At 35.3% G+C, this 72,089-nt stretch overlaps 4 protein-coding genes across 4 annotated transcripts; 1 reads left to right on the top strand and 3 right to left on the bottom strand.

The window, feature by feature from the left end:
• Positions 1–16,138: 16,138 nt before the first annotated feature.
• On the bottom strand, positions 16,139–21,796 carry LOC104228593 (NAC domain-containing protein 21/22-like). The gene is made up of 4 exons (XM_009781076.2): positions 21,488–21,796; positions 18,624–18,770; positions 18,383–18,501; positions 16,139–16,731 (listed from the first exon to the last, which is right to left on the bottom strand). Exons 1-4 carry the CDS (start codon positions 21,654–21,656, stop codon positions 16,276–16,278), a joined length of 891 nt encoding a protein of 296 aa, XP_009779378.1. The 5' UTR covers positions 21,657–21,796; the 3' UTR covers positions 16,139–16,275.
• Positions 21,797–37,194: 15,398 nt separating this feature from the next.
• Positions 37,195–53,780, bottom strand: LOC104228594 (uncharacterized). The gene is made up of 7 exons (XM_009781077.2): positions 53,577–53,780; positions 41,712–41,792; positions 41,243–41,335; positions 40,791–40,907; positions 38,720–38,791; positions 37,993–38,070; positions 37,195–37,508 (listed from the first exon to the last, which is right to left on the bottom strand). The coding sequence occupies exons 1-7, from the start codon at positions 53,769–53,771 to the stop codon at positions 37,317–37,319; spliced, it is 828 nt and encodes a 275-aa protein (XP_009779379.1). The 5' UTR covers positions 53,772–53,780; the 3' UTR covers positions 37,195–37,316.
• Positions 53,781–58,425: 4,645 nt separating this feature from the next.
• LOC104228595 (H/ACA ribonucleoprotein complex subunit 3-like protein) lies at positions 58,426–62,680 on the bottom strand. The gene is made up of 4 exons (XM_009781078.2): positions 62,609–62,680; positions 62,417–62,488; positions 59,092–59,134; positions 58,426–58,818 (listed from the first exon to the last, which is right to left on the bottom strand). Exons 2-4 carry the CDS (start codon positions 62,468–62,470, stop codon positions 58,721–58,723), a joined length of 195 nt encoding a protein of 64 aa, XP_009779380.1. The 5' UTR covers positions 62,471–62,488; positions 62,609–62,680; the 3' UTR covers positions 58,426–58,720.
• Positions 62,681–68,664: 5,984 nt separating this feature from the next.
• Positions 68,665–71,792, top strand: LOC138886251 (uncharacterized). The gene is made up of 5 exons (XM_070167317.1): positions 68,665–68,994; positions 69,220–69,377; positions 69,636–69,876; positions 70,243–70,650; positions 71,193–71,792. The coding sequence occupies exons 1-5, from the start codon at positions 68,665–68,667 to the stop codon at positions 71,790–71,792; spliced, it is 1,737 nt and encodes a 578-aa protein (XP_070023418.1).
• The last annotated feature ends 297 nt before the right edge of the window (positions 71,793–72,089 follow it).

Below are 72,089 nucleotides of genomic sequence, written 5' to 3'. Positions count from 1 at the left end.
TGCAATTCTCCGTAAAATAATAACAATAAATAAAAATAATAAAAGCGGCTAAAGGATAAAATTTGCACATAAGTTTATAATATGTATTATATCAGATAATCAAGCCGAATATAACAGTTGAGCGACCGTGCTAGAACCACGGAACTCGGGAATGCCTAACACCTTCTCCCGGGTTAACAGAATTCCTTATCCGGATTTCTGGTTCGCGGACTGTAATACAGAGTCATTCTTTTCCTTGATTCGGGATTAAAATTGGTGACTTGGGACACCCTAAATCTCCCAAGTGGCGACTCTGAAATAAATAAACAAATCCTTTTTCGATTGTCCTTTAATTGGAAAAAACTCTTTCACCCCTCGCGGGGACGAAAAAAGGAGGTGTGACACTTTGGACTTGAAAAATAAGAATGATGAGGTGTTTAGAGTCAATGGGCACCAAGTGAGCACTATCTTGGAAAAGTTGATGATGGCCACGTTGTGGCGGTTCTTCATCTCAAGTGATTGGTAATCTGTGTCGTGCAGCGACGTTAAATCAAGTGCTTCTTGGGAGGCAACCCATGTATCTTTTTCTTTTTTTTCCCTTCTTGTTTAGAAAGGTCTTGTTTTGTGCTAACTGATTTTGAAATGTATGCAGGAATGAGTGTATTTTGCAGGGACTATGCCTAGAAATTTTTTGCTAAGTATGGAAAATATGTGGACCGCACAAATTTGAGTGCTACAACAGAGTGGACTCTGCGGCCGCACATATCTTGTGCGGACCATAAAACTGAAAAGTTAAAAGTGCACACTTTCTGAAGTTTGTTTGTAAGAAAAAAGGCCATTCTGCGGCCGCACAAGGAATTGTACGGTCCGCATCATAATCTGCGGTCGCACTCACTATTATGCATACCGCAGATCTTCAAGAGGAAACTGTTCAGAGTGAGGACCGCACATGAAGTTGTGCGGCCGCACATGAAGTTGTGCGGCCGCACTTGTCTCTTGAAACTTAATCCATGGACATAAGTATAAATAATGCTCTTTCTTATTAAGTTAAAACTTTATGCACTCTGAAAATTTCACAAAAAGACAAGCACGGTACTTTTATCTGAATCAAGCTTCTAACACCCATTTCATCATCTTAATCTCTTCCCTACATCACTACATTACTGCTATGTTCAATCCATCCTTAGATTTTTCAATTTTCTTAAATTTTGTTCTTAATTAGTTTAGTTATTTTTAGACCTAATATTAAAATTCATCATCATGTGAGTTGAAATGTGTTGGGTAACTTCATAGTTGCTAATTTGGGGATGGGTAAACTAGTTACCATGTATAATTAGCGTTACCTTGTCAAAATCATGATGAGAAGTTAGAACCCTAAAGTTACTACCGAATTAATTTGAATTGTGCGGCCGCACAAGAAATCGTGTGGTCTGCAGATCCTTCGTTTAGGGCAATATGATGTGAATTAATTGTGCGGACCACATTCCAAATTGTGTGGTCCATAGAAATTGGACTACTGTTACATCTCGCGTTTACCTTAAAATTTCGTTTTCAGTTAACCCGCGTAGACTCGGGAATGAGATCATCTTGACGTTAACGTACTTATGATATTTATAATAAACGATAAATAAGTGTTATGAAGGATAAAGGGATACACGGATTAAAGAAAACGAGTTTCGTTGAAAGTGGCCAATTTAGAATAAAATACGGGTCGAACGATAATACCCGATAATTATGAACTAGTACCATGCAAGGTGCCATATGAACAAGGTAGTATAATATATAAAGTATATATGAAGTATTTTAAAAATAAATAGAATTTTAAGTAATTTGTGATAATTTTTAAATTATGCGGGTAATTAATTAATTACCTGGTAACAGGACATTACCCGATTAACTAATAAGTGGATAAAAACTTAATAATTATCACTTAATCCAAAACGTGGCAGCTGACCACATAAGAAAGAAGTGACTAAGTGTCACATTCCTTATGTGGCCATCTAGGATCAAGGCCTTAAATATGTAAGAGATAAAGTCCTAAGACACTAGTCTCTGATAAGGAAAATCACGTACTTCCCTTCAAATGGAAAAGAGCAATTCAAAGATCATTATCAACCATGAATCTTAATAACAGAAGCTTAATTCTCGTTTCAGAAAAGCTTCGCAAAGTCAGAAACAAATCCGTTCAAAAGTTCGAAGAATCAAAAGCAAAAATTTCATTCCATCAACGAAGGTTTTCCAACGGAATATTATACGGAGTTTTCTCTATTACATGTATGTTAAGGTCTCCCTTCTTTCTTTTGGCATGGTCCAAATTATATTGAAGAAACGAGCAAATACACATTTTTCATAAATTACTCTATTTATAGAATTATTAGGGCTGTCTATATTCTTGATTCCCTATAAAAATTATTATTATTTTTTATTCATGGGTCTCAGAATAATATGCAGTTGAAAAAGTTTATCCAGAAGGAATATTGAGATTATTACGTATTTTCATGCATTTCACTCATGTGCATTGACCCATGACCAGATGGCGTTATATACGCGTATATATGTAAATATATGTATATGGGATATGGGGAAAGGTTACGACGTTATATATGCACCACCACCTGATTAGCTGGTATATGTTGATGATTTTGCCCACATCGGCCGAGATGATATGATGGGATGCCCTTAGTGACTTGATGATATTATGTACACCCATACCTATGCATGATACGACATTTATACGCACGTGCATGACATTATAAACGTTTCAGAATTTATAAAGTTATTCAGATTTAAAGATGTGTTTCCTTATTCCATATTTCATCTATGCCTTTTACGTACTAATTTTCATGCCTTACATACTCAGTATATTTTTCGTATTGATACCCTATTTTACGAGGCCTGCGTTTCATGCCCGCAAGTGCAGGTAGGCGAGCTGACGGTCCCCCTCCTTAGGATCCCTGATCAACGAGAATTGGCATGCTCCACTTGATCCGGAGCTGCTTTAATTTTGGTGTGGCTCAGTCCCGTCTTTGTACAACTATTTTGATTTTGGTATATATATATATATATATATATATATATATATATGTGTGTGTGTGTGTGTGTGTGTGTATGTGTGTGTGTATGGGTATGATGTGGCTCAGTCCCGTCTTGTATAGCTATATTTCTATTAGAGGTCTGTAGACAGTATGTTTAGTTGGGTTGTATGTGGCCTTGTCGGTTTTCAGTTTTGGATGTATAGTTGTCTATAGCAGCCTTGCCGGCTCGCCCACTGTATTCTGCATATATGCGTACATATGCCTTGATAGCAGGTTTTGTTCACATATGTTATTTTCGTAATGCAGCAGATGTTATTCAGGTTCATATCTTAGACGCATGCTTAGGGGTGTTTGACAGGTAGGACTCAAGAACCCATCGTGGCCTATCGGTTTGGGTCGTGAAAAAAGTGGTATCAGAGCAGTTTGTCCTAGGGTTGTCTATAGACCGTGTATAGTAGAGTCTTGTTTATGGGTGTGTTATGCACCACACTTATAGATAGGAGGCTACAAGACATATAGGATGTTATCCTCTCTACTTATCTTAGATCGTGCGATATAAGCATTCATGTTCCTAATAATATGTTACGTTTTCAGTGATGCCTCCGAAGACTACAGCCGTTAGCACGGGTCAGAAGTCTACGAAGGTGTTAGAAAGAGAGATAGTTATACTATGGATTCAGACCCATCGGAGATCATGGGTTCTATTGAGAAGGATCCATCCGAAGATCCATATGAGTCATCCGTTCGAGTTATTTCTACCACTCCGATAGTAGATGGAGTAGATGAGTTCCGACCTCATCAAGGCCCTTAGTTTCACAGCCCGTTGATCAGGGTATGAGGGGAGTAGTGCATAGATTGGCACAACCGGGATTCCCTCAGGCTCAAAACTATGTCAAGGTATTTGAGGACACCAGCTCTTCTGAGGTTTCAGATAGTCCACAGTCTTGGGAGTCCGTCAATCAAGGTTCGTCGGTGTATGTTATGGGATACACAGAGGAAGAAGATAGTAGTAGGTCCAAGAGGAGGAAGGTAACTAATAAGGACATGAAGATTCCGCTTCGAAGTGTGTCCGATCGAGGTTCTTATATAGGACGAGCTAAGGACCCTCTACTATAGACTTCCTCCAAGTGTTAGTTTTTGGTTGGTAAGTTCCACCTCTTCTTGGAATATTACCAAGTCAAGGTTTTAAATGTGTTTGATTGTTTTATGAGGATGTAGGGAGCCCTGTCTCGACTTGTATATATTATGGTTATGCCTACTTAGAGGTTTTGCAGACAGTATCTTGTATATAGTTTTGGGTATGATATGTCTACGGCTTAGTCGACCCCTATGTATATAAACTTTTTTCTAAATTAGTTATGTGATTTAAGTCCTAATATTGTTACTTATATATATGGATGTCGCCGTAATGGTCCGTGATAGATTTGATAATAAACAAGGATAAGGTACGTGGTGTTCGGTTGGGTAGAACTTGATATTATAATGGGTATGGATTGGTTGGTCTTTTGTTATGCTAACATCAAGTGTAGGTCAATGATGGTTTAATTTCAGTCCACAGGGGAGCCTGTTTTAGAATGGAAAGGTAATATGGCATCACCAAGAGGTAAATTTATCCCCTATATCAAGGCAAGGAAGATGATCAATAAGGGTTGTATTTATCACTTAGTTCGGGTTTAGGATATGGAAGTAGAGTCACCAACCATTCAGTCCATCCCAATGGGTAGTGAGTTTCCCGATGAACTTCCCGATGAACTTCCGGGTCTTCCGCCAGAGTAAGAAATTGAGTTTGCCATCGACCTACTACCAGATACTCATCCAATATCTATTCCCCCTATAGAATGGCCCCCGCAGAGCTGAAAGAGTTAAATGAACAACTAAGGGACTTGTTTGAAAAAGGTTTTATCAGACCTAGTACGTCACCATGGGGAGCACCTGTGTTGTTTGTGAGAAGGAAAGATGGTTCCTTACGAATGTGTATTGATTATAGGCAACTGAATAAGGTGATGATCAAGAATAAGTACCCGCTCTCAAGAATTGATGATCTATTTGATCAGTTACAAGGTGCCAAGTGTTTTTCAAAGATAGACTTGAGGTCTGGGTACCATCAGGTAAGGGTTAAGGATGAAGATATTCCGAAGACTACATTCATGACTAGATATGAGCACTTTGAGTTTCGGGTTATGTCGTTCGGTCTGACCAATGTCCCAGTAGTATTCATGGATTTAATGAACCGTGTGTTCAGAACCTTTTTTAGATCTATTCGTAATTGTATTTATTGACTATATATTGGTATATTATCATTCAGAGTTGAGCATGCAGATCATCTACGTACTGTGCTCAGAGTTCTATAAGAAGGGAAGTTGTATGCAAAATTTCTAAATATGAATTCTGGTTGAACTCTGTAGCTTTCCTTGGGCATATTATTTTGAGTAAAGACATCCGAGTGGATAGACAAGATACTGAGGCAGTGAAGAATTTGCCTAGACCCACAACACCGATGAAGGTTCGTAGCTTCTTTTGGCAGGTTATTACAAGAAACTTGTAACGAAATTTCCTTCTCTTCTAAGCACCTTTGACCAAAGTGGTATGTGGTGTCTTGCTTGATGTCCTGGAATAATATAAGGAAATCTATGGTACAAGTAGGTTGAATAAAGGTTGCGAATAAGTATAAATAGATATGTGTAGGTCGCAAGCTAAAGTATGGTATAACAAGAATGGATAAGTCCTTGGGAATAAGTTCATAAGAGAGCTAATGGTTTCTCTAAGTTATAGAAGGCTCAGTATAGCCCGAATGAACGCAAAGGAATCTAAGACTAGTAACGTTTAGAATAGATGAAATGTTGCCCTAATAGTGGGATAAGGGCGCAATTGTGAGGGATAAAAGATGAAGTTTGGGCCTCCGAAGAGGGGAATTTCCTGAATTGTACAAGATTAGGATAAGCATGTAAGTTAACTCACAAGGGAACTAGGTTTCAATGGACCGACACTTGCGAATGGAGTTTTCCAGGCCTTAAAGGATAGATTAACTTCAGCACCGGTTCTAACGCTTCTAGAAGGGACCGATAGTTACGTTATCTATTGGGTTGTGTGTTGTGCAGCATGGTAAGTTTGTGGCTTATGCTTTTAGACAACTAAGAAAGCACGAGAAGAACTACCCGACCCACGAGTTAGAGTTAGCTGTGGTGATTCATGCACTAAAAATGTGGAGGCACTACTTGTATGACATTCATGTTGATATCTGTATGGATCATAAGAGCCTCCAGTATATCTTCAAGCAAAAGGAATTGAATCTTTGTCAAATGAGATGGTTGGAGCTACTTAAAGACTATGACGTTGATATTTTATACCATCTAGGGAGGGCGAACGTAGTAGTCGATGCCCTCAGCTGTAGATCTATGGGTAGCCTGTTGTAGTTACAGCCAGAAAAGAGGGGAATAACCCATGAGGTTCATCAGCTAGCTAGTCTTGGACTTCGGATACTGGACTCAGGTGACATTGGAATTACTCTTCAGAATACGACAACATCCTCATGAGTAACTGAAGTAAAGGAATGCCAATACGACGATCCTATGTTAGTTCATTATAGGGATACCACCCTTCAGAAGGAGAAGACATCATTTAGAATTACACAAGATGGGGTCCTCAGATATCGAATATGATTGTGTGTGCCTAATGTTGCAAGGCTACGTTGGCAGGTTATGGGAGAAACTCACTATTCTCATTATTCTATCCATCCATGAGCAACAAAGATGTATCATGATATCAGGAAAGTGTATCGGTGGGACGGAATGAAAAAGAATATAACAGAATTTGTTGCTCAGTGTCCTAACTATCAGCAGGTTAAGATTGAGCATCAAAAACTCGGTGGATTATTGCAGGCTATGGAGATTCCAACTTGGAAATAGGAAGTAATCAATATGGACTTCATCGTAGGCTTACCTCATACCCAGCATAAGTTCGATTCGATATGGGTGATTATTGATAGGCTTACAAAGTCAACCCATTTTCTTCCCGTTAGAACTACATATTCCTCAGAGGATTATGCAAGACTTTATATTAAGAAGATAGTACGATTGCATGGTGTCCCTGTATCTATTATCTCGGATAGAAGAGCTCAATTTACAGCTAACTTCTAGAGGTCCTTCTAAAAAGGATTGGGGACTCAAGTAAGTCTTAGTACGACATTTCATTCCCAAACAGACGGGCGGGCTGAGCTTACTATTCAGACACTGGAGGATATGTTACGAGATTGTGTAATAGACTTCAAAGGTAGTTGGGATGATCATCTACCGCTTATTGAGTTCACATAAAATAATAGTTACCATTCCAGTATTTAGATGGCTCCATACGAAGCTCTTTATGGACGAAAGTGTCCGTCGCCTATAGGGTGGTTCGATGTTGGAGAATCTGAATTACATGGGTCAGACCTGGTTCAGCAGGCCATAGAAAAAGTAAAGCTTATCCGGGATCGACTATTGACAGCTCAAAGTCGTCAGAAGTCATATTCTGACGTGCGATGACAAGATTTAGAGTTCGGGGTTGATAACTGGGTATTCTTAAAGGTGTCACCTATGAAGGGTATGATGAGGTTTGGAAAGAAAGGCAAACTTAGCCCACGGTATATTGGGCCTTATAGGATCAATCGGAAAGTGGGCCAAGTAGCTTATGAGTTAGAATTGCCCTCGGAGTTGGAGTCTGTCCATCTGATTTTTCACGTATCTATATTACAGAAGTGCATTGGCGATCCTACCCGAGTGATGCCCACGAATGATGTTTAGATTACAGAGGAATTGTCATACGAGGAAATTTCGGTTGCTATTCTAGACCGACAATTCCGCAAGCTACATAATAAGGAGGTAACCTCCGTGAAAGTACTCTGGAGGAACAACAATGTGGAAGAAATGACTTGGGAGGTTGAGGAAGACATGAAGTCTAGATATCCCTACCTATTTCCTCCTTCAGAGAAGGGTCCGACTGAGACGTCATAACCTCAAGGTGCGTGTATGAATTCTTGTGCTAGCTATTGTTATTGATCGTGTGAGGCCATCGTCATAATTAATGATTGTGGTCCTATGTGGCGTTAAATTACTGGATTTCTACAAGAAGAGTTGGTAAGTAGTGTTGTTACAAAGGCGACTCTACCAAGGTTATATAAATCCTGGAGAGTTAAACATCCAAGGACGAATGTTTCTAAGAGGGGAAGGATGTTACATATCGCGTTTTCGTCCGTTAAAATTTCGTTTTCAGTTAACTCACGTAGACTCGGGAATGAGATCATCTTGACGTTAACGTACTTACACTATTTATAACAAGCGATAAATAAGTGTTATGAAGGATAAAGAGATACACAGATTAAAGAAAACGAGTTTCGTTGAAAGTGGCCAATTTGGAATAAAATACGGGTCGAGCGATAATACCCGATAATTATGAACTAGTACCATGCAAGGTGTCATATGACCACGGTAGTATAATATATAAAGTATATATGAAGTATTATAAAAATAAATAGAATTTTAAGTAATTTGTGGCAATTTTTAAATTATGCGGGTAATTAATTAATTACCGGATAACAAGACATTACCCAGTTAACTATAAATGGATAAAAGCTTAATAATATCACTTAATCCAAAACGTGGCAGCTGACCACATAAGAAAGAAGTGACTAAGTGTCACATTTCTTTATGTGGCCATCTAGGATCAAGGCCTTAAATATGTAAGAGACAAAGTCCTAAGACACTAGTCTCTGATAAGGAAACTCACGTACTACCCTTGAAATGGAAAAGAGCAATTCAAAGATCATTATCAACCATGAATCTTAATAACAGAAGCTTAATTCTCGTTCCAGAAAAGCTTCACAAAGTTATAAACAAATCCGTTCAAAAGTTCGAAGAATCAAAAGCAAAAATTTCGTTCCATCAACGAAGGTTTTCCAACGGAATATTATACGGAGTTTTCCTTACTACAGATATGTTAAGGTCTCCCTTCTTTCTTTTGGCATGGTCCAAATTATATTGAAGAAACGAGCAAATACACATTTTTCATAAATTACTCTATTTATAGAATTATTAGGGCTGTCTATATTCTTGATTCCCTATAAAAATTATTATTATTTTTTATTCATGGGTCTCAGAATAATATGCAGTTGAAAAAGTTTATCCAGAAGGAATATTGAGATTATTACGTATTTTCATGCATTTCACTCATGTGCATTGACCCATGACCAGATGGCGTTATATACGCGTATATAAATAAATATATGTATATGGGATATGGGAAAAGGTTACGGCGTTATGTACACAACACCACCTGATCAGCTGCCTACAGTGGCCGAGATGATATGATGGGATACCCTCAGTGACTTGATGATATTATGTACACACATACCTATGCATGGCACGACATTTATACGCACGTGCATGACATTATAAATGTTTCAAAATTTATAAAGTTATTCAGATTTAAAGATGTGTTTCTTTATTTCATGTTTCATCTATGTCTTTTATGTACTAATTTTCATGCTTTACATACTCAGTACATTTTTCGTACTGACGCCCTATTTCACGGGGCCTGCATTTCATGCCCGCAGGTGCAGGTAGGCAAGCTGACGGTCCCCCTCCTTAGGATCCCTGATCAGCGAGAATTGGCATGCTCCACTTGATCCGGAGTTGCTTTGATTTTGGTACGATACGTTTATATATAAATGTATATGGGTATGACATGGCTCAGTCCCGTCTTTGTACAGCTATGTTTCTATTAGAGGTCTGTAGACAATATGTCTATTGGATTGTATGTGGCCTTGTCGGCTTTCGGTTTTGGATGTATAGTTGTCTATAGTAGCCTTGCCGGCTCACCCACTGTATTCTGCATTTATACGTACATATGCCTTGATGGCAGGTTTCCTTCACGTATGTTATTTTCATAATGCATCAGATGTTATTCAGGTTCATATCTTAGACGCATGGTTAGGGGTGTTTGACAGGTAGGACTCAGGCACCCGTCGCGGCCCATCGGTTTGGGTCGTGACAACTACGGTCGCAGAAAACTGTGTGCGGCTGCAGATCGACCAATTCTCTAATATTAGAGAATTGCATGTTTTAAGATGGAATTGTGCGGCCTCACTCAAAATTATGCAGTCCACACTTCAATTGTGGTCATACAAGAAATTGTGCGGACCGCAGAATCAGGGCTTCGGCCACACTTCAAAATTGTGCGGTCGCATTTACTATTGTGCGGACCGCACTTCTTTACCTGCATCTGGTTTTTCCTGGTTTGTTATGCAACTGTCTAATGCTATGAGTATTAAACTTAACTGAACCTTGTTTCTATGACTTGCAGACAATGGTGAGATCTCGTGGTAGAGGTGATACAGCCAAAGGGAGGGGTGAACTCTCCGGAGGCCGAGGTAGGGTTAACATGCCACTAGCAGTGCAAAGATCAATAGCGAAGAAAGCTACAGCCAGGAGAGCCCCGGAGCCTGCAGAGTCCAGCTCATATGTCTCGTCTAGATGAGCCTTCCTCCTTAGGGTTGTGACCCAACCCTAGTTTTTAAACCTAATGGGTGTTTAATTTATGGCTTGTTTATGGTTGGGTGTTAATTATTTTTTTGCCTTGTTCTTGTTTTTTTGTAGAAGTAATGGTTGCAAATATTAGTTCATGCCTAATTGACTTGATCTCTACTTGAGAAAGAGAGACTTAGTCTAGTAAAACTTGGCTAAAAAGAATTTAGGATGAAATCAAGAGATTGATAGTCTCAATTAAAGGGTTGAACCTAGAGATAGTAAAACCCACTTGAGCAATTTATCAACTGATTTATTCAATACCCATTTGGACTTGAGAAAGCCAATTAGGCAAAATCACTCTCTTACTGAGAGGTATTTAGTAGGTAATTGAGAGTTGATAGCTATAATACACCCCGACCAACAAAACAAGTCTTAAAATTTGCAACCCGTTAGGCAAACACCTAAGTGAAGGTCATAACCCTAGGTCTTTTTACAATATTTGAAAAACAACCAAAAACAAATATTTCCTAGTTTCATATTTTTAGAATTGCAATATTTAGCATAATTTTAGAAGTAAATCACAACCATATTTGGGGAAGTGCAATTTAGATACCTCACGTACTTAGTCCAAATATATACCACTAATCCCAATCTCATAGCTCCTTGTGGAATTCGACCCCGACTCTGTTGGGTATTACTATTGCATTAACCGTTTCACTACCTTAAATAGAGGGTGTGGCTGTAGATGCCATCAAAGACGTCACCAGATTGGGTAACTTAGAGGTGTCGAGGAAGAGCCTATCTTCGGGAATAAGCGAGCCTTCCTCAAGCCCAAAACTAATCAACCGGTTCCCAGCTCCAAGCGTGGATCCTGACTAAAAGCGATCGATCATTATCTCGATTTCGGAGGATGCCCAGGTCCTTTCTGCCCCCGTAGGGGTGACCAGTTACCTTTGGTGCTTGGTGACCGAGGAAAAAAAGAACGAGGTGGAATCGCTTTCCTATTCAATGAAGCTCAACAGTCGTTAAACCGGGTAACTTCAGATACCTCTTGATGATTTTTAGTTTGTACTTAGATCAGTTTGTAGATGATCATAACTTCTTTCTCTATGTTTGTAGGCCTCGGTACTTTATCACGAGACTTTTCTCCGATATCAAGAAGAGCTAAACCAGTATGAGGCCGAGATTCGAGGGCTCACTGAGAAGAGAGATGCTTACAAACTTATCAGTGAGCAACATGAAGGGAGGCTAGGAGCCTCTTAGCTGAGCTAGAGACGACTTGAAAAAAGCACGCCGACCTAGTGGAAAAGGTAAAAGTCTTTGAGGTTAATGACGATGAGTTAGACTCAGTAACTAATGCTCTAAATCCGCAGGTCCAAAAGAATCTTGATCAGATCGATCAACTTCAGGTAGAGATGGCATGGTAAAGGCCGAGGCCGAAGAATGGAAAAGCAAAATGGATAGATTGGCCTAGGAAAAGGAAACCACCCGGGCACAATTGGCTTCAGCTGAGGTCCAACTTTGAGCTGCAAAGGTAAGGTCCTTGGTGCAAACTAAAAAGATTGAGGAGTTTCAGTCTCAGTTGAGTTCGGCCGTCTCTGATCAAGAAAATCTGGCCAAGGAGCTTGAAACGGCCAAGTCGGAGGCAGGGTGGTCAAACTCGATGCCAATGAGATGGTGGCCATTTATAAGGCCGATGCCGAGGCGGCCCAGGTTTGAGCAAAGGATATCATCGAGCACGCGAAGTGGCAATCCCAAAGGAAGGCTCTCGAGAAATTCATGCTCGGAGTTTTGGCTTATCGGTCGAAATTGAGAATACTAAGGAGCTCAAAGCTGAGGCCAAAAAGTTATCTTATCCCGAGGATGATGATGACTCCGAGGTTTTAAGCGGATCCGAGGGAGGAGGAGACCTCAAAGTGACGAGGCAGCCCCGGCAAAGACCATGCCACTTAGGCTCTTTGCAAATGTTTTTGTTTTTTTGCTTTTTGTATTATATTTTGGTTGAGGCCGTTTGATGTTTGTAAAAATTTATATCGAGGCCGTTTTGGCCCTTGTAAAAATCTTTTGATATGTACATAAAGCTTTTTTCCCTTCAACAGTTTCTGAGTTTATTCCTTCGTTTGTCATTTATATTTGCAAAGATTAAAATGCCTTAGCATAAAATAGTTAGGTTATGCTCGGAGGTTCGAACAAGCCTTGCCTTCAACATTATTTTGTTTTTAAGGCATCGTGGGGGTTCGGTATGACCAAAAATTTCCCCCCAAAGTAATTACACTTTTTTAGATTATAGTTTGCCGAGGGTAAATTTTAGAACATGTCAAGAAATTTTAAGGCCTTGTTGTTTTTGTTACGGGTCTCAAACGTCTCCGAGCCGTTTTAATTTGGCCATAGCCTTTTTAGTTCGACTGATGCCCAGTGAGCTTGTCACCCCGAGTTATCCGAACTTGCCTAAGATAACACTCCCCGAGTGGGGATAGCCGTTGCCTTTAAAATTTGGGCGTTGCCTAATAGGTCTTATGTCCTAGAGCTTTCATAGCCCAGACTGTTCGAGTTTGTTCTCGGACGGTAGTCCCCGAGTGAGAGTGATTGTTCGAACTCGAATTAAGGTGGCCTTTGGGCTCGATACTTTTAGGGGATCGGATGTAGGAAATTTCTTGAGAAATGCAAGAAAATTTTTAAAGGACAAAATGTTTATCTGCAAGGAAGAGACTTCTTTTTATTCTTGTGAATAATAGTTATACATGTGTACATTCTTTGTTCCAGGGCTCGAGCAGTCTATGCAGGCATGGTTCATTTGACCGTTTGGCCCTTACAATAAAGCCTATCGATCAATACCCTTCAATCATGAAGTTTCTTTCCTTGTTAAAGTCGATATCCGAGGGTAATGCCCCCAAGTATTCGAGGTTGATTATAGAGAGAAGCCTCAGATACTGTTGATACAATCTTTGACACTAATTCACGAATGACCTTCTATTATAAGTTAGCACGATGCACTTTTACCTCGTTAAAAACCTTGCCGAAAAACCCATTTGGGACAAAATCGATTCAAGGGAAAAAGAGTGCAACGCGTACTTTCAGACCTCAAAATGTATACCGCTCCTTGTTGGTTACCTATAAGTGTTAGTTCAAAAATAAGTAAAAAGGAATTAATGGGGTCGTACCTTAGCAGTAGTATCGCTTCAAGTGAGTTATGTTCCAGTTATTCGGTAGTCGTTCACTGTTCATTGCCCCGAGTTTGTACGATCTTTTTTCGGTGATCTCGAGAATTTGGTACGACCCTTCCCAGTTCGGCCCTACCTTTCCCTCGTTCAGATACCGAGTGCTTAGTGTGACCTTTCTTAACACTAAGTCCCCGATGTTGAAGTGTTGAAGGTTGGTCCTTCGGTTGCAGTATCTCTTGATCCGCTATTTTTGGGCAGCCAACAAGGGTGGTTTCTCGCCTTTCATCTAATAGTTCCAGGCTCGTACTCATGGCCTCGTCATTCTATTCTTTGGTTGCGTATTGGAACCTGAGACTTGGTTCTCCGGCTTCGACCAGTATTAGAGCTTCGACGCCGTATACCAATAAGAATGGGGTGGCCCTGATACTGGACTTCGAGGTCGTACAGTATGCCCATATATTTACATGTAAAAAGATACCGAACCGTACCTAATAAATTTACATGTAAAAGATATATTTATATATTAAGTTTAAAAATAATAAAGCATTTTAAACTCAAAATCATAATTCCCAGACCTATTATGCTACTCCTATTGAAACTAAATTATTTTCATCATATTCACTAGCAAGACACACAAGGTATTCTAGCGATTATGAGTAACAAACTATAATGTATTGAGTATGTTTCTGTTTACCCTCAAAATCGGATAACAATTGAATTTGTAAGTAGTTTTAAGGATATTGGATTAAATTGATACAAAGCGATAAATTAAATTGCAATTGAAATAAAGTATAATAAAGTAAATTTAAACCACACGAATTGAACAGTTACAGCCTTGGGGGTGAGCCACCCTTGAACAGAATGCGCTTCGATCAGTGTCAAGACACATTTGAATAAGAAGTTAAAGAGAAATAACAGTATATTGCTTCTGAATTATTGTTACAATGTGCTTTACAAGTAATCAAACCTCCTTTATATTGTAGGAGAGTCCTACTTTAGGTACAATTCTATAAAAGGTAAAAATCTCCTGATTCACTGATTTGCCGGTTACTTATTGATACGTGCCAAGATTCTCGCCGTAATACCCGACCAGTCACGGATATTTCGGCCTTTTGTTATTTTGGTCTTCTGTTGGTTATACTTATATTCTCGAGCTCGTTCGTGGTCAGGGTCGATTCCGGGATTATGGACTCAATGTTCTCGAGGACGGGCATTCTGATCTCGTATTTTGGTTCGACCGAACTCGGGGTCGATCTTCAATCCATCGGTTTCGAGCCCGATCTGTCATGTAGTAGACGAGCCGGATTTCGACCGTATACAATTTTCTTTCGTATGATTTAAATTTATCTTTTTTAATATATAATCCTCTATAGACTTTATTCTTGAGTCCCAACTTAGTTAATATCTTTTCACTCATGTAATTTATATTTTCTTTGTGTTTGCTTAATTTTTTTTACGGTGCTGTAGAATCATTGATCAATCTATACTCTACCATCTTTCATGTTTTCTTAATACATCACCCTTTAAATAGTACTAATGTCTAGAGAAATTTGTTAACTCCTATAAAAGTACATATGTTATTGCATTCTGCTTCTACTAGTGACTTTTACATGTCATTTTAAAAAAATTCCAAAAATTAATCGAGCTGTACCGATACCGAAGAGGCACCGATATAATTGAGACAATTTCGAAAAGTCTAATTTTGGTTATAGCCTATATAATAGAATAATCGAAAATTTAGTATGGAATTTTTTTTATAAAATAACCGACTGAACAGAACCATTGACACCCCTCCTAGAGGTTTCGGATTTGGGCCTTAAACTGAAAAAAATTCTTGATAGAGAGCATTATGCGCTGCGAATCTAGATTAATCGGACGCCTAATTCAGGTACCTAACACCAAATGTGAACCCCCACCCCCATCCACCCACCCTCTCCCCCAAAATGTAGAAGTAAGTACTATGAGAAAAATGTTATTCATCATCCAATATTGTCAATTATACGTTGTGAATGTATCTAATTATTATTGCTAAAGTTTTGTTAATGGGTTTTTATTCTTGAATATTCTTGAAACAAAAAAAAAGTTGGAGTGAACCAGAAGAATCAATTATTAACCCATGAATGTCTTTTCAAATATAAGAAACTCATTAAACTTCAGTAACAAAGAAGGAATCTCTTCTTTATTGTGGAAAACATAACGGAAAGAATATTATGACTATTGCTCATTTACACCAAAAGTCAAAAGTTTAGAAAACAAATTATATGAACAATGGAATATTCAGGACAACCCGGTGCACTAAGCTCCCGTTATGCGGGTGGTCTGGGGAAGGGCCGTACCACAAGGGTCTTTTGTACGCAGTCTTACCCTGCATTTGTACAAGAAGCTGTTTTCACGCCTTAAATCCGTGACCTCCAGATCACATGGAATATCCTTAATATCTTATAAATCTATCGTGCTAGTGAAATAAAAAAGGACCATCCAATCAATCATATCTTATACACAAAAGCAAACACTAAAGTTTGTACATTTTCTGCAAATAATTAAGATTTAATATTTTTTTTCTACAAACATCAATCCAACAAATAATTATGAGTTATAATTTTAAATAAAAACCAAGCTATTTTCATCCTCAAATCTCATATCCCCAATGCATGAATTATGAACTCCTCCATCTTGTAAACTTGAATATTCTTCAAAATTCATGTCATACAAGAACCCAAACTCATCTTCCTTGCCACATTTTGAGTGAACCATTTCATTAGCCAAAACTTTATTTATTTCTTGCGACAACTGAAGATTGCTAGAGTTCTGGTTTTGATGGGCAGAGTTACTCGAGAAATTAGCGGTCGACGTGTAGTAGCCATCGTCATCGCCGTAGTGCAATAATTTAGGCATGGTGGATCCATGGTTGTCCATATTGTTGAGAGGAGATACAACAAATTCTGGAGAAGTGACACTAGCCTCGTACATGTTTTCTGGGCTAAGAATATTGTTGCTATTGTTGTTCATATCATCTTTAGTACCTTTGTGAAATACTCGACATAATACCCAATCTTCCTGTTCAATGATCATAGACAACATAAGTTTAGGTCTTTTAAATGTGAAAATATTATTAAACTGAGTTTAATTCTATATACTAACAATATAAAGAAATTTTTACACTATTAATTCATCTAAAAGATAACTATAGATAACCTTATCGTCCAAAAAGTAGAAATAAGAACTTGAAAATACAGTAAATGCTATATATATATATATATATATATATATATATATATATATATAAAGTTTATCCTATTGAATTTTTTTCTAGGTACCAAAATAAATGCGGAAAAGTTTAATTTATTAACATGTTCTTACATATTAAACTACACTATTTGTGTAGGGGTCGAGAATCAGGATAGAAGTGTAATAAGGAATCGAGCGCCTTTCCTTTCATCCCAGCAGTGGGAGTGTTATTCTCATATTTTCATATTGTTAAATTTCTATTACTGTCTAACGATGATGTGTTTCGGTTTTATTATTGTTGTTGTTGTTACTGCTTTTTTAATTTTTTCACTGCTATATTTTTTTTTATACAGTTGTGATTATGCATGCTTGCTTTAAGTAAGAGGGTCTGTCGGAAATAGCATATTTACCTGCATAAGGTAGGTAAGGCTGCATACTCTTGACTCTCCCTAGACTCTACTTATGAGATTAAACTGGGTATGTTATTGTTATAATTGTAAACTACATTGTTGGTGTACAAAGTCTCTCGTTCTTATGTATGGCTTATAGCTTGTTTGGCCAAGTTTCCAAAATTAGCTTATTTTGAGAAGTGTTTTTTTCTTAAAAGTATTTTTCTCAAAAGTATCTTTAGTGAGAAACAATTTGTATTTGACTAATTAATTTGAAAAGTATTTCTGAGTAGGAATTAGTATTTGGTCAAGCTTTTAAAAAGTGTTTCTAAGTGTATTTTTTCTTAAAAGTACCTTTTAAAAAAGTACTTCTGGAGAAGAAACTACTTTTTTCTGCTTCTCCTCAAAAGTAGGGGAGGATCGAGCTTATTACACGTGGGTTCCTATGAACCCAGTAGTTTTACACATACCATGTATATATATATATATAAAATTACTAAATATCCATAAATATTTGATTGTGAACCTAGTTACTATTGTATATTTACCTAAGGTCGCTTTAGGAACCCATAAACTTTAAATCATGGATCCGTCTCTGCTCAAAAGCACTTTTTTCTTTCAAAACTTGGCCAAACACTTCAACTTTAATTTTTTTTCAAAAAAGTACTTATAGGATTGGAGAAGCTTGGCCAAACACGCTATTAATCGGGATCTTGCTTAGACACCATCCATTATTTTCACCTATTACTCATTTTCTCGTACCATGCATTGTCTCAAACTCAACTTGCAGGTTTCTTAGAAGTTTCTTACAAGACATTTTTGTCGTCACTTTGTCTCGACAATAATTTGTCAAATTTTAATTTACAGGTTCTGCATTTTAGAACGGCAACTTCAAGTATTAATAATTGTGTTTTCAATTTAATATTTATACATATTTAATGAATTTTATTTACAACGTTTGAGCAAAAGTCACTAGGTTCGGCCGAATCCGTAGTCGGGCTTATACCTCCACCTTGACTTCTACTCTATTCTAGGCTTGAAAGTATTCTCTATGCATGGAAATATAATAAAACAATAAAAGATCGTATTACCTTAGGAGGTATATGAGGATTCTCCAGACGAAATTCATGCATAATCCAGCCAGTTTTAATCCCATTAGGAGCTCTATTCTTGTAAAACACCAAAGTTTTTCTCATGCCTATCAGACCACCTGTTCCAATAACGAAGTCACATACAGTACGTATAAGTGGTCAGTTGAACACCCTTTATCGAAAAATTATATTATATATATAGGTTAACGTTTATTTATATATTCCTGATTTCGTCACTGACCCGTTCGAGGATCAAGCACAGTTCGATCTTTGCCTGTAGCTTTCCAATAGCCAGAAATTGTTGCCCTATTTGTTCGAAAACCAGTAGCATATTTGCGATCTCGAAAACTGAAGAAGTACCATTCACTGGAGTTTAGCTTTGCCACCTCTAATATAACAAAAGTATATTGTATATAATTAGTCATGTGAAAAAATTGAAATAAATAAATAAATTAAAGGGTGTTAACTTCTTTTTATTGTTGTTAATTGTCTAATTACTTAGATGGTGGGCAGTCCATATGACTTTCATGTCCTCAACTAATAACAATCTTAAATCACTACAAAACTCTTAACACAAGAAAACAAAAAACAAAAAAAACCCCAGTTTGAAGTTTTTTTATTTGATAATCGTAGTTTTCGGGTCAGCTTGCGCTCAATTAATACCACGGGACACCTACTAGCTCATACCAGCACAAATACCGAATAATTTCCACACTAAAATATTATTTTGAAGTATATAGGATTGTAGGCAGAAGCCGAGCTACGGGTTCAGCCGAACCTAATTGCTTTTACTCAAACAATATATTTTATTTTAAGAAATTTATTAAATATATGCAAATATTAAATGTAAAAATTAATCATTAACACATGAAATCATCATTTTAAAATTCAAAAATCATAAAGTTGAAATCCCGGCTCGGCTCTACCAACACCAAGAGCAGAACCAGCAAGAACTAGACTCATTAAAAAAAAGTTATAGACACATGACTTTTCAAAATGATCACACACAGAGAGACTCACATGTATAAGCTTATTATAATAATCAGACACAAAAGGGGCTTTTAAATGAATATTTCTTAAAAGCATATTTGTTTTTTTATCCATTTTTATCCTGTGAAATTGCTAATTTTATAGAGTAGTAGGCTAGTAGCTACTGTATGCAGATGCTACATGTGAACCAAATCCATTGAACCCAAATTTTATCTATTTTTACTTCATTAAAAAAAGGAAAAAAACATTATCATTTTGTTTGAAGTTGGTGTGTCCTCTAACTACCGAGGATTATGGTGGAATGAATAGAATCTCTTCATTTTAATCAGAGTTTTAGGTTCGAGTTCTAAGAATGGAAAGAATCTTGGTCGAGAGCGCTTTCTACTTTAATGAACCTTACGCGGCGAATATATATTAATCAGGACCTAAAGCGAATACTAAAGTATCGGACATCAAATGAAAATAAAAACCAAACAAAAAATTGTGTCCGCTTAACTTAGGAAGGTTCCTTCAAATCAATTTCACTTTCAGGAGAAAATAGAAAGAAGAAAAGAAGTGTGTAAAAAAATGTACTCTAATATATATATATATATATATTATACGTGTCGGTGGATAAACTTTAATTTATTTCCAAAGAAAAGGAAGATATGCAAAATAGTCTTGTTCGAATTATAAGTGATGCATTATCCAGATAACAAAAAGTCCTTTTTATTAAGAAACTAAATTAATAAATACTATCGAAAAAAGTTAGCAGTTTTTTAGTTTTGCAAAATACTTAAAAAAAAACTACTTTCATATGTGTTTTTCAATTGTTTTTTGCAAAAAGCGATCAAATAACTTTTGTCTTAATGGGGTTTGGTTGAAAAATTTACTGAAAATATTATTGAAGTTTTTTGAAACAAAATCTTCAAACAGTTATGAAAACAATGTCTCGTGATTTTTTAATCAATGGAAAATTAATTTCTTTTTAAATGGAAAAATTAGAATTAATTTGATTTACTGGAGAAAAAGTTAGGGGGTCTGAGGAAAAAAAAAGATAGAAGCAAAAAGTCTTGACTGTTGATTATTAAACTACCTTCCATAATTTACTGAACCATCGTAAGAATAATTCAAGAAATTCCCATGATAAATTTACAAAGTGATTAAAGAGAAAAAAGAAGAAAATTAAAAGAAGACAAAGAACATGAAGAATAACATGTCATGAAATATGGATTATTAGTCGGGTCATTAATTTTGGATACGCAGATGACTAAATAAAAACCGTACATGAAGACGACGGAGAAGAAGAAGAAGAAGAAAACAAAGAACATGAAGATGTACATGTCATGAAATTTGGATAATTAGTCGGGTCAGTAAATTTTAAATACGTATATGATCTAAAAACACAAAGAATGAAGAATTACAAGAAGACTAAGACCATGCCAGAATATTAAACAAGTAGTCGGGTCAGTAAATTTTGAATACCTAGATAACCTAAAAACATGAAGAAGAAGAAGGAGGAGGAGGAAGAAGAAGAAGAAGAGGATGTACATGTCATGAAATATGCATAATTAATCGGATCAGTAAATTTTAAATACACATATGATTTGAAAAAACACGAAGAAGAAGAAGAAGAAGAAGAAGAAGAAGAAGAAGAAGAAGAAGAAAAAGAAAAGAATTAAGAAGACGAAGAACATGCTATGAAATTTGGACAAGTAGTCGAGTCAGTAAATTTTGAATACACAAATAACCTAAAAAACCTAAGAAGAAGAAGAAGAAGAAGAATTAAGAAGAAGACGAAGAACATGCTATGAAATTTGGACAAGTAGTCGAGTCAGTAAATTTTGAATACACAAATAACCTAAAAACCCTAAGAAGAAGAAGTAGTAGTACAAGAAAACAAAGAACATAAAGATATACATGCCATGAAATCTAGATAATTAGTCGGATCAGTAAATTTTGAATACACGTATAATCTAAAAAAATACGAATAAGAAGATACAAGAAGACGAATAAGAACATGTTATGAAATTTAGACAAATAGTCGGGTCGGTAAATTTTGAATACACAGATGATCTAAAAAACATGATGAAGAAGGAGAAGAAGAAGAAGAAGAATTAAAGAGAAGAAACCTACCAGGAAGTTGCCATGGTTCACAAATATGAAGATCAACTTCCACTAAAGTACCTTTAATAACTTCTTGATTAGCAATTTTCTTGTAAAGATAATCACAAATTAATTCTTCATCACTAGGAAAGAATCTAAATCCTGGTGGCAAACTTGCTCCAATATCTCTTAAACCCATTTTTTTATTTTTTGGAATAATTTAATTTGGTAAGGAAAAAAAAAAGTAGAACTTCAATATAATTTTTTGGATTTGGAAAGAGAAAGGGAATAATTTCTTGTTGAGATTTTGGTTTAATGGAAGATGGAAGTTGGTAGTCTAAAAGAAGATTTCATTTCTTTCATTGATTAATATATTATATATAGAGAAGCAAAGGTATGTATATTTATATATAGGGTAAGGTCCACTTGGAATTTTGTTACATAATTTTAGCAGCTTATGTTTTTTGTATGTAAGTTCGTTATTGTATATTCTTGGAACTTTCATGAAAAACCAAAGTCACAAGAAATCTTCCTTTTTATTGCCATAGTTAAAGGAATAGATCAAGGGATTTAAGTTATACACCCCTACAGGGTCGTTTGGTATGAGGTATAAGAAGGTATAAGGGTGGTATAAAAATTTAATATCACCTTAATATTCTGTTTGGTTAGCAAACCAGGTATAAGTTATCCCGGTGTTAATTTTAACACCGGAATAACTTATACGTTATAGAAGGTGGGGTAATTAGCGCCGGTATAACTTATACCTTCTTCTTAGAAATTATGCAATTGTCATTCTTAATACAACATACCAAACAATGAATAAACAACAATCTCAGCATAACTTATCCCAATATAACTTATACCGGCATAACTTATACCGGTATAAATTATACTGGTATAAGTTATATTGGGATAAGTTATGTTAGGATTGTTGTTTATTCATTATTTGGTATGTTGTATTAAGAATGTCAATTGCATAATTTCTAAGAAGAAGGTATAAGTTATTCCGGTGTTAAAATTAACACCGGGATAACTTATACATGTTTACTAACCAAACAAAGTATTAAGATGGTATTAAATTTTTATACTACCCTTATACCTTCTTATACCTCATACCAAACGACCCCTAAAGTGTGTAAAAGTAGTAGTTTTTATACAATTGTCGGTCATATTCATTGTTTATTTTTTCTAATCATATACATAGATTATACATTGATTATACACGCATTTCAAGCAGTAGTATTTCCTCTGGTCCACAATAAATGACTATTTTACCTTTGACACACTCATTAAGGAAATACGAACTCCTAGAGAAAAAAAGAAGATATATTCACTAAATTAACCTTAATTAATTATTACCTTGACACATTGGAATATATAAATAAGGGCAAATTTTGAAAAAAAATAAAATTAATTTATTCTTGATTATGTAAATAGACACTCATTTTGGACCAAAATAAAAAGGCAAAAATGATCACGTATTGTGGATAGGAGGAAGTGATATTTAGCAACATAATACAAGCTGTCACTAGTTCTCAATCATTTATGAATCACATAAATAAATACCTCACTTCTTTATGATTGTAACATTATTGATCCAACAAATAATTAGGGCACTTTTAAGTCTTTAATGTTCAACAATATCTTAATCAAGAGGTGTTTTAATGATGGTTTTGCCTAATTAGTGATCACAAATAAAAGTAGAGTTTATGTTATATATATTGATAGTAATTTTTTTTACACCATCTAATTATATTTACCTATTATAGTAAGTGATCACTTAATTTTCAAGATTACAAAATTCCATTATTATGGAGATATACCTGTAAATATCATTTGAATGATTCATTCAAATAGTTAAAAATATTTTACAAGAAAATGGTGAGCAAAGGATTTTAAATTTGTACATCTATTCTAGGTTAATTTGCTCATAAGAGATATGATGGGATAGATGAGATTCCTTCGCCTCTAGCTCGAGTATCTCGGGTTTAACCCTAAGAATAAAGAAACTCCCGAAAAAGAGTGCGCTTTTCCCTTAGATTCACCCGACATATATGTGTGAATCTATATTAGTCGGATTAATGAATTTCGAGACCATGTTATAATCCAAGGAAGTGAACATAATACATCTTTCGGGTCTACCAATAATGATGATTGATAATAATAATAATACAAACATCATAATTAAGATTTGAAAACTTTCCGGCCCCATGAATAATACCAATAGTATTTTTAAGAATCAACAAATTTTAGGATTTTAAAATATTTTTAACTGTAAATATTTATAAATTATAGAATTTTCATGTAGTTACTAGATATGTAAAATTTATCTAAGAGATCAAACACTAAATACACCACACACACAAAAAAAAAAGTGAACTAATTATTGTGTTGCATCTCTATCATACCTTTTAAAGACTGGATAGGGTGATAAAGATGTTAAATTATGTACTTGTTTTATTCCAAAAAAAAAAAAAAACTTATTAGTCCATTTCAAAAATAATACGTCATGTTTGTATTTATAATTTTATTTTTAATTTATCATTTTAACCTTAAATATATACTACTTTATAACCACAAAAATGACGGTAGGTTTAAAATCATATGTTTCAAAAGTTCTTTGTTCTTTTTCAGATTTCGTGTCGAGCCAAATTTTTACCATATAAATTAAAACTAAGTGAGTAATTGAAAATATTATCGGAGGATAATTTAAAGCGAACTTCCTATTTATTAGATAGAGATGATCAGTAAAATTTTGCGATCGATTGCAAATTATTTTAATTTCAAGAGCTTGGATCGAATCGATATATTAAAGCAAAGGGCAATAATACTGAAAAATCAGGACAAAAATTATAATATTGTCATTGTCTAATCATTCTCATTACAAATAATTAATAGGATTATATGTATAATAAAGAGTAGAGGTTGACATGGATAGGACTTTGAATTATACTTGAAAAAATAAATATAAATAATAGAGATTACTAATTAGGTTGCGTGGGACAAAAGTTATAATTAAGATCTTTGAGTATCAAAAAGTCAAGATTGCCCTTGTGTCTCTATCCCAAAAGCCACGTATTTAATGGCCTATTTAGGACATTTCGCTTAATTTTCGCCGTCATCTAAGAGAGCCTTTCCCCCATAACCTGTTTTTTATAACTCCAAGCAATGCCACGTTCATGAAATAGATATTTAGTAGGCGTTTGGACATAAGAATTTTAAAATTCAGAAAAATGATGAATTTTTTTTGAGTGAAAATAGTATTTGAAATTTAGAGTTATATTTGGATATAAATTTCAGTTTGGGTTATTTTTGAAGTTTTGTGAGTGATTTGAGTAAAAATTTTGAAAAACAGCTTTTTGCAGTTTTTCAAATTTTCGAAAATTTAATGCATCTTCAAGTGAAAATTGGAAATTTTATGAACAAATGCTAATTTCGAAAAAAAAAAAATTGGAAAAATCTTCTCCATCAAATTTTATGTCCAAACGAGCACTTAGTCATTCCACCCTTAATTAGATGTTTCGGACTTGAGTATAAAAAAAATCTATTATAGTTCAAATATAATCGGGCTCCAATGCAGGTACCGTACAACGATAAATAAACCCACCAAAAAGAAATAGAAATCTTATTGCCGACGAATATGATAGGATGATAACAATCTCTTCATTTTTAACTAGAAGTTCGTATTTTAATCAAGTTTTGTAATGAATAAAAAAAAAATTAGCATTACCATCATCCACTAAAGGGTGTGACTGAATGGTAAACCTTATTTTCACACTTTAATCTAATGCTTGGAGTTTGAGCCTCGAGAATAAAGTCTGCTTTGATAGGAAACGCTAAAAACCCCCATGTATAGTGAGTTCTTCATGTACGACACAAATCTAAATTAGTTAGACTAGACAGTTTCGAACAAGGTTAATACACGCGCGCGCACATATATATATATATATATATATATATATATATATATATATATATATATATATTCACAAGAAGTTGAATCTAAAATGCCTATGACCTATCTACAATACTTTTATGAAATTATACCTTTGTTTTCTAGGCATTGTCTCTAAAGTTGGAGGCAGAATAAGTCATACTGCTCAGATAGGTTTTAGATGATAAATTGTGTTACAATTAAGTGTAGCATTAGAATTTTCTTTTATTTGGTGTCACAGATGTGAACCAGTGAAACAAGAGTTTTAGCTACTGGTTTGGTAGAACTCAATATTTTAGTCGAAACTCCGTATTTATTTTAAGAAATCTACTGAATACACATAAATCAAGAATATATTGCAGTAAGTTGTTTATTCTAGAATTCAGAACCCATAAACTCAAAATTTTGAATTAAATCTCTTTTCTTCTTAGTTTATCTTGAGAGTACTATAAGTATCATAAAGTCCAACTAACTCATTTAACGTTTTAGAATATAATTGAAGAACAATAGTTATTTCACATATTGCAGGAGAGAGGGAGAACATTGCTATACTACAAAAGGGGTCATCTACTTACTACAATCAAATCACTTATATACGATATACGAACAGTATAAAAGATATTTATACAGTCAGATCATTTATATGATATTCACTCGTGATATCCAAGACAAGGAGCTCTTCCTCCTTTAAAGAATTTTACACGACACAAATTTAAATTAGTCGGAGCCCGAAAACGGACATAAAATTATATTTTGTGTCTGCATGTGTCTATATTTAGAAGTAAAGCTTAAGAAAGAACCATTGCATTTGATGATGGCTATGAAATGGGCATTATGTGATGTCTTTATGTGTTTGTTTTTGTCTTGTACGTTGCATGGCGAGTCATGTGGCAATTAATTGTTACGTAAAACTTACTAATCATTTGTTATATCTCCCATATTTTGTTAAACATAGATTGTTAGATTCTTTATTTACTCTAATCCCACTTCTCACATCATAAGTTCTATAACTACATCCCCCACACTATAAGGGGCGGAGTATCCGTTACGGGTTCGGACGAATCTAATCGTTTTTACTTGGAATAATACTGGATATGTTGTTGTTGTATTATATTTGGATTAGAAATAGTGTAGGTTAAGCTTCTCAAATGTGTTTCCATTCTCTAGACTCACAATTAGTGTAGGCTCTAAAACACGGAATTGGGATCTAAGGTTGGTTTACTGATATACTCAATATTTTTCCCGTATTTTGTCAATGTGGAATTCACATAGGGTTTAACATACACCCCCTTAGGGACTCAGTGTTGCCGCCATTTCTAAAATATGGATCCAACTGAATTCTAGCTGAGGTTTGCCCAACTATTGTTCAAGGTTGCACATGGAATGACTCGAATAACATATGTAACAATCCAGCCTACTACTGATATTATTCGTTTTAGGTCTAGGCCAACACGATTAAAACACAACTCATAGACACAACATCTTTCATGTATTTTTGTCGATGTGAGATTCGTTTGGATTGTCTTCTATCACTTAATTATAATTAATTTATTTATTTTACCTCAATTTTATTAATTGACCATAGTAAACTATTGTAATTTGGTGTTAATAAAGATTGTAAGTAAATATTTTCCTTGTAAAAGTTTTCTTCAGATTATTAAATTGTGCTCAATATCACATTAAGACACGTATAATTATTAATGTAGTTGATAAGAATGTAATGATGTGATGTATCACCAAGGAAGGAAAGATCCAATGATTGTGATTATCTTTAATTTATACTAACAATAATAACGTTTTCCTTGTTGGTGAATTGAGTGACGACTTCATATTCTTATCAAATCTTTTTGCAAACAAAACAACTAATAATTTATGAGCCATTTCCTATATGTGTCTATTTTTATTTTGTTCACTTCCATAAGTTATGGGTAATTTTATGGGACATCCATGGGATGTGAATTGTGAAGGAACCTTTACAACAATAACAACAACATCCCAGTATAATTCCACCAGTGAGATCTGGGGAGGGTAGTATGTACGTAGACCTTACCCCTACCCCGAGGGGCAGAGAGCCCCCCCCAAAACCCAACACACACACACCACATCCCTTAGTAGCGGAGTCATAAAAAATAAACACACAAAAAATTTAAGAGGATTTGACACATATATATATATATATACTAAAAAAATGACCTAATATATTATTTATGGATATGAAGAGACTTTTTACACAACTTTATCCTAAACAAAATTTCATTGTTTCTTCTTTTATTCGTGTTTACTATTTTTATTTCTCTAGGATCAAAGTGATCTATGAATACAAAATAAAATAAACTCCACTAGGCAAGTTCGGTGTGACGAGCTCTGGCTGAGGAAGCTGCTGGTAAGGGGAATCGATCTCAGGTTTTCCATGTAGAAAATCACTCTCCCAACTAGCTCAGTCAACCGTTACGGGATTTTTTATTTTTTTTAAATGTTCTTTATCCACTGGAATCTTGACACAAATCAGCAAAAGAGTTTCCTTTGGTCCCATACAAGTTGTCATTTCCTTTATTTTTCCTTAGTTGAAATGGCTGCTACAAAATGGGCTTACATAATTTATACATTTATATCTTATTATAATCTAATTATCATTCGTTTTCAAAAGATTCGATTTATAGGTTAATTTCAACATGTCTAATCCTTTAGCTGCTTTGTGTTTTAATTAAAAAATTTATCCCCTATAAACAGAACTAACTGCTGTCTGTCTCCCCAATTAGTACTCGTGAATTGAACACTTCAAAATAAATAAATTTAACTTATATCAAAATAAATAAATTTAACTTATATTTACAGGTAGTATAATAATAATTTTACATTATCGATTGGATTCAATATTGTTGTAAAAAGTTACTTGAAGAAACTCCACTTGTTTTAGATAATTATTTCCAATTATCCTTGGAATGACCGGACAGTCAGCGACGTACGCAGGAATTTTCATAAGCCGTGTCAATTTTCGAAGAAGTGAATAAATAAATAAATTATTATAACGGCAAGCGATGTTATTTTTTTATATATAATTTTTATTTATTATTTATACATACAGATTACGAAAAATTTCGACAAAGCGATGCCACGTGACATCACTTCAAGCAAGCTGCCTACGCCCCTGCGGACCGTGTAAATATTTGTACAGTTTCTACATAAAAGTTAAACTCATACTAAATTAGGAATTAAAATTATTCTTGATTTATTATCTGGCAAATATGTAAAGCTTGAAGGATAAAATATGTTAAGCAAATAATTTGTGTAACATTTCTAGGAAATAGGGGCCAAGGGGACAACAAGATTTCAGAATAAAAGGAGAAAGAAAAGGTTTGTACTGCATACTTTTTGACAAAAATGTAAAAAGAAAAGCTGCTTTTTTCTTTAATATCTTTTCCCAAAAATCAGATATTGTATCAATGAAGGTTGTTGCCTATACTTTTTTCATGAAGAAGCTTTGTGATATTTTTCAACTCTTTGTTCTTTAGTGTCAAGATTCTCTCAGGGGCTTTGCATTTTTTTCTTCCTCCAGTTATGATGAAGCTTCCAGGGGCGGATGCACATTTATCGAAGTGGTGTTACGCGATATTTTTTCGTCGATTTTTTTATTAAATATATGTATTAATAGTGCGAGAAAGCGGATAAGTAGGAAAAATGGCACTAACTGACATAAATTGTCTCTTGGTGCATTGGTTATGTGCATTGATTTTGCATCTCTTTAGTGTCAAGATTCTCTCAGGGGCTTTGCTTTTTTTTCTTCCTCCAGTGATGATGAAGCTTCCAGGGGCGGATGCACATTTATCGAAGTGGTGTCACACGATATTGCTTCGTCAATTTTATTACTAAATATAGTATTAATATCGTGAGAAAGTAGATAAGTAGGAAAAAATATTGGTTATGTACTTGATTTTTCTCTAAGACGTTAGAGGTTCGAACCTCAACTAGCATTTGCAAATATTGACTTTTTCTAACTTAAACTCAACAAAACCAATAGATTAAAGCTATTTCTTGTCTAAAAGTATGATAATTAAACTCTAATTAAAGTTATTATTATCATTCTTTTATAAATTTCTTCGTCAAAAAGTATCCAAACTTGCTTATGTGTATACCAGTTATTTTACCGAGTACATACTAACTCACACTAGCACATATACTAGATAATCATGTCAATCAAAGTTTAGACAGATGAACGAAATTGCCTATTCTTCTTTTTTAATTCATTTCTAATTAACCAAATTGTGATTTACAACATGTGAAGATATGTCCCTTTGACCAAACTCAACCCCAAAAGTTAACTCATGAGTAAATGACTGTTTAAGAACTGGAACTGGAATGTGAATATATAACAGTAACTTTCGAAGCCCAACGTTGCGAAACACAACAACAAGAGATTAACTGGTGATTTCAAGTGAAGACATGACCCTTGGGTCTAATTCAACTTCTAAAGCTAACTTACGACAGGAGGATTGTCCAAAATCATATTTTAAAAAATTAGCGGCGAAGCCAAAAAATTCAATAATGGCAAGTGGGATATGCAAGGGTGTTAAAAGTTTAATTTCTTATCAATAACAAATAATATCTTATCTAATTATACACAATATAATTTTTGGTATTCAATTGATCACTCTTGACCATACATAGCTTCGCCCCTGAAAAAATCATGCCACATTGACACACAATGGCGGCGCCACCTAATAGGAAGGGGTGTCAACGACACCCATTTGTATAAAAAATACATTGTGTACGTAGGTAAAAAGAAAATTTTATATATATATATATATATATATATATATATATATATATATATAGATGGGATTGACACATAGATATTGGTGATGATGGCAAAATTATAGTAGCAACAGCTGTCCTCGTACTGTTGATAATCATATGTATGACACAATATTGACAATGACATAAGATTCTTTCCTTAAAACACAAAATTAAAGCATGCGTGTGTCCCAAGTTTTAGGTCACAAAACGTCCATAACCAAACCATACTAATTAAAGTCTATAGATATAATTAAGCCACGTGGATATTGCCACCACAAATGCGTGTACGACACTAGCAGAGGCAAATTCAAAATTTACACTCGACAGATTTAATCTTTAAAGTTCTTAATACTATTTTTATACACGAAGTGTCGATGTGTGTGTTCCATGTCCAGGTTTCAAACTCGATGACTCTATCCTCCTTCGGTTGTTAGTGATTTGAAATGTTGTAAGGAGATAATATACTAAAATTAATACGATACGAAAAAGATTAACATGTCGTTACGCAAGATAATGAGAATTTAATGTCAATGATTTTGAAACATTTTTGCTTTCTATTTGTCCAATGACATGCATGATCTCTAATCCTGAGACATGTGATAAAATTAAAACGATACAAAAAAGATTAACATGCCATTAAGTAAAATAATGAGAATTTAATATCTATGATTTTGAAACAATTTTGCTTTCTATTTGTCTAGTGAGATGCTTGACCTCTAATCCTGAGACATGTGATAAAATTAAAACGATACAAAAAAGATTAACATGTCGTTACGCAAAATAATGAGAATTTAATGTCAATGATTTTGAAACAATTTTGCTTTCTATTTGTGCAACAATGATGCATATTTAAGACCTCTAAAGTCAAATTCAAGGCAAACAATTAAAGTTATCTTAATATTTTATTTGTTTAGGTCATTAAATGGTTCAAGCTAAGAGAAGATTCTTCTATAGACGCATTTGACGCTCTATGATTAATTCTATCTCAAATATCTTTGGAATTATGAATCATGAATGGACAAAATTAATGTAACTCACGATCCAAGTACATGGCACGTATTGTCCGCTTTAAGTTTAATTAGCGGCACGGATTTGTCTTCCAAGATATGCCACATCGAGTCCCAAAAGCATGCATATACCATGTGAACTTGTGTTACGCCTTATAAAACTCTTCACTTTCCTCTCCTATTTCGATGTGGGATTCGACTATGATGATAATGTGTATCCCTTCTTCAGAAACTCACCGGCCTAGAAGCCTGTCAGTCATGTTTGATCCATTTTAATCAGCACGCCCTCGATCATATATATATATATATATATATATATAGCAGCCAGCAATAATGTGCGTACGCCACAAGTCCAACAAGTTACATTACATATAGTCATGAGTCATGATCCACAGGGACACCAAATTCTTACTGATTGTATACTACTATACATGCATATTGTCTACAGAGGATCTTCATAATTTTGTTCTTTTAGGCTTTAAATCCAAAAGGCGTCTCAACAATGGCGGATCCAGAATTTTCATTAAGGGGTGTCAAAATATAAATAATTAGATATATTGAAAAGTCAAGGAGAGTCAACGTATAGTAAATATACATAAAAGAAAAAAAAATATCTAACAAAATAGTGTAATTTTCCGACGAAGGGGTGTCGCTTGACAACCCTTGCTTCAATGTGACTCCGCCACTACGTCTCAATAGTTAATTAAATTCTTGATCTCTCTTTGTATAATCCCTAATTTTTCTCGCCCATTTTGGCGTATAACTTGTCTAAATCAAGTTAATTATAATACAACCAACTCCCTTTCGAGTTTAACCGCCAGCAGTTCGTGGATTGTTAACATGTTAAAATAGCACGGGCTAGCCAATTTTCGGTCTGGTCATTCAAAAATAATCAGTATTTGTCAATTCATTGAAAAATAGTCACTATTTTGCTGCAACAGAGATCGATCCAGTAAAATATACTGGAGTTCGGTGCACTTGTGTATGAACTTCCAGCATATTATGCTGGACCGGTATACTTTGCTGGCTTGTACTGAAGTTCCAGCAAAGTATACTGGAACTCCAGTATATTATACTGAAGCCAGTAAAGTATACCGGTCCAGTATAATATGCTGGAGTATTTTTCAGATTTTGAACAATATTTTAGTTCAGATTTATCTTTACATAAAAAGTGGCTAAATTTCGGTGACTTTTAAAACTGTGATTATTTTTGAATGACCACTTATAAATCTGGCTATTTTTAAATTTCTCACTTGTTACATATGAGGTGATACATATATATATCATGTAATAATATTAGCTCAAAATGAAAAATTAAAGCATCATGTGGATTTTTCTATTTTCTCTTGGAAAAATAGACAGATTAGAGAGAGCAAGTACTGGAGTTGCTGTCATAGGGATTAATTATGAGGTGACGTTCCATATAAACAAAATATTAATAATACAACACTTAATAATAATTAAAGGAGTGTTCTTTTTGTTTTTCACCTTGTTTGATATTCGTATCGTGATCCGACTAATTTGGATTAGCGCCATAAAGTATCACATTAAAGAGGTAAAGTGCTCCCTTATGAAGACGATTTCATATTAAGGCCAGTGGCGGAGCCACATTGAAGCAAGGGTTGTCAAGCGACACCCCTTCGCCGGAAAATTACACTATTTTGCTAGTTAATTTTTTTTCTTTTATGTATATTTATTATACGTTGACTCTCCTTGACTTTTCGATATATCTAATTATTTATATTTTGACACCCCTTGATGAAAATTCTGGATCCGCCACTGATTAAGGCCCCGTTTGTCCAAAAAAAAAAATCTTTTTAATTTTTTTTTTTTCAAAACTGTGTTCGTCCGTGAAATTTTGCAAGTTTTTTGGAATTTTTTCGAAAATGAGTTTTTCAATTTCAAAATTTTCAGAATTTTTTTTCCCCAATCACAAAACTGCAATATTTTTTCAAGTGAAATGCATGTCCAAACATATAATTTCAAATTTCAAATACCATTTTTCAACTTAACTTCAAATACTACTTTTTTCTTCAAAAATTACAATATTTATGTCCAACCGCCTTCTAAGGCTCGAAACCGAAACCTTCGGTTAAAGATAAAGGAATATTTGCCACTTCACCATAATTCTTGTGGGCATGATTAAAGGAGTTAAGCTAGCGAAAAATCTTAGGAAATTGATTTTATTCATTTTTTAAAGTTTGGTTATGGTGTAGACAAAAATAAATTCATCAATATTAATTCTATCATTCTGTGTGTATTTCTGTCTCTTTGATGTAAGTTTCTGTATTTTTAGCTATAATAATTAAACACAGAAAGGCAATTAAAGACCCCCACAAAGATATTTCTCAAGTACTCGATCTTAATATAATATTAATAATTTAAGTAATTATATACACTGTTTTTTACATTATTAATGTAATTTAATATGTGATACCAATACCATTTTTACCATTTACCAATTACCAATATAATTACCAACAACTGATATCTATTTATCGTAAAATTTTACTTAAAAACTTTATTATCTCAAAACCCACTCTCTCACCTCCACTTCAAAAGTTTGGTGTTTTTTTTTTTTTTTTTTTGATTTAATCATTTAGTATCCAAAATTACTGACCCAATTAATCGGAATTCATGCTCGTAGGTCCATTAAGGAAGTAAGGCGTTAAAATAGCACGGTCTAGCCAGTTTTCGGACTGGTCATTCAAAAATAGGCAGCGTTTACCAAGTCAATGAAAAATAGCCATTATTTTGCTGCAACAGAGACCGGTCCAGCATAATATACTGGAGTTCGGTGCACCAGTGTATGAACTTCCAGCATATTATGTTGGACCGGTATACTTTACTGGCCCCAGTATAATATACCGGAGACTGGAGCACCAGTGCTCCAAACTCCAATATATTATGCTGGACCGATATATTATACTGGAACTCCAGTATATTATGCAGGAATATTTTTTCGGATTTTGAACTGTGTTTTCTTTCAGATTTATTTTTACATGAAAAGTAGCTAAATTCCTATTACTTTTGAAATTATGCTATTTTTGAATGATCACTTGTATGGGTGTACAAAAGAAACCGACAAACCGCACCAACCCGATAATCCGAGTCAAACCGAGAAAAAAAACCTAAATATGGTTTGGTTTGATTTGGTTTGGTGTTGGAAAAAAAACTCGACCATAATTGGTTTGGTTTGGTTTAACTAAAGAAAGTCAAACCGAAACCAAACCAACCCGACATTACATATATAGAAATTTTAGGTATATTTAATATATAAATATACTTATTGTGGTGTAATTTATAAATATTTCTTAAAAAAGTTCATAATTTTATCTTTTAAGGTATTATTTCAAGGTTGGATTTAGAACTTTTGAATGTTCAATAAGTTTTATAGCCATTAATACTAGTAACTTAAATAATGCTAACAAAAGCTCAAACCAAAATTAAATCAATACTAATGCTAACAAAAGACATTCAATTCAATACTACGAACGACAATGTATTGAATATCTACTTTTTGTTTTGCAATAACTTAGATAAAAATGCATAACCTATTTTTATTTTTTCTTTAGCGTTTAGTCATGTAATTAATACTCCCTTATTAGTCTACTTATTTCAGCATGACTTAATACTTTTAGATTATGTTTATTTTTATTATGACTTTTTAATTATCAATATTTATATTACACAATTTTATTGTCTTTATTGTTGAATATTTTAGGATAATGCCATGACACATCTCATATTTTGTATTATTTTTTTGAAAAATACCTTATATAGTTGGATCTTACTAGGATTAAAGAAATATTTTGAGCACAAGTTATATGTTTTGTGCTACGAAGATTTTACCAGGAAAAATCGAAAAAACCTGTATAACCCGAAAACCCGAGATTGAAAAACCCGAATTTTATTGGTTTAGTTTGGTCTTTAGATTTAATAACCCGACACAATTAGTTTGGTTTGGTAATTGCAAAATCCGAACCAACCTAACCTATGTACACTCCTAATCACTTGTAAATTTGGCTATTTTTAAATTTCTCCCAAGTAAGGCTCCCAATCGAGAAATTCTCTAGTCCTAGGGCTCGAATCCGAGACCTATGTGAAAAGCATCGTACCCGTCCTACCACATCTCTCGATGGCATAAAATTTTGTTAGTAGAATATAGTCTAAGGCTTCAGAGAAAGCAAATCTCAAATTTTTTGCAATATATTGCCAGAAGAGATGTGCTTTTATATATATATATATATACACACACTTTCTCTGTCTCAAATATTTGTTGTGTTTCTTTTTTACACGCCCCTTAAGAAAATATTAAATAGGAGTGATTTTTTACTATTTTACCCTTATTTATGTTTTAAGATATAATTTTTTTATTTAATATTTATTCATAATTGAAGTATTTATAGTCTTCAAGAACAATTAATATTAAGGATAGAATTGAAAAAAGATAATTAATTTAGTTTTAAACTTCTAATATGACAAATAATTTGAGACAATTATTTTTCTAAACCACGACACATAATTTGAGACGCATGGAGAGAGAGAGTCTCTCTCTCTATATATATATATATATATATATATATATATATATATATATATATATATATATATATATATATATAGCCATTACAGCAAGTCATCTTCTCTTTCCAGATGGCACTCAAAATATCTACTCATTATTACTAATTCCCTATCAAATATTTCTTGAAGCAATTATGACAAATGATTGATATTTCAGCCATCATCATCATCAGACAGAGTCGTATGGACAAATAAATATGTGTTTAAATTTAGAGAAAATAGCCACATTTGTTGTTTATTTTTCGAAATTGAATAACTTTATAATCCATAAAGCATTTGATCTAATATTATCTCAGTCGTTAAAAAAAGTCTTGTTGTTGCCCTTAATGGAGATCCAACCTGAGATAAATATAAATTATAATCAAAAGATTAAAAAAATTAATATTTTTTCTCAAAATATTAGACACGTAAAATTCATTTATTTTAAGATAAAACTCTATTAATGGCAAGGGCAAAGACGAGATAATTTGTTAATGGTAATTAAGTTAAGTGGGCGGAGAGTATCCTTTAAATGGAAGGGAAATCAATTTAATATGTATATTTTTACTTTATTTTTTAGCAATTACAGTTAACAAACTGAATGGAGGTAAATATTTAATGTGATATAGCAATAAATGAAATGAGTGACCATAAGAAATCAAGATTCCACTAGAAATAAAACACGTTAGATGATTATTTTTCTATTTGTCTTAACTTTAGTGAACTGAATTACCCAATTATAATTGTAAAAATAGCACGGTATAGCTAGTTTTCGGACTGGTCATTCAAAAATAGCCAGCGTTTACGAAGTCAATGAAAAATAGTCACTATTTTGCTGCAACAGAGACCAGTCCAGCATACTGGAGTTCGGTGCACCTGTGTATGAACTCCAGCATATTATGCTGGATCGGTATACTTTGCTGACTCCAGTATAATATACTGGAGACTGGAGCACCGGTGCTCCAAACTCCAGTATATTATACTGGACAATTATACTTGCTGGAACTCCAGTATATTATGCTAGAGTTCTAGTGTACTTATGCCGGAACTCCATCATATTATGCTGGAGTTCCAGCATACTTATCCTGGAACTCCCGTATAATATGCTGGAGGGTGTATTTTCCGGGTTTTGAACAGTGTTTTCGCTCAGATTTATCTTTACATGAAAAGTGGCTAAATTTCGATTACTTTTGAAACTGGGCTATTTTTGAATAACCAGTTGTAAATCTGGCCATTTTTAAATTTCTCCCTAATTATTGTAGTTGTAAGCTCATATCAGAAGGTATCACCATCATCATCAACAACAACAACATATCCGGTGTAATCCCATATTGTGGGGTCTAGGAAGGGTAAAGTGTACGCTGACCTAACGCCTACCTTGTGGAGGCAAAGAGGCTGTTTCTGAAAGACTCAGAAGGTATCACCATTGTATGAAATAATTTCAGAAATTTTTCTTCATCTTATTGATATGCTAGTTTTATATTCATGGTTTTTCAATACAAGCATTGAGCTCTTGTCAACCTTTAAGTGAAACTAAATCAGAAGAAGATTGATACCTCAGTTAATCTTTCACAACTTTAACAACCAAACCTGTGGGTGACTCAACAGTTTTGAGATGGCCCGAACCTAGCAAATCTCGGAGATGAAATCTCATATCAAGTGGAGAGAGTCGAAGACGCTTCTTTTCCAGAGCAGCCATCGCCATCTCTTTGTATTTTCTACGGTTGAGAAAAGACATAAGCTCCTTCCTTCCCTGATATATAAATTGCAAAATGCTAGTAAATCATAGTGGATCCTAACCGAAAATGTTCGTATAGAACGCCGGGTTAAGGAAGTCATTTCCATGGAAAATATTTTCTGAAATGTTTTTTGGTATTTGGTATTTAGTCGATAAGTGAAAAGTATATTCTGAAAGAAACATATATTAAAGATTAATAATATTAGCAAATCTGAGAGCACTTTGATAATATTAATAATGACGTCAATATGATAGTTAGAGCAAGTAATATGAAGTTAAGATATTGTATGAAAAATAACTTCCGCCCATTAGTGAGGGAAGTCATTTTCCCCATTTTGATGGAAAATGTATTTTCTTTTCCTGAAAAATTACTTCATGAAAATGACTTCCTCATAAAAACATTTTCCCCCGAAAACTCGTATCAAACACGTACACCTACACAGACGATCACGAATCTAGATTCAACTTAAAATGGGAAGGAAAGAGGGACATGTCAAACCTGCGATACGCCCTTGAGAACTGATCCAATATTTGGAATAGCAAACCAATACATGTTTGGATCAATAAGTTGCCGCGTCTTGGAGGTCAAATACAAGGAAAAACAAGAACAAAAACAGCATGAGAAGATTATGCCAAAAGCTAATATACAAGAATTAATTGGGATAACAAAAGATATGCCACTTCAATGTAAGATAAGATTATGCCATATAGTTCTTTCAATACAACAGTTCTAACCCAATTAGAATCCTTTAGAAAAAGCACGTGTGCTTTACAGAGGCATGTAACAATTACAAAGGCAAAACACAAGCGCTAGTACTTAACATCTTTCACCTACGGACTTATGCTATGCCATGCCTCCCACTATGATTTTTCTTTTGAAACAATGAGCATTGAGTTAAAGCCCAAGAAGGCAGCAATAAGGGGTTTCACAAAGCTGATATAAACATAATCCTTTGCAGAAATTGGAAAGAAGTGGCCTCTTATTACTTGCGTTACATTCATAACTACGGCAATCTGATTCAAGGTTCATCCAAAGAATTCTTATTGGCACCAAGAGGAGGTGTTAATTATCAGAAGAGTCATAATCGGCATTCTAATTAGGCCGTTCTAGAAAACCAATACAAAAACAAGTCAATATTTTGGATGTTGCAGCATTAAGGGTAAAGTAAAACAAATGCTGACATCAGACAAGCAGCCCAATTTATATGAATCTGAATATAGCTTACCAGAAGTCCAGCATTAATTAAGAGGGAGATGTGTTCCTCCTTCACCTTGCCTCCCAATGACAGAAGCGAACGCTAAAGCCACCAGAAAAGAAAAAAAGAAGTAAAAATATTGTGTAAGCACAAAAATTGAGTTGTTCTAATCCCTTACATCATCAAAAAATAAAGAATCAAACATGTCAAGTGCCTCCGCTTAAGGCTACACTTATATTCTATTATCTAACAATTAAATCATAAAATAAGTGAAGACCTTACAGAGTTTCTGCTCATTTAAAGCAACAATTTTTCTTGACAAAATTGATGCAAGCTACTTTGTTCATCCATATATACCACTGAGGTTCATTTAAGGAAATCTTTTGTAGAAAATATCTTTTCCCCTTGAGGATAGAAATCACTCTTTACAAACCAAATATTGACACATCGGTGAGCAGCCTCGGATGGATACAGTACAATACTCCCTCAATTAACATTCTGATACTCTATTAAACCATGCCAGTGAATTTATTAAACCATTCCTTGGGCATACTATCAGTAAACAGTTCTACATGTTTCTATTAACGTGCATGTAGCCATGCCGTCCCTTTCTTGGCTATAGAGAAGAATAGTTTATATAATTACCTCTTAGGGCCTTCTGAAGAAAAGCCCAATGAAGTGAAAATAAATCCTTTTCTAGACAAGAGCCTGAAATTTCACACCTAATATGTCTAGATTGTTTGAACCATCGTCTCCATACACAGATGTACAACCAGAGAAAACCACAACTTCTCCATTAGCTTTGGCTTGGTTTACTTCTCATTATTTTGGGGAGAAACTCCACCTATATGAGTTACATGAATGCGAATTATAGTCGGTCCTAAGCCTGGATAAAAAGGGACGTTACCATAGGTTGACAACCAGTAAATAATAATCTAACTCTGAAGAATCTTGAGGATTCATAGGCTTCATATAGCGGACACCAACTATTTGGACTGACGTGCAGTTGATTGATACTGTTTGGGAGACAGAAGAGTGAAGCCGATCCAGGTGATTTCCCTGATTTAGTTTTTTTCAAAATTTTAGTGTTTTTCTTTTGTTGGTTTATAACCGAGATCCCAAGAGCCAATAGTGCACGGTTCAAAACTCGGTGGATAATGAGCCCTCCCCTCTACCCTTATGCACTTAAATACCAGGCTTTTGTCTGCAGCAGGGTTCGAACCCCTGACGTGCGCCTAACCTACATATCACGCATTGTGCTCCTACCACCACAGCAAAGCCCTCGGGGCAGTGTTACTTGTTACAAAGTAAAACCTAGAAAGGCATAAAACTGCATGTCAGGGATTATACATCAGCTTGCAAGCAAGAACAAACAAATCTTTTGCCGTCAAAGAGTTCAAAATATTAATTTAAAAGAATAACTCTAGTACAATTCCATCAACAATCTGAATACAGACTCACACTCTGACAACACAAAAGGTTAAGACTGGCATAAGAATAAATTGCACATAGCATATATGTATAGGCCCATATCAGAGAGGAGCATACTTTAGGAAAAACTGGATTAACATCTGTTGAAAGAATGCAACATTGCAAGGTAATTTATGTCTTTATAGCAACTGTCAAGGCCATGCCCTAAAACAGAAATTACAGAAGGTTAGCAGATCAATCAACTATCAAAAATAAAAAAATCAACATTACCAGCAAAACTGCAGCTTTAACCCAAAGCAAACATCAATACAGGAAAGGTGGAAAAAAACTGAACGGAAAGAAAAACAAAAATGATTCCATAGCTTTTGTTTGAAATTTAGCTGAAAATGCTGAAGGACTAGTAAGCAACTAGATACAACCCATGAGGTTACAAAGCATAAGGAATGAGGACAGAACCAGAGAAGAGCATGGACTTTTATTGAGAACAACATGATTTCACTAGGCAATGGATTATACAAGAATGAGAAAGTTTAGAAGGAACTTCTCCACAAAAAATCAGCAGGCCTATAGGACCTACTCAAGCTGCTGAAATATAATTGGCTTATGAGGTGCTAAGCGAAAAGGCATATAAATTTGATTCACAGTAACATGGTTTTGAGAAGATACTTACAAGTTCTTCATGTCCAATACTGGGATCTAGCTTTGAATGAATTACATGCTCCTTGAACCATTCAAAAACAGAAATGTCCTCCTTCTGCGCTTCCAATCTTTTACTGACACGTTCAATCTAAACAAGTATTCGAGGCAAACTTTATCACTAGGAAGTTCACTCTCAAACAAAACTGATGACCGATTAAAGCATCCTAGAAAAGAACATAAGCAACAGACTCTGCCAACATGATGACAATGAAATAGTTAAACATCTGGGTGGCACTGAGATGCAGGGTGCACATGTACTTAGAAATTAAAGTTTTTCTGAGAAACTACACCAGAAAATAGGCAATCATAAGAAAACAAGAAGGACAAATGCGAAATGCTCTTTTGGGGAGAGGGAAGGGAAGGGTGTATGAAGTTTTTGAAATCAAGTGATACTTTACAGAAAGTAAAAGTTAATCCACCAACCTGACTAAAGTAGTCATCCAAAAACATTATAGCATGATCGTCCTGTCCAGTACTTAATTTGAAAGTACGTATAACTCTTTCCCTCCTAAGTGACTGCGACATAGATACTCAAAACATCTCATTAGCTGTTACAGTTAGGTGCAATGCAGACAAATGAGAGACTGAAAAATGCAAGAGAGAACTTCAGAAGGTGTAAATTGAAAAGTAATTGGTCATCAAAACACAAAACGATGTCTACAAGCTATTCATGACAGACTCAATAACCAGTAAAATTTCTGCACCCACAAGATGCAATTCAACCAAATTATTTGGACCACGTTTTGCGCAAAAATAATCTTACTTAAGGGAGAGATGACTTAAAGAGCAACCTCATGATCTCAAAGAAGACAAATTTTTGAAGTTGACCAACAATTTCAGTCAATATAGCAAAATAAGTATTCTCTAAACTCTATTTTAGTCGAAGAGCTACCTCCAAGTCTCTGTCCACTTGTGTCCGGTCCTTTACACTGCTGTATATCTGTGACCGCAAAATAAAAGGCTGAATTGAAACCTGAAAACATTTTCATACTTGAAGAGTTGAGAAATTGTGGAACTCTAGAAGGTAAACTGATACGAAAACGACTTATAAAAGGTTCAAAATGCAAAAGAGTGGAATAGTAAAACAAACAGAAATATTGCATTGTTTGGAATGATATAAAATGTTCTCTAAGAAATTGATTGACCTCCTACTATCACTTACCACGGTTGTTTATCTTAAATTGCTAAAATGTTTTCACCAAGAATTTTTTTGATATAATTCACGTCTTTCAAAGTTGCAAGTCATTTTGCGTTACAACATCTCGCCTTGTACTACGTACCATTTGTTCCACCCATTATCCACCCCTCACCCTTTGCAATTACTCCTTCAAGTCCAACCAAAAAGACAAAAATGATACCATTACTATTTTGTATGTACTATATTTTTATTACATATTTCCATAGAAACAGTCAATCAGGAGCTTAACCCATAAAATTAGGACTATAAGATTCTAACATTTTACCCCTGTCAGGTCTACGCTATGATGCTAGAATTAGCTTATGAGCTTCATAAAGTCAAACTATGAAAAGGTCATTAATCGAATCAAAACATCATAATGTCGTCATATTCAATATGTCGTCATATTTTGCCTTCAGCAGACTTGCTCTATTCAATCTGGAACATGTGTAGCTCTTAGTTCCTTCATTATACTAGTCAAAAACATGAACATTGTTAGATATGTACATAATGTAGTCTTGTCGCACATTGGAATAAGAGTAATATGTCCTTGTATAGTATAGCTATAAATAAGGACCTCTTGTATTGTATTGAACACACAATATTAATATATCATATTTTCTCTCGTGCCTTCTCATATGGTATCAGAGCTATCGTGAGAAATTTATCACTGTGCATAAATTCCAGCGATTCCGGGAAGTGATATCAGTCAGCGGACCCTTTTTTCCGGCAATTTTTCAAAGTTGTTTTGCGTCTGCTTTGTCTCGGTCAGTGTTGCGCAAAATCCAACACTACCACAAGAGTAGTCACTGTCCGGCGACCAAACCCCAGTGAAAATCTCTGGCGGTATTGTAGCTGTCGGAAGAAACTTTTCCGGCGAAGTTCTGACGTCGCGTGGGCCACCTTGCGGCCATTTTTTGGCGACAACTCTTCAAAGATCGAATCAATTCCTATTCGAAAAGAGGATTTCATCATACCTGGCTTTCCTAACCTTACAACTCTGATAGCATCTCTGAACGGCAGGTACCCACAACCGCCGTAACAAAGGAATGAATCTATTAAGTGGGAAAGAGCTCTCGTAAGGCCTCTCTCATCCCTTGCTTATGCTGAATCGAGATTTTATTGGTCTTCTTTGGAGAGATTGTTCCCCTTGCAATTCCGAGCCTACCCATCCAGGTTACACCAAATTCCGACCACTTTTATATTTTTCCGACGTGAACAGTGATTTCAGAAGTGGACTGCCGGCCATTTTTTGAAAAAGTTTCTTCAGAACAGTTGGGTCGTCTGGTAATTCAGATCTTACCCCTACTGTTTTTATTTCATTCCAATCACTTTGAATTTTTTCCGGCTGCTACAGTATTTCTGGCGTGAACAATATTTTTCACGCAGAACAGTGTTAAGTTTCCGGCACAGAAACAGTGTCTTCTTAGCGATTTCTTCAGTTTTCCCAAAGGAGTTACTAATTTCCACTATTTCAAGTTAACCCCACTACTATTAATTGTAGCGACATGGGAACCGATACTTCGAATAGTCGGATGGTTTCTTTAGCGGATTATTTTGAGTTTCTTCAGTACAAAGCAGGTAAGCAGGCATCTTCTGAGATAGCTTCCGTTGTTCAAACAGGTAATAGCGTGACTTGTGTCTCTCAATCTTCATCTTCTGAGTCTTGGGTCATTGATTCAGGTGCATCAGATCATATTTCTGGTAACAAATCTCTTTTCACTACTATTTCGTATTCTCAATCTCTTCCAAGAGTCACAATGGCCAATGGGTCTCAAACCATGGCAACTGCAATAGGTCAAGCAAACCCAATTCCTTCCTTACCTTTAGATTCAGTTCTTTATGTCCCTAATAGTCCTTTTAATCTCATAGTTGTTAGTCGCCTAGCCAAATCACTTAAATGTGTCGTTTTATTTCTTGATGATCATGTTTTTATAGAGGAACGTAGTACAGGGAGGATCATTGGTACCAGGCGTGAATCAAATGGACTTTATTACCTTATCATTGCTAAATCACATGGACTCACATCTTGTCTTCCATCACCAACTTGTCCTGTTACTGATTCACCAGCTTTATTACATAAACGGTTGGGACATCCCAGTTTGTCAAAACTTCAGAAAATGGTACCTGGTTTATCTCACTTGTCAGCTCTAGAGTGTGAGTCATGTCAGCTCGGTAAGCATACTCTCTCTCATTTCCCTCGACGTATTGATAATCGAGCAGAGTCACCTTTTACTTTAGTCCATTCAGATGTTTGGGGTCCTAGTCGGGTCAGTTCTACATTAGGATTCCGCTACTTTGTCAGTTTCATTGATGACTATTCTAGGTGCACCTGGATATTTTTGATAAAAAATCGATCTGAGTTGTTTTCTATTTTCCAGACCTTTCACGCTGAAATTCAAAATCAATTTGGGGTTTCTATTCGCACATTTCGTAGTGATAATGCCCGAGAGTATTTGTTTTCCCCATTTCAGCAGTTTATGTTATCTTATGGGATTATTCATCAAACATCTTGTCTGTACACATCTCAACAAAATGGGGTAGCTGAAAGAAAGAATAGACATCTTATTGAAACTGCTCGTACCCTACTCATACAATCTCATGCTCCGTTGCGTTTTTGGGGATGCAGTTCTTACATCTTGCTATCTTATTAATCGTATGTAATCTTCAGCTATCCAGAACCAAGTTCCATTCTCTGTCATGTTTCCCCACTTACCTTTGTTCTCTCTTCCACCCCGTGTCTTTGGAAGCACTTGTTTTGTCCATAACCTTACTCCAGGAACAGATAAATTAGCTCCCCGTGCTCTTAAGTGCGTATTTCTTGGTTTCTCGAGAACGCAAAAGGGGTATCGATGCTATTCAGCTGACCTCCAGCGATACCTTATGTCCGCTGATGTTACCTTTTTTGAAACCCAATCATACTTCACAGGTCCAGGTAATCACTTAAATATTTCTGAGGTACTACCAGTCTCTTCTTTTGGAGATTCAGTCACTATCTCCATCCATCTTCCTCTACATCTCTAGCTCCACCATTTATAGCTCCCGTTCCACCATCTATAGCTCCAGTTCTATCACCTATAGGTCCAATTCCTCCACATAATCCAGTTCAACCTTCTGCAGCTCCGCCACTATTGACTTATCATCGTCGTCCACGTCCAGCATCAGGCCCAGGTGATTCACGTCCTGCATCAGGTTTTGCACCTACTGCAGATTTGTCTCCTCTTAGTCAACCAATTGCACTCCGCAACAGTGTACGGTCCACACTTAATCCTAATCCTCATTATGTGGGTCTAAGTTATTATCGTTTGTCGTCACCTCATTATGCTTTTATATCTTCTTTGTCTACTGTATCTATTCCTAAGTCTACAGGTGAGGCACTATCTCATCCTGGATGACGACGGGCTATGATTGACGAGATGTCTGCTTTACATGCGAGTGGCACTTCGGAGCTTGTTCCTTTTTCTGCAGGTAAGTCTACTGTTGGTTTCGTTGGGTTTATACAATCAAAGTCGGTCCGGATGGTCATGTTGATCGGCTTAAGGCTCGTCGTGTTGCAAAAGGATATACTCAGATTTTTGGGCTTGATTATAGTGATACTTTCTCTCCTGTGGCTAAAGTAGCATCTGTTCGTCTTTTTTTGCCCATGGTTGTTGTACGTCATTGGCCTCTTTATCAGTTAGACATTAAGAATGTTTTTCTCCACGGTGATCTTGACGAGGAAGTTTATATGGAGCAACCACTCGGTTTTGTTGCTCAGGGGGAGTTTAGTGGTTGTGTATGCAGATTGCGCAGGTGACTATATGGTTTGAAACAGTCCCCTCGAGCTTGGTTTGGTAAGTTCAGCACAATTATTCAGGAGTTCGGCATAACTCCTAGTGAGGCTGATCACTCTATGTTTTATCGGCATTCTGCTCCGAATCTGTGTATTTATCTGGTGGTTTATGTTGATGATTGTTATTACTGGCAACGATCAGAATGGTATTACATATCTGAAGAAACATCTCTTTGAGCACTTCCAAACTAAGGATCTGGGCAGTCTGAAGTATTTTCTAGGGATTGAGGTCACTCAGTCTAGCTCGGGTATTGTTATTTCACAACGGAAGTATGCCTTGGACATTCTTGAGGAGACTGGAATGATGGGTTGAAGACCTATTGACTCTCCTATGGATCAGAATGCTAAGCTTCTGCCTAGACAGGGGGAGCCTCTTAGAGACCCTACGAGATATAGGAGGTTGGTTGGAAAATTGAATTACCTCACAGTGACTAGACCTGACATTTTTTTTCCGGTGAGTGTTGTAAGTCAGTTTATGGATTTTCCCTATGATAGTAACTGGGATGCAGTTGTTCATATTCTTCGGTATATAAAGCCAGTTCCAGGCAAAGGATTACTATTCGAAGATCGAGGCCACGAGCAGATTGTTGGGTACACAGATGTTGATTGGGCAGGATCATCTTTTGATAGACGATCTACATCTGGATATTGTGTTCTAGTAGGAGGTAATTTAGTCTCGTGGAAGAGCAAGAAACAGAATGTAGTTGCTCGATCTAGTGCCGAAGCCGAATATCGGGCCATGGCTATGGCAACATGTGAGTTAGTTTGGGTCAAGCAGTTGCTCAAGGAGTTAAAGTTCGAAGAAATCAGCAGGATGGAACTAGTGTGTGATAACCAAGTTGCTCTTCATATTGCGTCAAATCCGATGTTCCATGAGAGGACTAAACACATTGAGATCGATTGTCACTTTGTCAGAGAAAAAATACTTTCAGGAGATATTGTTACAAAGTTTGTAAAGTCGAATGATCAACTAGCAGATATTTTCACTAAGTCTCTTACTGGTTCTCGTATTAGTTACATATGTAACAAGCTCGGTACATATGATGTGTATGCACCGGCTTGAGGGGGAGTGTTAGATATGTACATAATGTAGTCTTGTCACACATTGGAATAGGAGTAATATGTCCTTGTATAGTATAGCTATAAATAAGGACCTCTTGTATTGTATTAAACACACAATATCAATATATCATATTTTCTCAATATATCATATTTTCTCCCGTGCCTTCTCACAAACATAACTCAAACTTAGGCCTCCCGTACTAGAAAAAATCAATTTTGCATGAAACTCTATATTACTAGTACGACGTTTGGTTTCCAACATAAAACTCTTCATTACTAGTATAATTTTGTATTCTAATACAACATTTAGTACCCGACATTAAACTCCATGTAACTAACACCAGCATCACTTATGAGAGAATATATACTGTGTATTTTTGTTGGACAGCACAAGCCCAATAAACCACCGGCCCAATTATAGCTGAAGCAGCATCTTTGTACATGTTACTCTTATATGTAATAGACACATTTTGTAGTAGCTAGCAACATTTTGCATTTACTTGATAGCCACTTCCACTTGTATATAAACAAATAGATGGTTCTGGAATAAAAAGATAGTGAGTGAAACATTTTTCATTTCCATAAGATCAGATATTTTCTCTCTCTCTTCGTCTCTCACTTCTCCTTCTATGATAATGGAGCTTGTACAAATAATCGAGCTCCTTTCTGCTTAACATGGTATCAGAGCCGAAAATCGGTATTAGCTCTCTTGTTCGAGTCGAGCGATGTTACCCTCAACCTTAATTTTACAAGTTTCGGTTTCACGTACAAACCCTAATATTCCAAAATTTTGGGGTTTTTTTACGGATATTGTGGTCGATTACTTCAAAGATGAAGCTTTTCTGATGTTGTCCATGGAGTTTTGACTGAACTTCAAAGCCTCGACAGTTTACCACCATTTCAGAGGAAGAGCGGTATCATCTACTCTCAATCCTATTCGTTACTGTATATATGTGATTCTGCTTTGAAGCTTTCATAGAAATATCATTTGATTTTAGAAATACTAGCTGTTATCATGACCATAGATGCTGAAACTAGTCTTAGTCCATCTACTCTAAGGGTTTTGCTACTTTTAGTCTAGATCCTTCTCACCCTTTCTATTTTCATCTGTTGGATAGTCCTAGTACTCATTTAGTTTCTCCTCCGTTTGATGGTACTGGTTTTGAGGAAAAGTATGCTTGTTCCTCTGTCTGCCAAAAATAAACTAGGCCTGATTAATGGTCGGCATGATAAACCTTCAGTAGATTCTCCCTATTATCCCTTTTGGGAAAGGTGCAATGACATGGTGATCGCTTGGATCACTAATTCTCTCTCTAGGGATATTGCTACCAGTGTATTGGGGTACGACACTGCTAGGGAAATCTGGTTAGATATAAATGAAAGATTTGGATGGTCTAATGGGTCCAAATTCATTCAGATTCAGAGGGAAATTGGAACTATCTCTCAAGGGACTTCGGATATTGCATCATATTTTACTAGGTTACGAAGTCTTTGGGATGAAATGAGTACTGCATATGTAAGCCATGTTTGTTCTTGTGGTGCCTTACCCAAGTTCATTGAAGAACTCAAGCTCTTTTGGTTCTTAGCTCGCCTTAATGAATCTTACTCTACAGTTAATAGTAACATTCTTATGATGACTCCACTCCCTACTGTTAGTAGAGCTTATTCTATGCTACAACATGATGAGAAACAGAGGAAATTTTCTCACACACCAGGCTTCTCCAATGAGTCAGTTTCTTTCTCTGCATCTTCTAGACCTTCTGGTAATCAGAAAACTTTTAATGAAAGGATTCAGTTTGAGTCAAGAAAGCCTGGGCAAGGTGTGGGAGTATCATGCAAGTATTGTAAAAAGTCAGGGCACACCATTGAGAAGTGCTACAAACTGCATAGATTCCCTCCTGATTTCAAATTCACACGGTCTAAAAGGTTGTGTTCATGCTGACACTTCATCCATTGAGCCTTCTGTTCAAGGCTCCTCTTTCCCAACCTGGGACTTCATCTACTCATGGTTTAAGCCAGGAGCAATATCAGCATCTTGTCTCTCTTCTACAACAAGCAAATATTTCTCCTGATACCAACAACAATGGTTCTTCTGGAGAAACTTTTGGCTATGCTCACTTTGCAGGTTTGTTGAAAAGCTCTGTGGTTAATTCTGTTGATTTTCATGTTTGTGCATCTTCCCAGTTAAGTGATGATACTTGGATTTTAGATTCTGGGGCTACTAACCACATGACACCTCATAAAAAATTTCTTCACAATTTAAAACCATTACCTAAGCCATTCTTAATCACTCTTCCTAATAGATATAAAGTCAAAGTTGTCTCAGCTGGCTCTTTACACCTTAGGGCTGACATAACCTTACATAATGTTCTTCTTGTGACTTTTTTTCAACTTAACTTGATCTCAATATATCAACTTCTTCTTCAACTTAATTGTTTTGCAATACTCACCATTTCTAATTGCTATTTAGAGGGCCCTTCTCTAAAGAGGCCACTGGAAATTGGTAAAGCTACTAATGGTCTGTATTTTCTCCACTTTGATGATACTGCTCCATCATATATGTCAGTCCCATCTGCTGCTTATAATGTTTCTGATTTTACTGCATCTTCTTCCTCTGTTTTTACTAATCAGTCTTGTAATGTTTCTACTTCTGCACTTAATCTTGTAACTCCCCTTCCCCTTACTCCCCACTGTAATTCAATTTCTAGTATCAATAAAACTAATCTGTTTTGGCACCAGAGACTAGGTCACATACCTTTTGCTAGAATGAAGTCTATTCCATTTGTTTCTAGCAAGGTTTCTTCTAAATAATCTTTTGTTTGCTCTATTTGTCCTATGGCTAAGCAACAAATATTACTATTTCCTGCTAGCTCCATCCACACATCTGCTCCTTTCCAATTAGTACACATGGACATTTGGGGACCCTACAACACTAATACCTATGATAGTTCAAATATTTCTTAAATTTATAGATGATTTTACAAGAGTCACCTGGACCCATCTACTCTCATGCAAGGGTAATGCTTTATCTATTATTAAAGCTTTTACTTCTATGGTAATCACACAATTCCACACTTCAGTTCAAAGTTTTAGATCTATAATGCTTTTGAACTTGGTACTAGTTCTGAGGCCAAATCCTTTTTCTTTTCCCAAGGTATTATACACCATACCACTATTCCACATACCCCACAGCAAAATGGGGTTGTAGAGAGAAAACATAAGCACTTACTGGAAACATCTCGAGCTTTGTTGTTTCAATCTAACTTACCCTCCAAATATTGGGGTGATTGTGTCTTAACTGCTACTTACCTTGTCAATAAATTTCCTTCTATTGTTTTGAATAACATCTCACCTTATGAAAAACTTCATGGTCCTCCTCCTTCCTATGATCATCTTTAAGTCCTTTGGTTGCTTATGTTTTGCCACCTCACCTAAGCTTGAGAGGGATAAATTCCAATCTAGGGCCATTTCTTGCATCTTTCTTGGTTATCCTTGTGAAAAGAAAGGATACAAACTCTTGAATTTATCCACTCATTCCATTTTTTACTCTAGGGATGTTGTACTTCATGAGTTTGTCTTTCCTTATGCTTCCCCTTCTTCTCCTATTTTCACAGTTCCATCTTCTGATTTTGTTGACACTCCTTCTCCCACCTTTTCTGCCCCATTAGTCTCCATTTCCTCCTCTTCCCCAATTTCTGCCCCTATCTCTACTCCTCTTCCTGATCTTTCCTCTTCTGCTGCACCTTGTGCTCCTCCACCTCTTAGGAAGTCCCTTAGGGTGAGTAATCCACCTCCCTATCTTTCCGATTATGTCTGTTACAATGTTTAGTCTTCTGCCCCTCCTAATTCTAAGCTATCCACTGCTAAACTGCACTTGCATGAGCCTCAGTTTTACTAATAGGTTGCTTCCCATCCTGCTTGGCAAGAGGCAATGCTAAAGGAATTTGAAGCTCTTGAGGCTAATTACACTTGGGACATAGTCCCTCTTCCTCCCAACAAGAAGCTCATTCCTTGCAAATGGGTATATAAAATCAAGCAGAAGTCTGATAGTTCTGTTGAGAGGTACAAAGCTAGGCTGGTGATTAGAGGGGATACTCAAAATGAGTGCATTGACTACAATGAGACTTTTTCCCCTGTAGTTAAGTTCACTACCATTAAATGCCTCCTCTCCCTTGCTGCCAAGAAGGATTGGACAGTCTACCAACTAGATGTAAATAATGCTTTTCTCCACGGGGATCTTAATGAAGAGGTATACATGAAAATTCTCCCTGGCTTGCAAGTTTCTACTTCTTCTACACAGTCTTCCTCTACTTCTCCTCTAGTTTGCAAGCTCAAGAAGTTTTTGTATGGCCTCAAGCAGGCTTCTAAACAATGGTTCTCTAAATTGTCTGAAGCTCTGCTCTCTAGAGGCTACATTTCAAGCAACAATGATTATTCCTTATTCACAAAATCTGTTGTTGCCTTGTTGGGTCTCTCACTGTGCTGGTTGTATATGTTGATAACATTTTGTTAGCCGGGGACAACATTTCTGAGTTGGACAGTGTCAAAGCCTTCCTAGATACACAATTTAAGATTAAAGATTTGGGTTCCATTCATTACTTCTTGGGTTTGGAGGTCACTTACACTTCTCAGGGATTTGTCATGAGCCAACAAAATTCATTACTTCTGAATTTTAGTGTCAAAATTTCTCCTCAGTGTTGACACCTCTTGATTCTTCCATCAAATTGGTTGCTGACATGGGAAAGCCACTCTCTAATCCCAGCACTTATCGGAGGATCATTGGGAAGTTGAATTTTCTTCAACATTCCCGGCTGATATTGCATTTTCTGTGCAACACCTTAGCCAGTTCTTGCAAGCGACTCAAATTCCTCATATATTGGCTACTATCCATGTCCTTAGGTATCTGTCTGTTGTTCCTGATCTTGGGATATTTCTCTCCAATTCTTCTGATTGTTCTCTTATGGCCTATGTTGATTCTGACTGGGCTGCTTGTGCCCAGTCTCGGAGGTCTGTCACTGGTTATTACATCACACTTGGTGGTTGTCCTATATCTTGGAAGAGTAAGAAGCAGCCCGCCATTTCATTATCATTTCATTATCTTCTACTGAGGCAGAATACCGCGCTTTGCGCATGGTTGTGGCTGAAATTTCTTGGCTGATTAGGATTCTAGCTGATCTTAGGATGTTGATATCCTCTCGTGTCCCTGTTTATTGTGACAATCAGGCAGCACTTCATATTACTCGGAATCCAGTTTTTCATGAGCGTACAAAATACATCAAGATTGATTGCCATTATGTGCACGACAATCTGCATTCTGGCCTGGTTTCACTTCATTTTGTTCCCAGTTCTGAATAGGCGGCTGACATATTAACCAAGTCTCTACCAGGCCCCTCCATCATTATCTGTTTGGCAAGCTTGGTGTGCTCTCACCCTCAAGCTTGAGGGGGGTGTTGGATAGCACAGGCCCAATAAACCACCGGCCCAATTATAGCTGAAGCAACATCTTTGTACATGTTATACTTTTATGTGTAATACACATTTTGTAGTAGCTAGTCACATTTTGCATTTACTTGATAGCCACTTCCACTTGTATATAAACAAATAGACGGTTCTGGAATAAAAAGATAGCGAGTGAGACATTTTTCATTTCAATAAGATGAGATATTTTCTCTCTCTTCGTCTCTCACTTCTCCTTCTTTGATAATGGAGCTTGTACAATAATCGAGCTCCTCTCCGCTTAACTTTTATGGGGATAAAGTATGTGGAATAAGAATATGTGTATTAACAACGCATAGATAAGAGCACCTAAAATGACAAAAATGTCTTTTAAAAACAACCCGACTTGGGTTAGAGTTAAAAATAATAAAATTTTTGGTAATAAGAATAAAGCCATAATAATAATATAAAGCAATTCTTATTAATAATTTTTATTTTCAAAAATGTTTAAACTAAAACTTGTACAACTCTGAATATTAATTAGTAAATCTAATTTCTGCATAATCCTGTACGGCCCGTTTTACTGGCTATAATATTTCCATGCACCCATATTATAGTATTTTGATTAATGGAGTATTCTTAAGCACCCTTCGGTATTTCAAATACTCCCTCCGTACCAATTTATGTGAACCCGGTTGACTAATCACGGAGTTTAAGAAAAAGTAAAGACATTTAGAATTTGTGGTCCTAAACAAGTCAGAAAAGGGTCCAGAGTATTTATGTGGTTATAAAAGCTTCTCATTAAGGGTAGAATTGGAAGTTTAAGCTAAATTATTTTCAAATTTAGAAATTGATCATTCTTTTTGGAACGGACCAAAAAGAAAATAGGTTCACATAAACTGGAACAGAATGAGTAGTATTTATAGTTCTAACTGTTTCTTAACTACTAATTATCTACTGCATAACAAATCTATGTATAATAAATAGTTCGTGAACCAATTCATGGTATTAGGATTATTCACTGCACAAAAACCCTTATTATACAACAACAATGACAATTATGCATCAGTCCTAAACAAATTGAGGTCAGCTATACACATTTCTCTATTCAAATTAATCGCAGGCCAACATTATACAATCTCTCTCTAATATAATTCTTTCTAAATAGTTTGTGAACTATTTCAGTAATTCTATCCATAATTATAAAAATGACAATGAAAAAAAAACAAAAAAAAAAGTAAAAAATGGACCTTTTCAATGTGGGGAAACTGAGCACACATCATGCGAAGAGCTACTAGTGTATCACTGAAGTTGAAATTTTCCTCCATTGTAAGAAACTGTGCATCGTTAAGCTCTAATTCGGGCTCGGGCTCGGGCTCGGATTCGGGCTCGGGCTCGTCGTCGCGTTGGCGTTTTCGGCTTGTTGATGGGCTCGTGTTCTCCATTGTTTTGTGTATGACAATTTTTTCCGTTTTTTCCTTTTTGATATGAGGAGGCGGCGTGCCGCTTTGTAATATTAAATGACAAATATACCCCTTTACTTATACTTCCTCTGTCCCGAAAGATTCATTTTTTTTAGTTTGTCCAAAAAAAAAATATTTTAATATTTAAAAATAATTTAACTTTAAAATTTTTTTCCACTTATTAAAATAAATTATACCCACAGAAAGAACTAAAGCTTATTTTAGACCGCAAACAAAAATCTTTTTTTCCTTTTTTAAGCTCCGTGCCTAATCAAATTTCGTGCTTATTTTTCTTTCTTAAACTCTGTCTAATATGAAATATTTCAATTTTGATTTTACATTCAACATATTACAGGGTCACTCGTAGACGTGTCATGACGAAAGAGGGAATCAGCATATCATAAAGTAAAAATTAAGGGAGTAAGAATAATTCCGATAGAAAGATTTGCATGCAACGGAGATTCCAATTTCGTGTATCCGGTTAAGCAAGCCTTGTCCGCTAACCCCCTTTATTATAAGACAGGGCCCTCGCGTTCTTTCTTAAGAGATGGAGCAATCGTCACTCGACAACTCAAATCTAACCGGTACAACCCGCGTGCTTGCCTACTTGTCATGCATCGCATATTCCAAAAGTATTAATTACCAATTGGTTCACCATACCTCGACCCAGCATCACACATTCTCGACTGCTGACTTTTCTCAATAGTGTGTTATCGATGCCAAGCTAGAAATGATTTTTGACTATGATTTAAGAATCACCCTTCATTATACTTTAGGTTAAAGCTCCCTTAAGATAACGGTAATATGAAACAACTTATGAATATTTAACAAACATTTCATATGTTTGATGCCTATTTCTTTTTTATCCTCTCCGCTATATCTTGTAATGAATTCAACTTTCCATCTTTTAACAAATATTAGTATTAGTATCCGCGCGATGCGCGGATAATTAAAAAGAATGACCTACACCATAAAATTTAATATGTTAGTGTTAATACCATCTTTACAACCAAACATTAAAAATATTTTAAGACTTCAATAAAACTTTCATTCCATCTCCTAATAAATGTTCCATAAAAATAATGATACTATACAATTTGTTTTATATGAATGTTCCACAAAAAATAATGATGTTATACAATTTGCTTGATATGTAGCACGTGCCTAAGGGAACATTTTTGTAGCAAATGCTCATGACATATTGCAGTGCATTTTTCAGAAGTTGTCCTCTGTATTGAGGTTTATCACTACAAAAAGAAATTTAAGTTAGTAAGACGCATAAGTTGAAGAAAATATATCATAACTCGAAAAAAATAACATGTAAAAAGAGTATGCACCTTTTCATCTTGAATAATTAATTCAATTAAATTAGAATTTTTTGGTTTCTCGCGGTCTGGAATTTGCCATAATCTAACAACACGACCCTTCAAATTCCAACTCATTTTGGACATTAATATTTCGCTGATCTAGTTATAGTTTGGAGCTATACTTTGCAGAAGTTTATGTGGAAGCTAAACCCTAAGTAATGTAGAGAAGCCAAACCTAAGCAAAAGTTATTTAAATAAAGATTTCTAAGGAAAGACAATCTAGTAAATAAATTTTTAAGTGTAAGAAATCCTAATATTTAAAAAGGTATGTGTAAATCAATTTGTATGAGTGAGTGCGCAAAAAATGTTACGGAACTTCATTTTTTAGCTTTTGGCTTATTTTAGTTTTCAACGTTTTTTTTTGTGGTTAATTAAAATTTGTTAATCACCAAGCCTTAATTTTCTTGTCTTTTTCCTTTGTCCTCTTGTTCATTTTTCAATATTATTTCCTTTAATATAATATAGATGTAAGATACAAAACGTTCTTAAAAAAGAATACCTACAATAACTGAATTATACACAAAATTTAATTAAAGATATCTATAATAATGTATATTGTTCTAAATAAGGTCAGATACAAAGCTTGTACTAAATATAGAATTATTATTTCAACTTAAAATTAATGTGTAAGATACAGAACGAAATTGTAATTGATTCTTTCTAAAAAAAAGGGATATCTACCATAACTGAATTATATACAAAATTGAATTAAAGATACCTATAATTATAGTATATTGGTCTGCTTACGTCTTTTCTTTTTCTTTTTCTTTTTTTGTACGACCAAAAGATTCTACTTTGATCATAAAAAAGAGAACATTTTAGTTTAATTAATTCTTTCTTAAATTTTTCAGTCTATTTTCTTTAGTATAATATAGATGTAAACATTTATTTAATTAATTCTTTCTTAAAAAAGAATACATACCATAACTGAATTATACACAAAATTTAATTAAAGATACTTATAGTAATATATATGATACCTATATTAATGTATATTGTTCGCAAATAAGGTCAGATGCAAAGTTTGTACTAAATATAGAGTTATTATTTCAACTTTAAATTAATGTGTAAGATACAAAATAAAATTTTAATTGATTCTTTCTCGAAAAAGGATGCCTGCCATAAAAGAAATCCTTAATAGTATTATAAGTCGATGATCCTGTAGTTTTGTATGGCAAGTGTGAGTAATCATATATTGTCATGTCACAATGATCTTTTTCTTTTACTTATTTTTGGACTTTGGTCCATAACACATTTTTGAAAAGAATTTTTTCTTTCCGTTTTTATGTCAGCAAAATATTTCATACCTTTTTCTCTTACCCATATTAACCCAAAGCATTAATTTCATATTTCAACAGAATATTTGTCATATGTAATATTACTCCAAATATGGTTATATATGTTCACGGACAACTTTATTTCATATTTCATTCCCACCAAAAAATATTTAATTATTAATTAGATACAAAAGAACATCAAATAATAATTTTTTGACGAAAACCATGAACTTATATATAATATAGATATGGTAATATATGTTCACGTATAGCTCGATTTCATCTTTCTTTCCCAACAAATTTTTTATCCAATTAATAATTAGATACAAAAGAATATCAAATAATATTTTTTTCAATGTTATACAAATAGAATCCAACAAATAGATTTCATAAAATTGCCAGGTGGCTTTTTCTCAATACGCCACTTGGCTTAACCTCATGCTTCATTACTCTCCTTTTAATATAATATAGATAGATTGAGTAAGATCTTATTTTGTTGCTTGAATTAATTAATTTTTATACTCAATAAATTTTTAATAGCATAAATAAATTTTAATTTTATTTTATATTTTAACATGCTCCAAAATATAAATAGTCATAGATTATCTCAATTTACGTATTTCTGTATTTTTTTATTTTTTCTATTATAATTTTTTAATGTTTAATTAATTTTTCACTTCCATATTTCTAGCTAATATAGAAGAAAATCTATGAGTGGATCAATATATAGATATACATATAGATACAAATATACATATATAGATTAGATTTGTCTAAGATCTATTTAGATTATGTATAAGATTCATTAAACTACTTCAATTAATTATATTTCTATTTATAATTTTTAATAATTAATGTTGTTTTAAAATTTGCCAAGTGGCTTCATTTTAGCTTGTCACTTGGCTTAACCACATGCTTCACTACTCTCCTTTTAATATAATATAGATTTCACAGTATGAAATGCATAAGTACCCCCGATTTATAGCCGGATTTTCAACTACACACTTTATTTTTGCGAAGTCCTATTAACCCCCCCCCCCCCCGAACTTTTATCACACAAAATAAATACCACCCAAAAGGTAAACAACCATACTCTTGGCAAGTTGTGAACTACACACCCTGCCACATGTATACTTTCTTTTTTTTTTCTTATCTTTTTTTCTTTTTTCTTATTATTCTATTATTGTTCTCATTTTTTTGGTTTTTTCATTCTCTCTTTTTGTTTTGGCGACCGGCAGCATAAAATGGTGGTCGTCGGAATTTCAAGAACTCAATTCTTCCCGGCGCGAAAAAAAATTTCGGCGACAGATTTTTATTCCGATCTGAGTATGTTTTGCTTTATATATATATAAATTTTCTTGAAAGTGTAATTTATGTGTGGTAGGAAAAACAGAAGAAAGAAAAACGAATATAAGCTGAAAATGATGGTCGAAATTTCAAAGACTCCATTTTATCCGGTGACAAATCAAAAAGCAGTGAGCTCCAAGAAAACTTTCTGGTAATCAACAATCAACAACCAAATTCTCCATCCTCATTCTCTTCAAAATTTTGCTTCAACAAATATTAAAGAATAAAATTTGAACTCGATCTCGCCGAAGAATGTGGAGAACGCCGGCGCTAATTTCTGACCAAATCTATAAGTAAAGAAACTGGAGGAAAGAAAAGGAAAAGAGAAAGAAAAACAAGAGAAAAGAAAAATAGTATTTATAAAAATAAAATTTCAACTTTGTTTGTCTTTCTAACTCTCCCAAAGAAAGTAACATACACTCTCTTCTGCAACATAAGCACTAAGGGTATACTACTTCCATTTTAAAAAGGTTCAAGGAGATAATTAGATTCCCGCAAAAATATAATGTGTAATTGAAAATCCGACTATATAGATCAGGGGCTTATGCATTTTCCTTGTTTCATAGTATGAAATGCACTCTCCGAAATTTTTCCTCTTTCACAATGTGAGCAAAATCAGTGAAATCCATGAACAATACAGAGGAATTTAGAGGACACGTAAATTATATTTAATTCAGTATTACTAGAAAAAAACAGCCTACCTTCTGTTTGTTGACAAGGATTTGTCAATCACCAGATTGAGATGTAACATTACACAATCTATTACATGTTTGGTTTGACAAACAAACTAACAGATTGAGACTCAATAATACTAATATATTGAGAGAACATTACAATCTTAAAGAGAAGAAGAGTGTTCGAATCATAACGAGCGTTTTAACTAGCAATAGAGTTATATTTAACTGAGAAGTGAGGAACAATAGGTTGTAGCAAAAGGTTGCTAGTACTTTTGAGGTGGTTTTTGGGTTGGAAGCAAGCCGAATCGCTTCTTGAGAAGCACTCTCTGCCTTGAATATTTATCATCTGGTGAAAACCGGGCTGCAAAATAGAGAAGTTGAAGATCAGTTACAGCAGAATTTGCGTCATCTATATCTGCTGATATACGATACCAGAATAAAAGTCACAAGTGCAGACTCAGGCGTTTGGACATGATATACATTTCCAGAAACAACTCAGGCGTTTGGACATGATATACATTTCCAGAAACAATTTCAACTCTCAGATTCTCTTTTTCAACATCAACCAAATATTGTCCAAACGGGCACCACAGACAGGGTATGCCAAATAGAGAGAGAGAGATTATAAATTTACCGGGGTGAGCGGATTGTGTGGCCAATCCTAGGGGCGATTCTTTCTGCATGTATAAGACCGACAGACATTAGTCTCAAGACATGAAAAGTAGGAGACTAGCGCCAACATTCACTAATAGACAAACCAGAATCTAAAAAGGTAGGGTTCTAGCAAAGCAAAAAGGACTAAGCATAACGAGATGAAATATAACGACTAACACTCGCAGTCGAGAAGCAGAGCAATTTTTTATGCTTAATGAAAATTTGCAGCTTGTTAGATGGAAGGTATAATAGTGCCAAAATTTATTGCTATTCTTCTTATTCACAATGTTTATAGATGTATTAAGGTGTTGCAAACTCATTTAACTTCAATAAGTCAAGAGCTCTTTTTGACAGTAAAAAGTTTCATGTACACAGGCTATTACCAACTGAATTTTGAACAAAAATTACTGTATTACGAAATTCCTTGATCATTCAAATTGTAAATGAACACTGCAACATTCAATATGTTTCAGCAAATATCCCTTGCCGACATCTAACTTCCCAAAACTCAACTACAACACACAAGTTTTTGCTTGACATCGCTTCCAAGACATTCTTTTAAGGCTACACACTCTGTGATATAAAGAATTCACAAAACTAGTTGACGTCGACTAAATGTGTACCATCTGGCATCTGCAAAGAAGAATTGCTGCTCACAATCTTTTTTTTTTTTTTTTGAGTAAAGAATTGCTGGTCACAATCGTTAGCTGGCCAACCTCTATTAGATACAGAACATACTGACTTTGCCTGTTTTTATTATCCTTGACAACAGGTTTCAGATCATATAATTATTTTATTAACAGATCTCCTATATTTTAATAAATACTACATTTATTCAGAGCAGCAAAATGTTTTCAGGAATCACGAAGTTTAAAACTATAAAAAGTCAGAGATAACCATACCAGACCTAGAAGCTGAAATAAATCAGCTAAAAAAAGATTAGAGCAAAAGGTGTAAGACCACAATATTTTAAATAAGGACATACTGGACATTTAGCCCAAAAAAAAACAATTAAAACAGTTGTGGTTAAGTGTTATTACTCACTGAGCTAGCGACTCACTCCCCTTTATTTTTCTTACAGAGACAGCAGTTGACGCAGGCGAGGATTTTGTTAATTAGAGCGCACACGTTGATAGTTCTTGGTGAGCCTCGCACTTGTTCGCGTGGGCGGAGATTTTATTTATTGTTATGGTCTTTTCTTTGAACTCTTAGAGTCGCTCCATATTCACTCTTTTAGTGTCATAAGTATTATTTCGTTATTATAGACTAATGAGAAATATTTCCTCTTTGAATATTGTATATGTCATACATGAATCAATTAAGCAAATATTTTTACAATTGAACTTTGATCCAAGTTTGCTTTGAAAGATATCCATATTTGCTTCCCATGGTTTGACATGCAAAAGAAGTATATAAATAAATATTAGTATTTTCAAAGGAAAAGGAAAAGAAATAAAGTTAAAGCAATGAATCCTTTTAATGCAATTTCAGGTATATTCTAATTATTATACAAATAATAACGTAGCAAAAACAATACAATTATAAGTACATTACACATATGACTAATCCAACTACAACAAATTTATTTACATGTATAAATTATTTGTATTTTCCTACACATTGTATGAAAAATAATTGATCCGTGTAAGAAAAGAACATACTTAGCTGCTTCTCTTTTCTTTATTCCTAATATTTTATCCATGTACATGAAAAAAATTGAGGGTGAAGTAACAAAAGTTATTCCAGGGTGTTTGTAAACCTTTTCTTAAAGAGAATTAAAGTAACGAAAAGAAAAATCAAAAGCGTTAAAAGATTACTGAGGCTAGGACACTAATTAATTAGATATATCTATGGATATTAAAGGGGGGTGTTATAAGAAAATTAAATTATGGTGGATGTCTACTCTTTTCTATTATTTCCATAACTCCCAATACTCTAATCATTATGGAGTAATGATTGTAACTCTATAACCTCCTCCGTGATCTTCCTCTCAAATGCTTAATGACATATTCAATGACATATTTTTCTTCACTTTTCATGTCTATATAAAGACCTTGTAATAGATAGGAAAATACACACAATTGAAGAAGAAATAAACACCTCTTCTCTCTATATCTCTTAGCTTGTATTTCCTTGTTCCATATTGTTACTTTGAGTTATATTTCATAATACATTATCAGCACGAGACTCTACCGTTTCAAGAAGATCTTTGAGAAGACTAAAGTATAATTTTTTCTGAAATTTATTTTTCTACTTATGACATATTATGAAAAGAAAGTTCATTGCCCTTGAAATTTTGGGCAAGAACTATATGACATGAGTGTTGGTTGCTGAAATCCATTTAGATACAATAGGTCTTGGAGACGCCATTAAAGAAAAAAATAAAGCATCTACCCAAGACTGTGCTAAGGCTTTGATTTTCTTGCGCCATCACCTTGATGAAGCGTTGAAAATGGAATATCTCATAGTCAAAGATCCACTTGTTTTGTGGAATGGCTTAAAGGAAAGATATGACAACTTAAAGTTGGTCACTCTTCCACAAGCACGATATGATTAGGTTCATCAGAGGCTCCAAGACTTTAAGTATGTTTGTGAATATAATTCTGCGATATTCAGAATTACTTCTAAATTGAAACTCTGTGGAGATAATATCAGCGACTATGATATGCATGAAAAAACGTTTATAACGTTTCATGCCTCCAATATGGTCTTGCAATAGCAGTTCCGAGAGAAAGGTTTCAAGAAGTACTCTCAGTTGATTTCTCTTATACTTGTGGTTGAACGAAACAACGAATTGCTTATAAGAAATCATGAAAATCGACCAAGTGGGTCTACACCATTGCCTAAAGTGGATGAGGTGTATTCACATTATGCTAAGCGTGAAAAAGGTCGTGGCCATGGCTAAGGAAGAAATTTTCCTGGTATTAATTATTCCCCAAAGAAAAGTAACTTCCAAAAGTGGAAAGGGAAAGATGACTAGAGGTCCGACCCTGCGTCCAGCCCCAAACCCACAAAAAGCAATTACTAGAGGTCTCGGGTACGAGCCCTAGAAATGGAAAAATAACTCGTAGGCTGTGCTTCCCCCTTAAATGGGGCCTACACACCGCGAATCCGGATTAGTTGAGCCAATTGTTATGGAATGATTAAATCAAAAAAAAACAAAAAAAACATGCCCACAATTACAGATAGTAGGAAAAAAAATAAAGATTTGCATAATTACTATTCACTTCCTATAATACAGTCAAATCATAAAGGAAAAGGAAAATCATATGCTGAATAAGACGAATTTTTTCAAGAATTCATACCTTAGTGGTGTAAACTTTGTCACCATTTTCGTTAATATAAAACTGGAGATACATTTTTGCTTATCTCTTCACCTGTTCAAAAAAAAGGCAAAAACAAAAAACTTTAAATAGTATGTAAAAATGAAAAATAGCAAAACCCATTTGGATATGAAGAAAAAAGATTCAGTCTTTAGGGTTTTGAGAAACTAAAACCTTAGGAAAGTGTTTTTGGGAGCGGAGGTGTAAGCCAGTGACAGAGGCGAATATACAGAAGCAGACATTAGGGTTCCAAATAAAAGAGCTAAAATGACAAGGGCATAATAGGAATAATAAATAAAAAGGAGGGCAAATAAGTCATTATGGTTCTTCTTTTATTACTAACTCATGATTTCATGCGGGGTTGTTCATTTGGATCGGATATCTGAAATTCGAACTGATCCATTCAATTTCAAATTTCGAATTTTGGATTGGATCGGATTTCGAATTGTGTTTATTAAAATTTTGGATTTCGGATCGGATTCGGATTGGTATAATTCTAATACGATCCGATTCGAAATCCGAAATTATTATGGCATGTATAAATACTAAACTTTATTTTTGAATAATTAGTACTTCTCTTACAGTTTCCTCCAAGTTATTACCTTTACAATTGAAAAATTTAGCTATATTGACATCATAGTACTCTCATAATTGTAGAAACATGAATTTTTCTTACCGTATTGCCTCTTTTACAAAGAAAATATACATATGAGTTTGCAACTTTGAGGCAGAATAATCCGATCCCAAATCCGAAAATCCGATCCACTTTTAAATCCGATCTGATTCGATCCGTGCATAACCCTAATTTCATGTGGAGAAAAGGTCCAAAGTAGTCCACTATCTTTGAGTTTAGGCTCAAACTTATCTAAATGTTTTTTACTTAGAGCACTTATAGTCCACAATGTTTGTTGAAGTGGTGCATTTTTAAGTCATACCACAAGTCTTCCCTTAATTAATACGAGTGTTAACAAATTAAGAAAAAAAGTTTTTAAAGACATAATGTTCTTAACGTATGTATTCGATACGTTACATTTGTTATATTATAATACTTACATTTTCATTCATTAAATAATAATACGCATAATGATAAATCTTATATAATTAACACAACTCCAATCTCCGCACCATATTCGTTCTGTGACTCTCCATATTTTCCAAATTTCAAACCGCTACGCCCCAACAAGAAAACAGATGCGCTAACGCCCTTATTAGAGTGGTGAGCAGCACGAAACTTGTTTCAATCATCATTAACACGAAGGAGATGAATTGCACAAAGCATAAATAAGGTATAGGACAGAACTTTTCACATTAGAACCAGAATATTAATTTACATAGTCAATACATCTAATCGTATTTTTATTAATGTTTTTTTTTTGTTTCATCGAGTCTCACACCATTTCAGTTGTGAATGGTGAATGTTGGGCCGCTAAAGTTCAATATCTCTACTAGATGAGTATTACAAAAATGTGAATGTAAATATGAATGTACGTTAATACACTATTAGACAAAATTTAAAATGATCGCATCTGTCATAAGGTGCAAATAGAATACATTAAGGATAAAATGAGAGAAGGTCGTTTGAGATGAGTTTGATCATGATCTGCTTCTACTTATGGATGCACCGGTCCGTATATGTAAATTTGTGATGGGTGGAGGTATTAGATGGACGGGGTAGATCTAAAATCAATTGAAAGAAAGTTATCTCGAAATATTTATAATTTTCCGTAATCAAAATATACTTAGCTAAAAATATGGCACAATGAAAGAAAAAAATCCATATGTATAATATTTACTAGTTAACTAACCCGCGCTTCGCGTGGTCAAAAATTTCTTTTTGTGAATTTAGTTGATAAAGAAGTAAACTTTTTAAAGTATCAAATATGAAAAAATAACTATATAATGTAATAGGAAAATAAAGAATTCAAAATAATAAGAAAAAAACACATGGACAAATAAATAAAATATTATCTACCTCTTTGTAATTTTATAATTATGTATACAGTTGTCCTCTAAATTGTGGAGGAGAAGTAAACATTTATGTACGTACTAGTAACGGATATCCTGTGATTTATTTAAGTTAATTAGTGATTTATTTCTATGTTATGTAGATTTGAGTATAATTAAGAAATTTAATCATAATTTAAGACAATACTGGTAATATATCAAAAAATTTGTTTAAGAAATATTTCAGGAAATAAATGTGACTTTTCAGGCGTAAATTTTAAATAAATTTTTCAAGTCAAGTTCACATCCGAACACAACTTAACTTGTAAATGATTTCTTTTTTTAATTTTTATTTCAGCTCTAAATAGTTTTTTCTTCAACCTCAGTCAAATATTATTTGAATTGAACCCTAGCAGATATTATAATATAACATGTGTTAGAGCCTTTTATTTTGAGGAAAATTAGGTATACAATAAAATGTGACTAAGATCCAACATTAAGATATAACAATATTATTCTCTTAATTTATCTTTAAAAGAATGACAATAATATATATAAATTATTGAATAAATTTATTAACTTTTTTTTGGAATAAATATCTTGTGTTGCTTCTAGAATATTAAGTTTGCGTGTTGTTTTGTTTTGATACATTTTCTATAATCTATTATAGAAAAAAAAACTTTTTTTACTTCAAATAAAATATCTTATATTGCTTCCAGTATTTTAGGTATCTTGTTTATTTTTGATAAATTTTCTACAATTTATTGCAACAACAACAACAACAACCCAGTATAATCCCACTTAGTGGGGTCTGGGGAGGGTAGTGTGTACACAAACCTTACCCCTACCCCTAAGGTAGAGAGACTGTTTCCAAATAGACCCCCGGCATCCTTCCCTCCAAGAACATCTCACCTTGCTCTTGGAGAGACTCGAACTCACAACCCCTCGGTTGGAAGTGGGGATTGCAGAAAATAATTTTCCGACGGAGAGGTGCCTGTGTTCCCTCTGCTAATAAGTAGGAAAGTCTTCTTGCCTTCCTTCCCTATTTAAATAATATGCGTAAATAATGGAGTATAACATTTGCAATTAAAGCACTAAAATTGTCTCTCGTTGATTAATATATTTGGAAGATAAGCTTTTTATGTATTTGTAGGCATATAAATTTTAAAATTCATAAAAGAATTTGGATTATATTTTAAATTCAAGATATATTGGTCCAAATAAATATATGGGCTAATATAATTAAATTAATTATATAAGTCCAATATATATGGATTAAATAAATAAGTTTTAATCCATTGAGTTAGCTCATTTAATTGAGTTAAAATAATGAGCTCACTTCATTAAGCTCAAGATGTCATCTTCCTAGGGGCCCAGTTTGGTGCCACGTGTCAAATGACGTGGCGTTCCAAGTCAAGCGGAAGAGCCAATAGGACCATGACACGTGTCAAAATGGCAAGTCATGCCAAGTCACACTAAAAGGCCAATGAAATCGCGCCACGTGTGCAAGTGACATGTTTTGGCCAATCAAATGCGGCCATGTCACACTTCAATTTGATTGGTCGGAAAGAGTTTGTTCTTATCACAACTCCTCCCTTCCACAACTATAAATAAGGGTCTTCATAACTCAAAAAATATACCAGAAGTTATAACAAGAAGCAAGAGAGAGCTCGTGGATCAAACACCGCAGATTTCTCTACAAGTTTCAAGCTTCAAGCAATCAAGTTTAAGTTCAAGAAATCAAGAAATCAAGTTCAAGCTCAAGAACGAAGAACAAATCAAGGTTCAAGGAGTACAAGTCCAAATCAAAGTTCGTACTAGCTGAATTCAATATCATCGTTCGTGACAACAAACATAGATTCAAGATCAAACTCCAAGACCCTTGAATTTATTTATAATTGAAATGAAGAATCAGAGGATTCATAGAGATTGTAACACTCAAATATTTAAAATAAATACTACGATTGTTGCGATATTTTTCGGTCTTGATTTTATTTTCTTGACGCAATTCATTGTCTACAAATTCTGGCACGCCCAGTGGGACAATCTATACCTCTCATCTCAATTTTTCATTTACCAAAGTCCAAGAACATTGAAATGGCTTCAAAGAAAATCAACTCCGGTTCAACTTCCACTAAGGCTGCTAACTCCAGGTTCTATGCTGATGTGGAAAGCATCCTCGATGTCACCAAATTCCTCTCTGTCGTCCACAACAATCATGCAAGCCATGGTGACAAACACTTCGTCTATGGAGGAGTAGTTGGCAAACTTGACAGAAGCAATCGCTGGCTTGACCAAATGCATGCAAAATCAAGAGGCTAGAATTGACAAGCTAATAGACAGGGTGGGAATCTTGATGGAAGAAGAATCCACCCATGCACCCGGCAAGCTCCCAGAAGTTCTAGAGAGTGACTCTCCCCCAAGACAAGCAGCATCCACTAAGGCTATCCTTGTCTCATCTGAAGGGATGATTCCAATCGATCAACTGAAGGAGTTCATTGAAGGAACCATTAAGAACAAATATGAAGTTGCTGCCAAATCCCCCCTTACATATGCAAAGGCGTACACTGCAAGGGTCGATATGTTGAAGATGTTTGCTGCCTATCAACCTCCAAAGTTTCAACAGTTTGATGGTAAAGGTAACCCAAAGTAACATGTTGCACACTTTGTGGAGATGTGCAACAATGCTGGAACTTATGGAGATTACCTCATCAAGCAATTTGTCCGCTCGCTAAAAGGAAATGCTTTTGACTGGTACACGGACCTCGAGGCTAGATCTATCGATAGTTGGGATCAACTAGAGCAAGAGTTCCTCAATAACTTTTATAGTACGAGATGTACTGTGAGTATGATAGAACTTACAAATACTCGTCAACGAAAGGGGGAACCAGTTATCGACTTTATCAATCGTTGGAGGAATGCAAGCCTCAACTGCAAAGACAGGCTTAGTGAAGCTTCAGTCATAGAGATGTGCATCCAAGGTATACATTGGGGATTGCGCTACATCTTGCAAGGTATCAAGCCTGGCACATTTGAAGAACTTGCAACTCGTGCCCATGACATGGAATTGAGCATGGCCTCCACTGGAAATGAAAGGCTACCCATCTATGAACCTCGCAAAGGGAATGACAAGCAAGAAGTCAGGAAGTGGGGCAAGTTCGTACCCAAGTATGAAAGCAAAGAAGCTATGAATGTCAACACATCACCTGTGAAGTTCACGACGAAAGAGAGCAAGAAGCAAAGTATGAAATCCAATTCTTTTCAAGATAAGCCAAGTGGGAAGCTGACTCTAAAAGAAATACAAGAGAATGAGTACCCATTTCTGGATTCTGATGTGCCAGCCATTTTCGAAGAACTCCTCGAGTTAAATCTTATTGAGCTTCCGGAGATAAAGTGGCCAAATGAAGTTGGGAAAACAAATGACCCAAATTACTCCAAATATCATCGACTTGTAAGCCACCCTCTGGAGAAGTGATTTGTCTTAAAGGACAAAGTCATGGACATTGGCTCGCGAAAAGAAGATCGTGCTTGAAGATGAGAAAGCAAGCGCAAACCAAATCTCTATCACCTTTGGCTCATTCAGTCCGGATGAAATTATGTGGTTTTAAAGAAAGTAAAGATGAAGAATTACTAGAGAGCGACAAAGCTGAAGTCAATTAACCTGATAATGAATGTTGGACATTGGTGACTCGTCGTAGGCACTACAAAAGGAGCCCACGAAAAGAATTAATAGAACAACCAACAAGGAAAATGATGGTGAAAAAACCAAGGAGATGGAATCCAGTTAAATATTTGAAGAAAGCAAAAGTGGAGGTGCACTATCCTCAAAAGCCACGACATCTGGTGACCTTGGAAGAGTTCTTACCAAGTTGGTTCTGCACGACGATTTCCCATAAGGGCATTGATGCCTCTTGTTGCCATGCTGACAAGGGGGAAGAAAAGAGTGATGACCTACCGTTGGCACAATTTCCGGAAAAGCCCATCGAGTCCACTACGCAAGAAGTTAATGCTTGTGAGGAAAAGGTCACGTTAACAAATGACGATCTTTTGCTCGGTGACACTCCTCATAACCGCCCATTGTACCTGGTTGGCTATATGCGCGATGAAAGGGTAAATCAGATTTTGGTTGATGGAGGATCCTCAGTGAATATTTTGCCAATCCACACTATGAAAGAACTTGGTATTCCCATGAACGAACTCTTAGAAAGTCGTGTTATTATCCAAGGATTCAACCAAGGGGGCAAAGGGCCATAGGCGCGATCAGGTTGGGAATCACTATTGAAGATATGCAATCAAGTCCATGGCTGCATGTGATCGACGCGAAGATTTTATACAATGTTTTGCTTGAGAGGCCTTGGATACATAAGAATAAAGTAGTTCCATCTGCCTACCATAAATGTTTAAAATACTACGAGGTTGAAGTCGAGAAGACGGTAGTTGCTGATGATGAGCCATTCACCGAGGCTGAGTCACACTTCGCCGATGCAAAGTTCTACTTGAAGAACCGCATTGTAAAGGAGCTGAAAGCTGATGATGGCATAAAAAGCAATAATAAAAAGCCCTCAACTAAAAGAGAAGAAGTGAATACTGGTGAAGCCAAAGTTGTTAGTAAGGAGGTACAACCCAACGCGAATAAATCTTATAGAGGGAATATTACGTCTTATGGCAAGAAAGTAAGTCTGGCGCTCTAATATGTCCCTAAAAGGAAGAAAGATGAAGGTGAATAATCTAATCGCCAAGCCAACATTCTAAAGGAGTTAACTCTTCTGGTCAAACGAATTGAGGCAGTAAAGTCGTCCTCAATATCGCTTGCAGGGTTTGTAGCCCAAAATCGTTTGTAGAACGTAGCACTCCCTACAAAGCGAACAGATGAAGGTTTTAACCCTAATACTTACAAGATATTTGCAAAAGCTGGATACAATCCCAATGAGCCATCAAAGTTAGGGAAACTCCCATTGGAAGCTGCAACGAGGAAACCACGTGAAGGTTTGGGATACAAGTAATAGTCACCAGTGCACATCTCAATAAGAAGGGCGAGCAACAATTATATCACTGTAGAAGATGAATCAGCCGCTTCTAACAAGCCTTCTGTCTTTGATCGACTTGGAAGATCACCTGTGAGGACTTCCGTGTTTGAAAGATTGGGTCCACTAAAGAAGGGGAACAAGTTCTAGAGAAATTTTCAAAGCATAAGAACACCCGCTTCACCCAAAATCCAGGAGATCTCTAAGGATTTCCAAAGGTTGGTTTCTTCTAGAATGAGGCGACAAACAAAACTTGTGGTTTCATATAAAGAAGTACTGAAGGTAAAGCCATATACTGTGGTCTATACTAAGGAATATGATGAATACAAAGAAAGTATGGGTTCTTCGTATCATGTTACCATACAAGTCGAGAGTGGTATTCCATGTTCGATGGAAGATAATGCGGAATTGGAGGATGTTTCGCCGTGTTATCACATATCCTTTAATGATGGGGACCCTCAAGAAGATGAAGATGTGAAAGATGCTCCACCTGAACTTGAAGAAGAAGTGAAGACGACAGTTGATACCTTAAAAGAAGTTAACCTTGGCACCGATGAAGAACCAAGACCCACCTACCTAAGTGCCTTACTTGAAGCTGATGAAGAGAGCACTTATATTGAGTTACTCAAAGAGTTTAGGGATGTCTTTGCTTAGAGTTACAAAGAGATGCCTGGCTTGGACCCGAAAGTAGTAGTCCATCACCTTGCAGTCAAAAATGGTTCCCGTCATGTTAAACAAGCTCAAAGGCATTTTAGGCCGGATTTGGTTCCCTTGATTGAAACAGAAGTTAACACACTCATCGAAGCTGGCTTTATTCGTGAAGTTAAATACCCAACATAGGTTTCAAGTATTGTCCTTGTAAGGAAGAAAAATAGCCAGATTCGAGTGTGCGTTGACTTTAGGGATCTTAACAATGCATGTCCAAAAGATGAGTTCCCACTTCCCATTCCAGAACTGATGATCGATGCTACTACTGGGTACGATGCAATGTTATTTATGGACGGTTCGTCAGGCTATAACCAAATACGCATGGCACCAAAAGATGAAGAGCTTACTGGATTCCGTACCCCAAAAGGTATTTATTGCTACAAGGTAATGCCTTTTGGCTTGAAGAACATCGGTGCTACTTACCAAAGGGCTATGCAGAATATTTTCGACGATCTTCTCCACAAGAATGTCGAATGCTATGTTGACGACTTAGTGGTGAAATCAAGAGAAAAGGGCGATCACATGAAAGGCTTGAGGATGGTATTTGAATTGCTCCGAAGGTACCAACTTAGGATGAATCCATTGAAATGTGCCTTTGGAGTCACTTCTGGAAAGTTCCTTGGTTTCATTGTCCGACATCGAGGGATTGAAATTGATTAGCCAAAGTGGATGCCATTTTGAAAATGCCTGAGCCTCGAGATATCCATGAATTAAAAAGTCCGCAAGGAAAGGTAGCATACCTTAGAAGATTCATATCAAACTTGGCTGGGAGGTGCCAACCATTTAGTCGCCTCATAAAGAAAAGCGTTCCTTTCAAGTGGGACCAAGCTTGTAGTAATGCCTTCGAAAGTATCAAAACCTAATTGATGAAGCCTCCAGTTTTAGCAACTCCTATACCTGGAAAGCCATTGATACTATACATTGCGGTGCAGGAAAGGTCTGTTGGAGCACTGTTGGCCCAAGAAAATAGCGAGGGGAAAGAAAACTCTCTTTACTACTTGAGCAGAATGATGACACCTAACGAGTTGAATTATTCGCCAATTGAAAAGTTGTGTTTGGCGCTAGTCTTCTCCATTCAAAAGTTGAAGCACTACTTTCAAGCTCATATTGTCCATCTTATTTCTAAAGCAAATCCCATCAAGTTCGTGATGTCAAAACCCGTTCTTAGTGATCGACTAGCGAGATGGTACCTCCAATTTCAACAATTCGAGATTTTAGACACCCTTCAAAAGGCTGTAAAAGGACAAGCATTAGCAGACTTCTTGGCAGATCATCCGATACCTGATGACTGGGAGCTAACTGATGAACTACTTGAAGAGGACGTAATGGTCGTTGAAGTTCAACCTCCATGGAAGATGTACTTTGATGGTGCTGCGCATCGTGGGGGAGCCGGGGCTGGCATAGTATTTGTCACTCCCCAAGGTGAAGTCTTGCCCTACTCCTTCACCTTGATACAACTCTTTTCCAACAATGTTGCTGAGTATCAAGCATTAATACTTGGGCTTGAAATGGCCGTTGATATGAAGCAATTGCAATTGCAAGTCTTTGGTGACTCCCAGTTAGTGGTCAATCAGCTTTTGGGTAGTTACGAGGTTAAGAAGCCTGAACTAGGCCCATATCATGATTACGCTAAAAAGTTGATGGGGTGGCTCAGTGATGTGACTATTCAGGAAATAAAATAAGAAGGCTTATGCTTTAGCTGATCTAGCTTCATCATTAGCCCTGCCTGACCAAGCGCAAGTTAGCGTCTGCCAAAAATGGGTAGTACCACCACCAAATGAGGCTGAAGGTGAAGAAAACGAACTCAAGCATCTTGTTACTATTTCTGAATTTTAGAAAGAAGAATGGAGACAGCCCATTATCGACTACTTATGCTATGGGATACTTCCAAAAAATCCAAGAAGAAGGACTGAAATCCGTCGTCGTGCACCTCGCTTCCTTTACTACAAGGATACCTCTATACATAAGGTCGTTCGAGG

The sequence above is a fragment of the Nicotiana sylvestris genome, chromosome 2 (assembly GCF_000393655.2).
Source record: "Nicotiana sylvestris chromosome 2, ASM39365v2, whole genome shotgun sequence".
NCBI classification, from domain to species: domain Eukaryota; kingdom Viridiplantae; phylum Streptophyta; class Magnoliopsida; order Solanales; family Solanaceae; genus Nicotiana; species Nicotiana sylvestris.
The sequence above is the reverse complement of the archived record's forward strand: the minus strand, read 5'-3'. Positions and strand labels throughout refer to the sequence as shown.

Excerpts from the sequence above, each read along its gene's own strand:
- LOC104228595 (XM_009781078.2), bottom strand. The coding sequence starts at position 62,470 with ATGTATCTCCAGTTTTATATTAACGAAAATGGTGACAAAGTTTACACC. Across the intron at positions 59,135-62,416 it reads ACAAAGTTTACACCACTAAG|AAAGAATCGCCCCTAGGATT; the intron begins GTATGAATTCTT and ends TTATACATGCAG. Across the intron at positions 58,819-59,091 it reads CACACAATCCGCTCACCCCG|CCCGGTTTTCACCAGATGAT; the intron begins GTAAATTTATAA and ends TCTATTTTGCAG.
- LOC104228594 (XM_009781077.2), bottom strand. The coding sequence starts at position 53,771 with ATGGAGAACACGAGCCCATCAACAAGCCGAAAACGCCAACGCGACGAC. Across the intron at positions 38,071-38,719 it reads TAATTAATGCTGGACTTCTG|ACGCGGCAACTTATTGATCC; the intron begins GTAAGCTATATT and ends TTGACCTCCAAG. Across the intron at positions 37,509-37,992 it reads TTCTCAAGGGCGTATCGCAG|GGAAGGAAGGAGCTTATGTC; the intron begins GTTTGACATGTC and ends TTTATATATCAG.
- LOC138886251 (XM_070167317.1), top strand. The coding sequence starts at position 68,665 with ATGCAATCAAGTCCATGGCTGCATGTGATCGACGCGAAGATTTTATAC. Across the intron at positions 69,877-70,242 it reads ACCCTCAAGAAGATGAAGAT|GTTTCAAGTATTGTCCTTGT; the intron begins GTGAAAGATGCT and ends TACCCAACATAG. Across the intron at positions 70,651-71,192 it reads ACATGAAAGGCTTGAGGATG|TTGAAGCACTACTTTCAAGC; the intron begins GTATTTGAATTG and ends TCCATTCAAAAG.
- LOC104228593 (XM_009781076.2), bottom strand. The coding sequence starts at position 21,656 with ATGGGTTTAAGAGATATTGGAGCAAGTTTGCCACCAGGATTTAGATTC. Across the intron at positions 18,771-21,487 it reads TGAACCATGGCAACTTCCTG|AGGTGGCAAAGCTAAACTCC; the intron begins GTAGGTTTCTTC and ends TTGTTATATTAG. Across the intron at positions 18,502-18,623 it reads TGTGCTTGATCCTCGAACGG|GTGGTCTGATAGGCATGAGA; the intron begins GTCAGTGACGAA and ends TTATTGGAACAG.